At 34.5% G+C, this 72,089-nt stretch overlaps 1 protein-coding gene, 2 long non-coding RNA genes and 1 pseudogene across 4 annotated transcripts; 2 read left to right on the top strand and 2 right to left on the bottom strand.

Moving 5' to 3' along the window:
• The first annotated feature begins 25,983 nt into the window (after positions 1-25,983).
• On the top strand, positions 25,984-29,097 carry LOC112802265 (uncharacterized). The gene is made up of 2 exons (XR_003202258.3): positions 25,984-26,956; positions 28,811-29,097. It is a non-coding gene; the product is annotated as an uncharacterized lncRNA (long non-coding RNA).
• A 693-nt stretch (positions 29,098-29,790) lies between these two features.
• Positions 29,791-33,135, bottom strand: LOC112803869 (peptidyl-prolyl cis-trans isomerase FKBP62-like; annotated as a pseudogene).
• A 2,350-nt stretch (positions 33,136-35,485) lies between these two features.
• LOC112802264 (uncharacterized) lies at positions 35,486-38,784 on the top strand. Its single transcript, XR_011882323.1, has 3 exons — positions 35,486-35,827; positions 36,419-37,127; positions 37,718-38,784. It is a non-coding gene; the product is annotated as an uncharacterized lncRNA (long non-coding RNA).
• A 25,678-nt stretch (positions 38,785-64,462) lies between these two features.
• Positions 64,463-69,924, bottom strand: LOC112802262 (kinesin-like protein NACK1). 2 transcript variants are annotated; one of them, XM_025845383.3, is made up of 15 exons: positions 69,650-69,924; positions 68,757-68,997; positions 68,574-68,663; positions 68,367-68,467; positions 68,113-68,229; positions 67,878-67,959; positions 67,731-67,798; positions 67,570-67,629; positions 67,352-67,476; positions 66,962-67,160; positions 66,751-66,861; positions 66,573-66,665; positions 65,450-66,382; positions 65,039-65,364; positions 64,463-64,952 (listed from the first exon to the last, which is right to left on the bottom strand). In XM_025845383.3, the coding sequence occupies exons 2-15, from the start codon at positions 68,992-68,994 to the stop codon at positions 64,625-64,627; spliced, it is 2,871 nt and encodes a 956-aa protein (XP_025701168.1). In that variant the 5' UTR covers positions 68,995-68,997; positions 69,650-69,924; the 3' UTR covers positions 64,463-64,624. The 2 variants fall into 2 exon arrangements, with proteins under 2 accessions (XP_025701168.1, XP_025701169.1); XM_025845384.3 differs by having other exon boundaries at positions 68,757-68,994; positions 69,650-69,790.
• Between the last annotated feature and the right edge of the window lie 2,165 nt (positions 69,925-72,089).

The raw sequence follows: 72,089 nt of genomic DNA, 5'->3' as shown, positions 1-72,089 counted from the left end.
GCACCATATCAATAAGGCCAATTCGGCGGTGATGGATGACCCATGTGTGCTTGGGAGCACATAATGAGCTAGAATTTGGGCCCATGTCGTGGCTTCTTGAGTTAGGTGGCGGACATCTAAACCCTTGGGTCTTTGCTTTATGGTCCCCCGAATCCAGTAAGCGTCGGGTAAAGCAATGACGCGGAGGATCGCGCTCCAATCGAATGCACGGTCATCGCATGTAGCCAAGACTTCTTCGTAGGCGTCATATACATCCGTTGATGGTTCAATCCCAAGGACTTCTTGGATGGTTTCCACTGTGACCGAGACTTGCTTTCGGCGCACAAATATTGATGTGAGAAGGGGAGAGTGGTAGTTGGAGTAGAATTCCACTACCCATGAGAGATTTGCCTCCTTTGGTTGCCTCAAGAGGAACCTCCATTGCCTCCGGTCAATGTGTGGCATCACAATCGGATGGAGGTGAGCCGGTAGAACTAGGAGGGGTTCCGGGTGATAATTCCTTTCGATTATTCTTGAGTAAACAAGTTCGCAGTAACGGTTGGGAAACTTGTTCGAATCCTTAGGAGGGTTGTCCTTCTCTAAAATATCAACGGGGCCCTTAGTCTTCCTTAAGAGTGGCTTGGCCCCTAGGTCGTGGTGCGCTTTATTGGAAGGTGGCTTCTTGGGGGCTTTCCCTTTGTTCTTCTTGATGACCATCCTATGTAAACAAAGAACGGGAAAACATGAGACCTAAATGAGTCGAAGTAAAGCGATTATGCAATGAAAAGTTATGCCATAGAATATGGGTATCATTGTCACATGACAGCTGCAACATGTAACTAGGATAACATGAGAAAAGCAAGGCAAATCATTTTCATATGGTGTAAGGGAAATTTAAGCATGCAAGTAGGGAGCATGAGAAGCATATACCTTTAAGGACCACAAATGGAAAGCAAGTTAAGAAAATGTGAGTGAATGGATTGGAGGAAATGGGGATGCGCCTAAAAGTGATAAGTTGAGAGGCAATTTAGTCAAAGTGGGCTCAAAAGTCAAGTATGCCTTTCGTCGAACACTTGGTGTGCATCCTGTTGTAGTGTGTGATTAGAAGATGGTGAAAGCAATGTAGTAACTCACAATCCACTAGTAATGATTACAGTGCACAGTGATTGTAAGAGAAGCAGCAACACAACTCATCTACTAATGCAAGTGAAGTTGAGACCCAAATGCCCATGCCCATGAAGGGTTAAATTGAAAGAGATGAAAAAGGAAAAAGAAAACAAAAAACAAAAGATTTCTAGAGAAGTAACTAAAATAAAAGAAGAAAGAAGCTAACTAAAAGAGGGTGAAACTAAATGAGTAAGAGCCACAAGATATGGTGGCTTAGTATAGTACCTTGTGAGATGATGAAGAAAATGGGAGAGGAGGTTGTGGTGTGGGTTGATGGGGAGTGGTGGAGAAGGTAGTAAATGGTAGAAGGTAGTGTAGAAGAGGGAATGAGGGAATGAGGGTGAAAAGGGGTATGCCCCTTTTTCAAGTTGGATGTGTAGTAGAAGGTATGAGAGGGGGAAGAAAATGTGAAGTGAAATTGAAGGGGTGAGTGTGCCCCTTTTTACATTGGCGCCAATCATCCGCGCGTGCGCGCGCAGTACGCGCTCGCGCAGAGAGGCGAGGTGGGAAGGGACGCGCACGCGCACGTTGCGCGTGCGCGTCCATGCGCTTGGGCTGGGGGCACAAGGGAGGCACAGGGGTGGCACAACTCTCTGGACGCAGCACCAGAGATTGCGTCAGGACCTTTGGCGCGCGCGCGCACAGTGCGCGTACGCGTCGACATAGTTGTGCCCCAAGCATGAGAAGGGCCTGGAGGGGGCTCAACTCTCTGTAAAATGGCTCAGAGAGGAGTGCAGGATCAAAGGGCGCGTGCGCGGCTATGGCGCGCGCGCGCATCTTGTGCTCGTAGTGTAAGGACGCGTGCGCGCCAGGTACGCGCGCGCGGTAGAGGTTTTGGGCTTGTGGCTTGGTATAGGCTTGAGAATGGCTTAACTCTCTGGAATATGTACCAGGAGTGCAGCAGGGCGATCGGCGCGGACGCGCACAGTACGCTTGCGCGTCGAATGGCATATTTTGCCCAAGTGCGCGGACGCGCCATGTGCGCGCGCGCGAGCTTCATGTGCTTCAGGCATGGTCCTGGCATGGTGTGGGCGCAACTCTCGGGTAAATGTATGGAGGGCTATTATTCGCGATCCACGCGTCCGCGCACGCTGCGCGTCCGCGTAGGTGACCGTTGAGTGCCTGATGGGCGCGTACGCACCAGGCGCGCGCACGCGCAGAGGGGGGTTGCTTTTCTTGAATATGCATGTATTTACATCACTTTTGATATTTCAACTCCCCCCTCCACACAGCTACTTAAGCACTATAGCAGGGCATTTTGCTTGGTAAGCCCTCAATGAATTTAACACAAAAAAAAAAAAGAAAAACAGGGAATCGACATTAAAATCCATCTAACAAACATGAAGTCAAGTGTCTATGTACAAAGCTCAAAGGAAGATCTTACCATGGTGGGGTGTCTCCCACCTAGCACCTTTGTTTAACGTCCTTAAGTTGGACTTCCATCAGCTCATAGTGCTTGTTCAAGAGTTGCATCCCTCAAGAGGAACACTTCAAATTCCTTGGAGTTCTTTCTTTGCTCACCATGATACAATTTGAGACGGTGCCCGTTTACCTTGAAGATGTCCGGGCTTGTTGGGTGGCGCAAGTGGTAGACCCCATAAGGTTCTACTTTCTCCACTTGGTATGGTCCATCCCACCTTGATCTGAGCTTTCCGGGTAGTAATCTCAACCTTGAATTGTAGAGAAAAACTAGGTCACCGGGTCGGAACTCCCTTCTCCTAATGTTTTTGTCATGGATGGCTTTCAACTTTTCCTTATAGAGCCTAGCGTTGTCGTAAGCTTCTAGTCTCAAGCATTCCAATTCCGCCAATTGAAGCTTTCTCTCTACGCCGGCCCCACCCAAGTTCATATTACACTCCTTTACGGCCCAATACGCTTTGTGTTCAATCTCCACCGGTAAGTGACATGCTTTACCATATACAAGCCGGAAGGGGCTCATGCCGATCGGTGTCTTGTAAGCCGTTCGATAGGCCCACAGTGCATCGGAGAGTTTGGTACTCCAATCTTTCCTATTCGGCTTTACAACCCTTTCTAAGACATGCTTGATTTCCCGGTTCGAGACTTCGGCTTGGCCGTTTGTCTGAGGGTGGTAAGTCGTGGCGACTTTGTGGATGATGCCATATTTCCTCATGAGGCCGTCTATTTTTTTGTTGCAAAAGTGTGATCCTTGGTCACTTATGATTGCTCTTGGGGCGCCAAAGCGGCAAATGATATTATTCCTCACAAAAGAGTACACAACATTAGCGTCATCTGTTCGGGTGGGGATTGCCTCCACCCATTTTGACACATAATCGACGGCTAACAAGATGTAGAGAAAGCCATTGGAATTTGGAAATGGTCCCATGAAGTCGATTCCCCATACGTCAAAGATTTCACAAAAAAGCATATTTTGTTGGGGGATTTCGTCCTTCTTGGAAATATCTCCAAACCTAATACATTGGGGGCAAGATTTGCAATAGAGAGAAGCATCTTTGAGAAGAGTTGACCACCAAAATCTGCAATCAAGGACCTTTCTTGCCGTTCTTTGGGGCCCATAGTGACCACCTCCTTCGGAAGCATGGCAAGCGTCCAAGATTGCTTGGAATTCGGTTTGAGGTATGCACCGTCGCACTATTTGGTCCGCTCCACACCTCCACAAATAGGGATCATCCCAAATATAGTATTTGGATTTGCTTTTCAGCTTATCCTTCTTGTTTTTGTCAAGATTAGGAGGGAAAGTGCGTGAAACCAAATAGTTTGCGATTGGGGCATGGTGCGCGAAATTGTGAACAATACTTTTCACAACTCTCATAATCCCCGGTCATGAACCCCAAAAACTTGGTGTTCAATACCATGGCATTAACACAACTTCGCACAACTAACCAGCAAGTGCACTGGGTCGTCCAAGTAATAAACCTTACGCGAGTAAGGGTCGATCCCACGGAGATTGTTAGTATGAAGCAAGCTATGGTCATCTTGTAAATCTTAGTCAGGCAAACTCAAATGGATATGGTGATGAACGCATAAAAACATAAAGATAAAGATAGAGATACCTATGTAATTCATTGGTAGGAACTTCAGATAAGCGCATGAAGATGCCTTCCCTTCCGTCTCTCTGCTTTCCTACTGTCTTCATCCAATCCTTCTTACTCCTTTCCATGGCAAGCTTATGCAAGGGTTTCACCGTTGTCAGTGGCTACCTCCCATCCTCTCAGTGAAAATGTTCCTATGCTCTGTCACAGCATGGCTAATCATCTGTCGGTTCTCGGTCAGGCCGGAATAGAATCCAGCGATTCTTTTGCGTCTGTCACTAACGCCCCGCCTGCTAGGAGTTTGAAGCACGTCACAGTCATTCAATCATTGAATCCTACTCAGAATACCACAGACAAGGTTAGACCTTCCGGATTCTCTTGAATGCCGCCATCAGTTCTAGCCTATACCACGAAGACTCTGATCTCACGGAATGGTTGGCTCGGTTGTCAGGCGAGCACTCGGTTGTCAGGCGATCAACCATGCATCGTGCAATTAGGAATCCAAGAGATATTCACCCAATCGAAGGTAGAACGGAGGTGGTTGTCAGTCACACGTTCATAGGTGAGAATGATGATGAGTGTCACGGATCATCACATTCATCAAGTTGAAGAACAAGTGATATCTTAGAACAAGAACAAGCGGAATTGAATGGAAGAACAATAGTAATTGCATTAATACTCGAGGTACAGCAGAGCTCCACACCTTAATCTATGGTGTGTAGAAACTCCACCGTTGAAAATACATAAGAACAAGGTCTAGGCATGGCCGTGAGGCCAGCCTCCCAGTGATCTAAGATAGCATAAAAATGAAGATAGCTACCAAAAGTCTCCAAATACAATAGTAAAAGGTCCTACTTATAGAGAACTAGTAGCCTAAGGTTTACAGAAATGAGTAAATGACATAAAAATCCACTTCCGGGCCCACTTGGTGTGTGCTTGGGCTAAGCAATGAAGCATTTTCATGTAGAGACTCTTCTTGGAGTTAAACGCCAGCTTTAGTGCCAGTTTGGGCGTTTAACTCCCATTTTGGTGCCAGTTCCGGCGTTTAACGCTGGAATTCCTGAGGGTGACTTTGAACGCCGGTTTGGGCCATCAAATCTTGGGCAAAGTATGAACTATCATATATTGCTGGAAAGCCCAGGATGTCTACTTTCCAACGCCGTTGAGAGCGCGCCAATTGGGCTTCTGTAGCTCCAGAAAATCCACTTCGAGTGCAGGGAGGTCAGAATCCAACAGCATCTGCAGTCCTTTTTAGTCTCTGAATCAGATTTTTGCTCAGGTCCCTCAATTTCAGCCAGAAAATACCTGAAATCACAGAAAAACACACAAACTCATAGTAAAGTCCAGAAAAGTGAATTTTAACTCAAAACTAATAAAAATATACTAAAAACTAACTAGATCATACAAAAAAATACTAAAAACAATGCCAAAAAGCATACAAATTATCCGCTCATCAGGGCATACCAAGGAACCACTTCCGAGATTGCGTGCAAAGTATCTAAAGGAAAGGAGTCATTGATAGGGGTGGTGTCGCCTTTTGTGTGTTCGAGGCGACTTAAATGGTCCGCCACTAGGTTTTGGGAACCACTCCTATCTTTGATCTCCAAGTCAAATTCTTGTAACAAAAGCACCCAACGAATTAATCTCGGTTTTGATTCCTTTTTGGCCAACAAGTACTTTAGTGCCGCATGATCCGAGTACACTACAACCTTGGAACCAAGAAGATAGGCTCGGAACTTGTCCAAAGCAAAAACAATAGCTAGTAGTTCCTTTTCGGTAGTAGTGTAGTTGGATTGGGCTCCATCTAATGTTTTGGAAGCATAAGCTATGACATAGGGAATCTTACCCTCGCGTTGTGCTAACGCGGCTCCTATCGCATAATTCGAAGCATCACACATGATTTCAAAAGGTTGAGTCCAATTGGGGCCTCGCACTATAGGAGCTTGTGTCAATGCTACTTTGAGTTTGTCATATGCTTCCATACATTCCTTGCTTAGCTCAAATTCGGTGTCTTTTTGTAGTAATCGAGAGAGAGGTAAGGCCACCTTGCTAAAGTCTTTGATGAATCTCCGGTAAAATCCTGCATGTCCAAGAAAAGAACGGACTTCCCTCTCGGAGGAGGGGTAAGGTAAACTGGATATGACATTTATCTTTGCCGGATCTACGGAGATGCCTTCCTTTGATACTATGTGTCCCAAAACAATTCCTTGTTTGACCATGAAATGACATTTTTCAAAATTTAAAACAAGGTTTGTTTTGGTGCATCTCTCTAAGACTTTTTCAAGGTTACCTAAACAATGCTCAAATGAATCACCATACACACTAAAGTCATCCATGAAAACTTCCATTGATTGCTCTAGAAAGTCCGCAAATAGGCTCATCATGCATCTTTGGAACGTTGCCGGTGCATTGCATAGGCCAAATGGCATACGCTTGTAAGCATACGTCCCAAAGGGGCAAGTAAATGTGGTTTTTTCTTGGTCTTCTAGAGCAATATGAATTTGGAAGTATCCGGAATAGCCATCAAGAAAACAATAATATGATTTACCGGCTAATCGATCAAGCATTTGATCAATAAATGGTAATGGAAAGTGATCTTTTCTTGTGGCCGCATTCAATCTTCGGTAGTCTATGCATACTCTCCAAGAATTTTGCACTCTTGTTGCTATAAGTTCACCACTTTCGTTTTTGATTGTTGTCACTCTGGACTTTTTGGGCACCACTTGGACCGGGCTTACCCATTCGCTATCCGAGATAGGATAGATGATGTTTGCTTCAAGTAGCTTAGTGACTTCTTTCTTTACTACCTCAAGAATGATTGGATTAAGTCTCCTTTGAGGTTGTCGGACCGGTCTTGCTCCTTCTTCAAGGAATATGCGGTGCTTGCATACTTTGGGGCTTATTCCTACTAGATCCGCCAAACTCCACCCGATTGCCCTTTTGTTTTTTCTCAATACGTTTAGCAATTTTTCTTCTTGTTGAGGGGTTAGCTCTTGTGCAATTATCACGGGTAACTCTTGGGCTTCATCAAGGTATGAGTACCTTAAGTGAGGTGGTAGTGGCTTCAATTCCATCTTTTTGTCATTCTTTGAAGTTTGAGTTTTCGGATGGTTTGTATGATGTGTGGTATTTAGTTCGCTTGACTTTTCATTCGCTTCTTCAACCATATACTTCTCATCTAACTTTGCTAGATGTACTTCGGCCACTATGTTATCGATTGGATCACACCGAAATAAAGAGTGGTTCTCCGGTGGATGCTTCATTGCTTCCTCTAGGCTAAAGCTTACAATTCTCCCATCTATTTCAAATGAGTAGTTCCCCGAGTAAGTATCAAGTTTAAATCTAGAAGTTCTCAAGAATGGTCTTCCAAGTAGGATAGACGATGCTCTCACGGTTTCGCTTGATGGCATTTCAAGGACATAGAAGTCAATCGGAAACACTAACCCTTTTATATTCACCAATACATCTTCCGCAACACCCGCTACGGTTATTATGCTTTTATCCGCTAGGACAAATCTTGCCGTCGACCTTTTTAGTGGTGGCAACTTCAACAGCCGGTAGACGGAGAGCGGCATGATGCTAACACATGCTCCGAGGTCACACATGCAATCTCTAAATTGAACTCCATTGACTGTGCAGGTGACCATACAAGGGCCCGGATCATCACACTTCTCGGGCAATGTTCCCATTAGAGCGGAGATAGAGCTCTCCAATGGAATGGTTTCCAATTCAAGAATTCTATCCTTATGTATGCATAAGTCTTTGAGGAATTTAGCATATCTAGGAACTTGATGAATAGCATCAAAGAGGGGGATGGTTACCTCAACTTTCTTGAACATTTCTACCATTTTGGGGTCGAGTTCTATGCGCTTTTTAGCTTTCTTCGCAAGTGTTGGGAATGGAAGTGGTTGGGCAACTTCTTCTTCCAAGGTTCTTTTGGCCTTGGTTGTCTCCCTTGTTGGTTGGACTTCATCATCAACTATGACTTGTGGTGTCTCCTCTTCCACTACCTCTTCTATATTTATTCTCTCCTCTTCTTGAGCGGTTGCTTCCTTCTCTTTTAGTTGCGTACCGGATCTAAGGGTGATGGCATTGATGCCCCCCTTTGGATTTGGTTAAGGTTGAGAGGGAATGACACTTTGGATTGGGGGTTGAGGAGTGGGAGTTGATGGTGTATCCATGCGTGCAAGAAGAGCTTGTAGTGTAGAGGTGAGGCCGGTGAGACCGGAGGCAAGTGTGTTTTGTAGTTCCTTTTGGCCTTGGATAATGGTTCGGAGTGTTTCATCTTGGTTGGAGGGGGTGGTTGCATATGTGAGTTGAGGAGCTTGTGATTGGTTGGGTGGTGGTCTTTGATGTGGTGGTTGATATGTTTGGTAGTTTCTTTGTGGGTTTTGTTAATTGTATGGTTGATTTTGTGAATTGTATGGTCGGTTTTGTGAGAAGTTTTGTGAGTTGTTACCCCATCTTTGACCTCCTCCATTGTTGTTGTTGTCCCTATTCCCTTGTTGATGGTTGTCTCTCCAATTTTAATTATTGTGTCCACTTCCTTGGTTGTAGCCTCCTCCTCCTTGATGAGAGTACCCTTGGTTAGGATTACCGCCTTGGTAGTACCCTTGATTGGGGCGATCATAGAAATTGTGGGTGGCTGCCAAGGTGTTGTCTTCTTGAAGGCTTGGGCACTCATCCGTGTAGTGAGAGTAGCAAGAGCAAATGCCACATACTCTTTGAGGGACCAATTGTTGGTTGTGTTGTTGAGGTGGTGGAGGATGTTGTTGTTGGTATGATTGAGGTTGTGGTTGTTGTTGGTTCAATTGGAGTTGCTTCAAGATGGATGTCATCTCATTCAAGGATTGAGTTAGAGCGGTGGTTTCACTACTAGTTGATACCTCATTCACGGTCCTTGGACGGTTGACTCTTCGCCTCATATGTTGATTGGATTCGGCTAAGTCAATAATAAGTTGCCATGTCTCCTCCGCGGTTTTATATTTGGACAAAGAACCATTGCTAGAAGTGTCCAAGAGGGTTCTATCTTGCTCTCGCATCACTTGACATATGTATCCAAGCAATACTTGAGTGTCGAGCATGTGATTAGGGCATGCATCTAGTAGTTTGCGAAACCGTTCCCAATACTCATAGAGTGGTTCCGTCTCACCTTGCACAATACAAGACATTTCCTTCCTTAGCCTATCCATCTTTTCCGGAGGTAGGAATTTATCCAAGAAACCCCTTCTAAGCAAGTCCCAATCGGAGGTAACTTCACTAGAGAGGGTGTAGAACCATTCTTTAGCCTTGTCCTCAAGAGAAAAAGGGAAAGCAAACAACCATATAGCAACTTCATCGGACCCTTCCCGTCTAGTAGTCGAGCATATGCGATGGAAGTCTTTGAGATGTCGAATAGGGTCTTGTGCGGGAAGCCCGTGAAACTTGGGTAGGAGGTTGATCAAAGCGGTCTTCAATTCGAAGTTCGCATTCAAGTTGGGGTGAGTTACGTGAAGGGGTTGAAGGACATAATCCGGTGCACCCGCTTCCTTGATGGTAACTCTCCTCGGAGCATCCATGGTATTAGTACCTAGAACAAAAGAAGATTTGTTAGTGAAATTTATGGAAGTAGAATTAATGCCTTCTTTGAGTGACGGTTCAATGTTCACTTCTAGTAAGGTGGTTGAGGTGGTAAAAGCCTCTTCCCCTTTTCCAAACTTAAGCCGCCTCCGAGCTTGTCTAATATGAAGCAAAGTTCGTTCTATTTCCGGATCAAAAGGGACTAAGCTCGGATTCGGTTGTGAACGCGTCATGCAATGAAGGGGAAATGAAATTCATTGTAACGAATGAGGGGTTATTCACTTGAATTATTTACAATAAAATGCAACTATGTACATATATACATGCTTAATCCAAACAATAACATGGCACACTAAGCAAATTCCCCGGCAACGGCGCCATTTTGACAAATGAATTTTTGTCGGTATAGAATTTATCAAGTGATCAATCGTAGTACAGTCTAAACCAACGCAAAATCCATCATCAAACAAATCTACAATCTATATCCGAGAGTACTAGTCTCCCGAGTCGTTCTCCCTTGGAATTGTCAAAGTGTGCATCTTATTGATTTAGTAAGCCTTGTTGGAATTCTTTGAAGGTCTTAGCAAGTAATGAGAAATAAACAATCAATTATCAAAAGGACTTGGCTTAGGGTTGGCATTAGAAATCTTATCATTATAGTCCACTCAATGTTGCCAACAATTAGGTCTTGCTCCATTTAGTTATCCCCCAAGTGTAGAGGAAAATCAAATGAAAACGATCAACTTGAGTCACAAGTTCTAGCTTCACCTCATGGGAATCTAGCTTTAGTGCACTCCAAGTCAATTGGCAATCCCTAACTCCAAATCAACCATTGATACAACTATTCAACTTATTCCAATGACCAAACCCTATGCCAAGTATAAAAGTTCTACTCCATAGCTAGCATTGACATTTTATCAAACATGTAATGAGCAAAAAGGAAGGTCATAGTAAAATGAAGAGAAAAGTAGAATTAAAGATATTGCAACACAAGGAATTAACAACAAGTATCAATGAACAACAATGAGGATCAAAATCTCAAAATATCAATGGAATCCAAAAATCATAGAGTTGAATCCTAGATCCAAGGAATTTTAGCAATTACAACTACAACTTGAAATTGGAAGAGAAAACCTATTACATGAACAAAGTGAAATGAAAGTTGCAATGGATCTCACCAAGGAATGGGTAAAAATCCAGAATTTTGATGAAGAAGAACCCTAGTAAGAACTTGAGATCTCTCTCCTCTCTCTCCAAAAATATCTCAAAACTAGAAAATGAACTAAGTGTCTTCAACCCTTGCCCCCTTAGTCCTCTTATGCCTTTTCCCGCCAAAGCACTCCTCAAAAGTTAGGATCTCTAACCAACTCCACGCCTGAGTCACGTGACTTCTAAAAAAATCATACTCGAACATCGGCGCGTACGCGCAAGGTACGCGTGCGCGCCATGGATGCGGTTTTGGAGTGTGCGCGGAGGCGGGACGTACGCGTGCGCGTCCATGAGGATCCTGGCTTAGCCGTTACTCAAGCTGGCTCGTGGCTTGGCTCTTAGTCTCGGCTTCACGTTGCTCTCATCCGCGCGGGCGCGTCAGGTGCGCGCACGCGCCCATGCGGAAATCTCCAAAGCTCAATTCTCATGCTTCCTTCCTTTGCACCCGTTTTCCTTCTCTTTTCCTGTCCATTCCTACTCTATATCCTGAATCCACTTAGCACACGAGTCACGGCATCGAATGGCATCAAGAGAAAAAATAGAAATGTATATATTTTAGTGCAGAATAAGCATGTTTTCATTCATGAAGCAAAACTAGGAAAGGAATGCAAACCCTTATATTTTCATGCAGAAAGTGTGTGAAATCATTGATAAACCCCTTTGAAATTAGCATAAGATAAACCCTCAAAATGGGGTTTGTCACTGGGATATAACCTTCCACTTCCAACACATCAAAATCACCTACCATTACTTTAATACCAGGAGCTGGCTCGATTGGAAGATTTAAGAATTTTGCAATCCGCGGCTGGATGAAGCTATCGGAGCTGCCACCATCAATAAGGGCTTGAACTTCCAACCCATGGACATGAGCTTTAATACGAATCATCGCTGGACTAGAGGTGCCGTGCATGGCATTATAAGATAAATGGTACCCCAAGACCTGCTGCTCCAATTGTGGCACAACTTCCCCATCACACAAAACCTCATCCATATTCACCTGCGGCTCTGTATCATCCTCCATTTCAAGCTGGAGAGACATGAATTGGCGGTTGGTGCACTTGTGTGTGGCCGAGAACCTCTCATCACACCAATAGCATAAGCCCTTCTCTCTTTTACTCTGGATTTCAGCTGGAGTAAGACGCCAAGTGGCATCTCGGTTTGAGGTCACAGGTGGGCGTTGTGGTGGTGTAGGAAGGAGGGGAGGGAGGGATGAACGTGTGGTCGGTCGCGGAGCAGTGCCTGAAGCATGGGTAGCAAATTGGGGACGATGGGAAGCCGGCCCTGAAGAGTGACGGGGGTTGGGGTTAAATTTATCCTCATATAATCTTGCCAGAGTCACAGCACGCATCAAACTTGGGGGACACTGGGCCTTCACCTCCCGCCGAATATCCGACCTTAAGCCACTAATAAAACAACCCCTAAGGGCATCAGGGGGTTCAAGCTGAGTATGGTTAGCTAACGCAACAAATTCGGTGTAATACTCACCCACCGAAGCTTGCTGTTGCAACTTGAAGAGCAATTCCCTAGGAGATTCGAACAAGGAAGGTCCAAACTCAAGCTCAATCGCCCGTTTGAGTTGTGTCCATGAGCGAAATTGGGCAGCCCTCTGTGACATCTGGAACCATGGGATGGCCGGACCCGACATTTGAAGCGCTGCCAAACCCACTTGCTCCTCATTAGGAACCCGGAAAAAATCAAAATATTGATCCATGGAAAAAATCCAACCCAAGGCATCATTCCCATCGAATTTTGGTAGATCGAAGTTCACCCTTCAGGGCTGCAAGCCTGCACGAAACGGCTAGTCTCCAATTGAGCTCGCGCCATGTGAGAGTTCACGAGAAGGAGAGTTGGAGCGATGCGGAGTGTAAAGTAGTTACGTGATGGAGAATTGAAGTGCATCAAATTTCAGATTCATCGCCTCAGAGGCTCTGGCCCGCTCTGCTCGATTTTCCTCCGCCGCCGTCTCAATCATCTGGTAGAGCTTCTTAATATTGGCCTCCACGCCTTTTATTCTCGTGCCGTCGGCTACGGACATGGGCAATGAAAGCACCAATTGGAAGGGTGATTGATGAATTTTATTGAAAAGCACAATTAAACCAGTACAGCAGTAGTGTGATGCAGCATCATGAGTATAATGAAATAATAAACTAATGAAACAATGAGAATGTATAGAAAGGAAAAATGATATATTCCAGTAACATCAGCACCAAAGGGATATGACCATGCATTCTTCCAATTAATTGAACTTGTCAAGAATGTGAGAATAGAATTTAGCAGAGGAATTTAGTATAGGAGAGCAGAGGAAAGATAATGGGGAATAGAAGGATATTGAATCCACAATTACGAGAGGGAACAAGTGAATACCACAATACGCTATCCAACATAATTCTCCAATCTCCTATTAGTAGCTTTCACTCTTGTGCTATTGCGTGGTCCCTGATTTGTAACTAACTCTGAATGGGTAGCATGGCCTTCTTTTACGTGCCCAAGCCCACTAATATTCGTTACAGGCTGCTTCATCTGCACTAAGCAAGGATGAAAGGATGGCCAAGATTGACATGGCTATGGCCTCTGCAGCCTCATTGGTGGCCGCGCAGTCTGTCGAGGCTGCTGAGGCAATGGGGTCTTAGAGAGATCACCTAGCTTTTGTGGTTAGCTCAGCTGTCAATGTCCGCTCTCATGATGATATCACTACTCTTACCACTGCAACTGCAACAGGTAGCACTCCTTGATGACACTGTCAAGAATCAACAAGAGTATAGTTGCATTGTCAATTAGCTCCTCATAGGACAAAATGTGTCTTGTGTTCATGTTGGCATGGGTAGTGTGAACTAAGAGGTAGTAATGATGACCCTGATCTTATTAATTATTAATGTTTGCAGCTCTAAGAGGAGCAGCTACCTGATAAATATGTATTTGAAATACTAATTGAACCTTTTAATATCTATTTTAATTAGAACGTTATTATTAGTTATTTTGTCTTTTATAAATTTTTTCTATTGTGTGCAAACTTATTTATTAATTAAAATAATTACACATGTATGAACGAAAAATTTTATTATTTTTTGTATTTTTATTACAAAATAATTTTTATTTTTGTCAAAAAGGCAACCCTTCTATTAGTTGCATATTTTGAATATTAGACAACACTTGTATGGTTGCATATCTAAAAGAAAAAGCAACACTTGTATAGGTTGCATATCCAAAAGAAAAGGCAATGCTTTTAAAGGTTGCATATTTAAAACTAATAGGCAACACTTCAAAGGATTGCAAATTCAAATTTATAAGCAACGCATAAAAGGGTTGCATTTTATGGTAAATAGGCAACACTTTTTAGTAGTGGCCAAAATATGAGAGAAAAGATAACACCGCAAAAGTGTTGTCTCAAACACACCTTTGAAGTGTTGTTGTTTTTCAACCAAAGACAACACTTACCAGGTGTTTCCCTCAAAAGCAACGCTTTTGAAGCAAAAAAGTGTTGCCTTGATCTAAGGCAACGACTGCATATGCAACGCCGTCTAAAAACGTTGCCTTAGGTCCAAAAGTGTTGTCATAGATCAAAAGCAACATTTTGTCAACCTTTGGACAACACTTTTTAAATGTTACCTCAACCTGAAAATGTTGTAGTGGCACCACAAGAATTAAATAGGATTCTGTTGTGGACAAAACTAAGCTAGAGTTACTAGCAAATAAAAATGAGGAGCTAGAGGTGTAAGTATAAACTTCTGTTTTAAAATGGTATGTTTTAAAATGATGATGCGCATATTAGGGTTTTTGATGAAGAAAGAGGAGTATTGAGAGTGGGATCAGGAGATTGCGGTGATTAATGGGAATCAGATGAATCCTTTCTTGATTAGGATTAGGGTTGATGGGAACATGGAAATTAGAAGATAGGAATTCTTTCTTCATGATCTTCTGTAGAACCTGCGTGCAAGACTACATCAAATTTCAATCTCTGAATTAGATCGTTTCAAATCTTTGGTGATGGAATTCACCGGAAATGGCCGTTTTTTGTCGAAGATCTTCTTGGTCGACGATTTTTGGAAGGGCCATTGAAGCTCTGCCTGGATTAAAATTCTTCCATTTCGATCCCAACCTAATTTATGGGCCATTTGAAAAATTTTAGAAGTATTTTTTTTAACTTTTGACTTATGAAAAGTAGTAGTATTAATGTCTGGTGTAATTTTTAAAACCAAATTGCAACTTTCTAAGAAATTATTTAGGAGCTTACAGAAAAGTTAAAAAAATGACTTCTCTCATAATATTTCTATTTTTTATCACATTTTTATAAAATAAACACTTTTAAAGTTAAAAATCCAAATACAAAATAATATATTTATAAGTTACTTTTAACAGAGTCATTTATTGTTTAAGTTATTTTATCAAAAGGAACTTAATTAAGTTGGTTACCCAAACTGGGCCTTAATCCTATATTTAAATTTGTCCTACATATTAATAAAAGTTTATTTGTGAACTTTTATTATTTGTGAACCAGTCTCTATATTTTTTATTAATTATCTTTATTATCTGATCCTTTAGTGGATGGAGATAAATAAGACACAGACACAAATACACAAAATGACATAGACACAATGAGACATGAAATTTGAGAACTTGTTTAGTACTCAAGGACATTATACTATTTATAATTTACCATTCTAACAAAATGACAATGTTATCCCTGCTACAAACCATCAACACCACCTCTTTACCATTATTTCAGTTCAAATTACCACCATTAAAACCACCATGACCACCTCTCCACCATCATTTCAATACAAATTACAACTATTAATAATAACAAACACAGAATAAATTAAAAATTTAGATCCAATCTAATAATATATAAACACAATTTTCAATCAATATTTAAATAAAAAATAAATAAATAATATATGAATTAAAAAAAACAAAAAACTAAATGGATCTGACAATGAGAAAAAGAGGCAGAGAAATTGTAGAAGATAAGTAGAGAAAAAATTGGAAGAGTCAGAGAGATCAAGGTAGATCTATGAGGCAGATTGAAAGAAGGAGAGGGAGACACGACAGAGGTGGCGACGGTGGATTTGGTAAAGACAGATACAAAGATGAGGGAGCCTGGGAGGAAGAGAAGAGTTGAGGCAGTGGAGAGGAGGAGAAGGAGAAAGAAAAGGATGAGGAGAAGAAGAGGCGGGAAGAAAGGACAAAGGAATGGAGGTGGTGGAGAGGGACAGAGAAGGTGAGGCGGTGATTGGGTGAGAGGCATGGAAGAATAAAGGAGGCAATGAGAAAGAACGTGAGAAAGAACAGAAAAAGAAGTGGATTAGGGTTAAAAGGAGAAGGGTATAAATGAAAATAAAAAAAGATAACAGGGATAAAAGTGAAAATAAAAAACTGTGTCTGTGTCTTAAATTTGTGTCACAGGTTAAATGTGAGACACAAAAAATATGTATTTTGTGTCCATGCGTGTGTTACCGTGTCTATGATAATTTTGTGTCTCATTAAACAAACAATATACATGTGTCACCGTGTCCATGTCTCTGATGGACATGGACACCAACCAAACGGGCCGTTAAGGTCTAAAAAATACTTTTTTCACAAAAAAAAAACTCCATAGAAGATATGCAGTGGTATATAATATTCTTTGTTTTATTCCTGGGTTCTGTTGGCTATGAATTTTATTTTTTAAAGGATGGAAAAAACGTTTATATAGAATAAATAAATAGTAAACTCTTCTACTTAAATTTTTTATTTTTGATAGAATAGATCACAAATAGAAGATGTGAGTTATTGCCTTTTTGATTTTATATTTCGAAATAATGAATAACCTTATAGTTAAATTGTTTATGATTTGCTATGTTTTGATTATATTGCAATTGAGAAAAAAAATGGAATGATAGTTATAGTAGACAAGTAGTAAGGGATGTTAGTGTTGATAGAATTATTTATTTTAGTAATATAGCATGTATAGTGCAACACCCAAAACTTTTGAAAAGGTTTATTATAAATTAATTTTAAATTCAATTATTTATTTGTGACTTTAATTTCAAAAATTACTTTATTAAAGAATATTTAAAGCAAGTTTTGATTAATTAAATTTGAAATAAATTAAGATCCTTATCCAATTTTACAATTATTGAGTTTTTCTATATTTAAATTATAAAGTTTAGTAATTGTAAAATAATAAGAATTGTATATGAATTGATTTAAATAATTAAGATTTTGGAATTTAATACTTTAGTTTTTATGAATAAAGAAAATTAAATCATATTATCTCTAAATCTTCGATTTGAGCGTTTAATTGAAAGTAATTTGTAAAATTGATAAGTAAATAGTATTTTCTATATATAATTAATGTTGGATTTAATTTGGTTTCAATTACCATATTGTTCCTATTTTTATTTTAAATTACTAAACTAACTCTATCCCTAATTTTCCCACATACTCACCTCACCAAACCCTAACCTAGCCACCACACTCAACACAAACACACACACCTAGTACCCACACTCATGCATGCAACAGTATGAAAGAAGGAAAGAAAAAAAAGAAGAAAAGGAAAATGAGAAAGGGGACCGCCGAGGAGAAGGGGAGAAGAAGAGAGGGAGGACAGCGTCGGCAGGCATCACTGCCGCCGCGCCATCGTGTGTCGCCGTGGGAGGAGGAGGAGCACGAACCAGATCCATGGAAGGGAGAAGCAGAGCGCGCACAGGAGAGGAGAAGCCGCCACTGCCCTCGCTCTTGTCTTCAACTTCGTGAGGCCCATGTCGCTGCCGTCGCCCTCGCCGTGAAGCGCGTCTCCACCGTTGCTGTGTCCATGCTGTCGCCGTCATTGGAGTTGGAGAGAGAGCCCGCGAAGAGTGAGAGAGAGACTGACAGGAGATTGATGCACGTGAGAAGAGGCAAAGCCGACGCTGTCACCGTCGCGTGTGGAGTCGCCGCCGTCCCTGTTGTGGCTGGTGTCATTGCCGGAAAACCACCATCGCGGGAGCCACTGCCCCTTCAATTGGCTCTGCCGGTTTTTGGTTCCAGTTTTGCCTCAATGGTTGTTGTTAGAGCTATTTGCGTTGGATGGGGCTGTCACCGTTGAACTGCTCCGTCACTGAATTTCATCGTCGCCGCTGTCGCGTGCCTCGTCGCCATTGTTGGAGGTGGGCGGCCGAGCCTCTGTCGCTGGAGAACGCCACTGCTGTTGTCAGAAAACACTGCCAAGCTTCTGGCTGCTACCGAAACTGCTACCCGGTCAGTTTGGGATTGCGGCTACTCCGTTCTGCTGGTATCATAAGTATATGTTATTTTGAACCTTCAACGTTAGTATTCCATTATAAATTATTGAGAATGTCGTGATGTTAATATCTCAGGGTTGAGTTTGGAAATTGTACGATAAAACATAAAAGTTGATGCGGTGTCATCTTGCTTAGTTTCTCGCGGTAAAATGATAAATAAAAATTGCACCGGTTCGGAATTTCTCATTAGAGGAATAAGCGGTTTGTTACAAGTATAGACCAAACTGGCAATCATCTCCCACAATCAAATTTTAATTTAAAAGATGTCACAATCAATACAAAATAGCCAGGAATTTTAAGTCCCGGATCATCTTCCCTAGGAGTTGCAATTAGGTGATCAATTATTGGTTGTGGGGGATTTTTGTGGTTTTGGTTATAAGAAACAAGAAAATAAAATGGCAAGGAATGAAACGCATGCAAGTAATTAAATGAAAGCAAGTAAAAGAAATGCAAATGGAAATTAAATAGTAAAAAGGGCACTTGGCAAGAATTGGAGAATTAGGGATTCATATCTTAGTTCTGGACCACAAACATGGTGATTGTGTGGAATTAATCCCAATTAGTCAATCCTACATCGAGAATTAGTCAAAAGGGCATAATTGATTTCAATCGACAACTTCTAGCCAACTCTATTAATGGAAGGCTTAGAGTTAGTGGAAACCAAATCAATTAACAATCCTCACACAATGTGGAATGGACATTCACCACTCAAATTTACCCAATCACCCAATTTCTCAACCAAGAGTGTAAAAAACTAGGCAAAAATTCAACCAAGTATTTTATCAAATACTTGAAAGGCATAAAAGGAAAGTATGGTAAAATAACAAGAGATAATAAATTTTAGGGAAAATTCCACTCCCCTCCCCTGTGAGATGTTAAAATGATACTCCCCTCCCCTCTATTTTATAAATGTACATTCCCCTCCCTTCTAACTTTTAAAAAACCTCATCTTTAATCCATTTTAAACTTTTTGTGTTAATTTTATCCATTTTTTAAGAAAAAATAAATTATTTTTTGAAAAAATATCCATTAACAAAAGTTTTATTTTTTATCATTAAATTTTACTTACTAAAATACCTTTTAATAAATTATTTTTTATTGATTGAATTGTATTTTTATTAAAATACTTTTAAAAAAATTAATAATTAAATTTTTTTCTAAGATATCTATCCTTCAATAATTTTTTAATTATTAAATTATGATTTTACCAAAATTTTTATGAACAATTACTTTTATATTTTACTATTAATTTTTTGATATCAATATATATTATTTTAACATTAAATAAAAAAATTTTACCACTGTTAATATATATAACAATTAATATATATTGATATTGAAAAATAATCTTACTAAAATTTTTTATTTAATGTTAAAATAATATATATAGATATCGAAAAATTAATAGTAAAATATAAAAAAATCGTACAAAAATTTTGGTAAAATTATAATTTAATAATTAAAAAATTATTGAAGGATATTTTAGGAAAAAAATAATATAATTATTAAATTTTTTAAAAATACAATTTAATCAATAAAAAATAATTTATTAAAAAATATTTTAGTAAAAAAATATAATAATAAAAAATAAAATTTTTATTAATGAATATTTTTTAAAAAATAATTTATTTTTTCTTAAAAAATGGATAAAGTTAACATTAGTTAACATAAAAAGTTTAAAATAGATTAAAGAGGAGATTTTTTAAAAGTTAGAAGGGAGGAGAATGTACATTTATAAAATAGAGGGGAGGGGAGTGTCATTTTAACATCTTGCAGGGGAGGGGAGTGGAATTTTCCCTAAATTTTACAACTACCAAGCAAGGAAAGTAAGAATAGCAACTCAATTCAATAATAAAAGAGCATGAAACATAAATTACATTAAATGAAAATCAAAATAACAAGAGTGTTCATCACCATATAAAATAACCAAAATGAGAAATTAACAAGATAAACTAAGAAATTTAAGACAATAGAGCAAAGGAAAGTAGAAAAAACTAGATTGAGAACAAGAATTAAAAAGAGAAATTACAAAGAAAATAAACTAAGAACCCTAATTTTTAGAGAGAAGGGAGAGCTTCTTTATCTAGAAAATGATCTAGATGATGCCAAACTAACCCTAATTACTCCCCCCTTTCACATGGAATGAGGCCCCCTTTGATATAGCACTCAATCAGCTTCAGAGAGTCCAAAACTAGGCTCTGGAGGTCCAAAAATCGCCCCAGTGATTTGCAATAAATGAGTCACGTGCTGGGACTTGTGTGTACACACACTTGCTGATCTTTCACTTGTGCATGCGCACACATGCTGTTGTACTTCTTGTGCATATGCATAGAAGGTTATGCGTACGTACACTCCAATATGTGCTTCTCCTTTGTTTTCTTCATGTTTCCTCCCTCTTGCATGCTCTTCTTCCACTCTTATCAAGCCATTCCTACCTATTATACCTGAAATCACTCATCAAAACTATTAAGGCATCGAATGGGATAAAAGTGGGATTAAAGTGATTAAATTAAGTACAAAATATCATGTTTTTACAATTAGGCACAATTTAGAGAGAAAACACAAAAGTATGCTATTTGGATGAATAAATGTGGGTTTGTATGATGAAATCCACTCAAATCAATCCAAAATTTATCATCAAATATGGATTCATCATAAGACTATTTGGTTTGTTCCTATTTACCACAATACTCTATTAACAATTATGTTGTAATTTCATTTAATATCCATTTCGCGTTAATTCCAATTTTACATCAGATAAAATTGTCATTGCTGTGAACCTTGATTGTCGCTGTTGATATTGCCTAGGAATCAATGAGGTTGTTGCCGCGAGTTAAGAATAGCTCTTAACACGTTAATCTTTAAGGGGTTCAACTTTGAGGTAGGGGTTTGTTTTAATAAGAAAATATTTTGGGGCTTTAAATACCTGATAATTTTAGTAGATTAATGCAAATGGATAAATGTCTGTGATGCGAATGATTTTCTGTTGAGTTTGATATGTTGTGTTGTTATCGAATTGGTTGATTTCTGGATTTTTGGACGAAATGAATTGAATCTTTGGATTTCGGTTTTCTTTGATTTAAATTGATAATGATTGGTCTTAAATGACGGATTTGAAAATGTTGACTTGAAACATTGGTTTTGTTGAGTTGAAGTTGAAAATAGGGGACACGTGATGGGTGGCAAACTCCAGTTTTTAGGGGAGGTGCTGTCAAAATTTTTCTAAGAATTTAGAGTTGATTTGGTTATGATTTCAAAAAAACGAGTTTGATTTGAATTAATTGTCAAAAGAGATAAGATTTAAATATTTTAAAGGATTTTAAAGAGGATCGGATTTTTATGATTTGATTGATTTATGATTTTAACTTATTTGGTTTTTATAATAATGAGAAGAGATTTGGTTAACTAGCTAGGGATACTAAGAAGTAAATTAATTATAAATTCAAGGGTTTGGGAATAGGAGTGTGAGTTTGAAGGTTATGCTTGAGACTGAGAGTGATTGTGATGATGAATAGTAATTAACTATGATGATGAAGGATGTTGATAGGCGAGTTTAATAATATTGAGATTGAGAATGAGATCGATGATGAGATTGATTATGATTATGAAATGATATTGAATATGATTCTGATTGTGATGCACCTGTTTGGGTAGATGCAGTGGAGTGATTCCGCTTGCTCCAGGATGTGGTAAGATACACCTGCCTGGGTAGATGTAGTGGAGTGATTCCGCTTGCTCTGGGACATGGTGAGATATACCTTCTTGGGTAGATGCAGTGGAGTGATTCCACTTGCTCCGGGTTTGGTTTGAAACTCCTGGGATAGATGCAGTGGTTAGCCCCAACTTGCTCCCAATCGAGGTTGATTTAAGATTTATGAAACTTTCTGGGTTTCAGATTTCCTTGGGTAGATGCAGTGGGTCGGCTGCACTTGCTCCAGGTTGAGATCCGAGATTCTGTTGACCCTGCGCATAAGATGTGGCCGGACACTTAGACCTTTCCGGATGAGCTCTCCCCCATGAATATTTTATTTTGATTGATTATGATTTTGAGCTTGGGGATGCGCGCTCACAGGGACTGTCCAATGGTTAGCTACCAGGACATGTCGGGTCAGCTTTATAACTGACAGATGATATCATCAGCCATAGGACAGGCATACATCATTTGCATATGTGTGAATTATTTAGGTTTGCTTAATTTCTTGGTTTGCCTAATTGTATATGCGATACTATGTGATTATGTGATATTTGCCTTACTTGAATCTACTTGTGTATTACTTGTCTGCACTGCTTGTGTTTGTACAACTGAGAGACCCCTCATGTTGACGGTGGTGATGCTGAGGGTTGTACTTCATATTGATAATGAGACGTCTGCTGAAAATTGAGTTTAATATTGAATTGTTGAGTTATATGCTGATAGACTGTGGTAATGAAAAGAGATGGGCTGAACAGAGTGTTGGATAAAAGCTCGAGAATGTATGTTGTAGCTTTGCCCGGTTTCAAATTTGAATGGAGTAGGTTATTGGGTAGGAAACCCCTTTAGACATGCTTGTTGTCCTTTTCAATTTTAAACTATTCACCGTACTATTTGTAAACTAAAGGAGTTTTTTTTACGGCTTTTCAAAGTAATACTTTCCACAAAGCATTTTTCAAAAGGTTGTTTCAAGGATAAACTACCTTTAAAATGAAACTAATTCTATTTGCAAGTATTTCTTTGCTTTGATGGTATTTCCATCCCTATTGAGAACGTATGGTTTGTTCTCACCCCAAAATCTTCCACCCTTTCAGTGACACAGGTTCGAAGATTCAGTTTGAAGCTGTAGACGATTATTGACTTTATCTATGAGTTAAGTTACTTTCGTAGAGTTCCCTCGCTTGTTGCTTAAGATTTTGATTTTATACAGAGGAATATGTGTTGTATCTGAGTTTTATTTTGATTTACTTATATAAGATTTATTATTATTAGTAATTATATGATTATTATTACTTGGTGATGTTTGGTATATGATTTGTAATGAGTTGAAAACAATTTTCTGACATTTTATTAAAGATTGAAACGCGATATCAAACCAAAGGCTCAATATTAAATAGTTAATAAGGAAAATAGGTTAGTAACGCCTTACTTTTGGTACAATCATGACGTATTAGAAGTTAGGTCGTTACATTATGGTATCAGAGCAGTTCATCCTGATTAGAGCCTTGGAAATGGACTGACCATGCTTTATTGCATACTCTGAGTGTCTGTCATGCTATAGGTCTTGTCCTGATAGCAAGAATTAGAGCCTTATGCACATGACTGTTTATTGATTAACGCTGTTAGCTTGCCGTTGCATATCTGCTGATGTTAATTCTGGCCAACTTAATGTTGATGGTTTATGTGTACCGAAAAGTTAATGGGTTATCATAGACGAGACATGAGTAATAAATAACAAATATTACGGGATTTGGGAAACGATAGAGGTTACTTCTCGAGATTTCTCAGTTACCTATTTTATTCTTTCATGGTTTGTCTTGTAAAATCCTGTTTGAGATTTATTTCTTGGAAAGTAAACTGCTTATTTTATGATCCTGTTCCTTGTGCATATGCATACTCGTTTGATGTTAACTGCATATGTCTGCTTACATTCCTTGGATATCTGCCTTGTGTTATTTAAACTCTTTTTCTTGACTCATGTACTCTTTGATATGCTTTGAACTTCTTTGATGCATCAAAGTGATTGTGAAATCCTTGATATTTTTGCTGTTGATTGAGTTATCTTTCTTTATGAGTTTTGTCTTCATTTAGACCTGCTGAAAACTTGTTTGGTTTGACGTGCTCGTAAACCCTATTTGAATTTCCTTGATTTAAGTTTCTTCCTCAAAATATGGTTTGATTTTTCTTTGTAGCACATCTTAATGTTCTTGAATATTCTTATGAGATTGCGAATTTAAGTACTCTCGAAGTTTTGGTTTGAACCTTTCTTAGTAAGTTTTTGGTTATTCTTGTGCAAAGTTGTCATTGACTTTGCATCCCTTTACTTGTGCTATGCATCTCTTTGCTGTGATTTGAACCTGTTTTAGTGCGACATAACTATTTCTTGAAGGTTTAAAATCGCTTTTAACTTAGCCTACATTCTTTTATCGTACACTTTAAAAATTTTGTACACGATTTAAACCTGTTTGTGTGTAATGCATCCTCTATCCTTTTTCTTGAGCAAAACTTTATTTCAGGTTTCCTTCCAACCAGATATCAGTTTTCATGCATGCTTTGTTTTGTCGGTACCAAAATACTTTTCAAAGTATTTGAGGAAATATAATTTTACCCTTAGCCAAATTAATCTTTCCTTTTTCAAATTTTGCACAGTTTATTTCAGCTTGAATTTATATTGGGATAAAGCCACATTTATGCTTTTGTTATTCTCTTGAAGAATGTTTGTTGCTTAACTTTTCTTTTAGACTACGAAGTGATTTTTTCGCAAGTTTTCGATTCTTTTATGAACAATGTATTCAGAAGTATTTTTAATCATGTTCTTGAGTTCTGTGAGCTTTGTCTTGGGTTTGAGATATTCTCTTCTGTAAACCTCATACTTTGTCGACTTAGCTTAAATCTGTTTCAAAATAATGCGCCATTTTTCTTCGCATTGATTCTAGCGAACTTCTTTGATTCAAGAGCTATCCTTGGTGTTACCAATTGATTCCTTTCCAGCAATCTTTATTTTTTGTGTATCCTTGTTTATTTGTAATTTCTTTCATTCTTTCAAATTCTTATGAGTACTATCCTTGTCACTTGTCTTTTCTTTCTAAACGCTTGTGTCCTGAGTAAACTCGAGATTTGTTTGTGTCACGTACGACCTTTAGATATAACATGCGATACGTTATTTCTTAGGACACGGTTTTAGTGAATGTGGAAGGTGAAACTTGTAAGTGTGCGATGTCACGGGATGTTGTAGAGCTTTGTTTTACGCAAAAATATTTTGTTTATATTGGACTTGTGACCGGTAGTGAGTTTGCGACATATTTGATGAGGTTGAGAAGTTACGGATGAATTGTTCGATAAAGTATAGTTGGGAGTTGTGATGGTGAGTTATGTTAAAGCCCTTGATGTTGACACAATGTGACCTTTTGTTTTGAACCTACCTTGTAATTTCTGTTTTATACCACACTCTTCTCTTATATCTAATTTGTATGCCTTATCCGGTATTTGAGAATTTATATATATGTCAAGATCTGTTGCTATTCTAAAGTATTTGAAAGTAAAGTTTTAAAATTATGTAATATATTGTGTATTATTTTAGTTTTCGAGGACGAATATTTTTATAAAGTGGGTAGAATGTAAAACCCAAAATTTTTGAAAAGGTTTCTTATAAACTAATTTCAAATTCAATTATTTATTTATTTGTGGCTTTAATTTAAGAAATTACTTTATTAAAGAATATTTAAAGCAAATTTTGATTAATTGAATTTGAAATAAATTAAGATCCTTATCTAATTTTATAATTATTGAATTTTTTCATATTTAAATTATAAAATTTAGTAATAAGAATTTTATATGAATTGATTTAAATAATTAAGATTTTAGAATTTAATATTTTAGTTTTTATGAATTTTTTCAATCGTATTTTTTCTAAATCTTAAATTTAAGCATTTAATTAAAAATAATTTATAAAATTGATAAACAAATAATATTTTCTATATATGATTAGTGTTAGATTTAATTTGAATTTTAATTATTATATTATTATTATTTTTATTTGAAATTACTAAACTAACCCTAACCTTAACCCTAATTTTCACACACACTCACCTCACCAAACCCTAACCTAGCCAGTAGCCACCACACTCGGCACAAACACACACACGTAGTACCCACACTCACGCACGCAACAGTATGAAAGAAGGGGAAAAAAAAAAGAAGAAAAGGGAAACGGGGAAGGGGAGCGCCGAGGAGAAGGGGAGAAGAAGAGAGGGAGGACGGCGTCGGCGGGCACTACTGCCGCCGCTCTGTCGTGTGTCGCCGTTGGAGGAGGAGGAGCGCGAACCAGATCCATGGAAGGGAGAAGCAGAGCGCGCACAGGGTAGGAGAAGCCGCCACTGCTCTCTATGCGTCCTCCTCCATCCATCAACTCCTTTAACATGATTTTGGGGGCTCTTGCCAAGAGTAACGATTTCCCCACCGCCATTCTCCTTGTTCAGAAATTGCAAGACAGGGGAATCGCTTCCGACTTGTTTACTTTGAACACCTTAATCAATTGTTGTTCTAGCATGGGTCCTATGAAGCTTGCTTTCTTTGTGTTGGCTAAGATTCTCAGGATGGGTTATCAACCTGATACGGTAACATTGACAACAATCCTGAAAGGTCTCTGTCTGTCTCTCTGGTAATGTTGAAAAAGCACTACACTTTCAGGATAGAGTCCTGGCTCTAGGATTTCAGTTTAATAAAGTTACTTATGGGACCTTAATTAAGAGATTCTGTAATCTGCCGCTAAGCAGTGGTAGGGTATTTCTCAACACTTTGAATAGCGGCATCCGGTGTTACAGGATCTCTTAATCAAGGTCCCATAAGTAACTTTATTAAAATGAAATCCTTGAGCGAGGACTCTATCACGAAAGTGCAGTGCTTTCTCAACATTACCACGGAGAATAACACACAGAGGAAGCAACTTTCATACGACCCATGCTGGAACTTACACCACTCTTATTCATGCTTTGTTTGAAAAAGATGAGAATGACATGGCAGAGAAACTTCTTCAAGAAATGATTGCTAGAGGCTTATTGAATTGATAAAAGAAGGTAAGATACATCAACTGAAATTGAAATTACATCTCTATTGTTGCTGAATATTATCAATTAATTTTGCAATTGCTATCATCCTTTTTAATTCCACTGCTTTGTTGATTCTATAGATGATATTCCTAGTTATAGCTTACAGGTTTAGTGTTTAAGATCTCTTTATAGCAATCGAGTGTTCTTTATTGTTATTCTATGAGATGATATATTTATCATGCCAAGCAAAACTAAAAAGATTGAAAATTTTGTTTTGTTGTTTGTTCTCTGCTATTCTGCTATGCAACTTATTTTTCCTTATATATATATATAAAACTAATTCCCATGACTGTTTTATCATAAGCAACCATGAACTATTGTTTAATTGATTGAATCCTCCAGGAATTGTCGTAAAAGGAAATTTAAATAGGTATTGAGGATTTATTCTTAGGCTATGGTTTTCGCTTCCATCTTAAAAATAAATCCACCTTCTAAAATGCATGTCCCCTCTTTTCATCAGCCTAAGCAACATCGAGTTAAGGTTAATATGGTTCAGTTATCTCAAAATTTTTTGCCATTTTCTTAATTAATGCTACTCAGTTGTATTGCTTGGAAATTGCTCCTGCTGAAAATATGTAAATTATCAAATACTTTTTCGGAGACATTATTCCATTGTCTCTAAGTCTCTGTTTATAAGCATTTTCAAAAAACTCTTACTGGCTTGGAGTTTTATTGTGTGGTGACTGTGATGGGGATGTTAAAAATGAAACAATACAGAACTCTTTGGAATTGCATTTGATTTTTTTTGGTGAATTTCTTTGCATAATTATTGTATTTATTTATTTATTTTCAATCAGATGTTGGACTATGATATAGATTCACTGTTCATATTTATGAAACTGATTTTGATGTTGTATTGGTGGTTAACTTAGATTGAGGCTTGACATGGCTTTCATCCTTGTTACATATGGGTAAATATCAATCTACCATGTTACATGTATAAATTTAACTTGCTACACATTAATCCAAACAATGTTGAAGCTCTCTAGTGTGAATTTTCCTTTATACTTTGATTTGTGTTTGGCCTCTTCGGAATCAAATTTAATACTAATGCTTTACTTTTAAAATTTTTTGTTTGGTAAATTTTTATTTCAAAAGTCAATTACATTATTATGACAATATGACTTATTCAGCCATCATAACCTATATGTATAATAAATATGTTATGTAATTTTTGTCATTATAGTACAAATTCTATGTTATTATTTTATCGTATTTGTTATGTATATAAGGGCATTTAAGTAAATTCTCCTTGGTTGGAATTTCACATGTTCCCGTAGAGCAGATACCTTAATCCCCGTCTCCCGTCCCCATTTATTCGGGGAGCGGGTGGCGGATTCCCGGTAGTTCTCTGTCGCAGATAATCCTGGCAAGTATCTACGGTGCAATTGAATGGAATTAAAGTTATCATAACATATTTGAATTGAATAAAAGTTAGCAAAACAATCTGTCTTATTTCATGCAATGTTTTTCAACTTGATATGTTTGGCTGGAGTGAATATTTGAATGGAATTAAAGTTATCACAACAGATTTGAATGGAATTAAAGTAAGCAGAAGCTGTCTTATTTCATGCAGAGTTTTTCAGAACAAAAAGTTACTAAGAAATTTGGTTGGAGTGAAGGGTTAAATGGAATTAAAGTTACGAGAACAGATTTGTGTTGAATGGTAGTATACTAAATAGATTTTGATAATCAAGGGTGTGCTAGGACTAGTTGAGAAGTGGTTAGCCATTAAACAGTTTGTATTTGGACTAGTTGATATTAAACTTGTTTATATTACTCTTTCTTGAATGCTGTTCTGAGTTTTGTCTTTTCTCACAGGTGCAGAAGCCTATTTAACAATGGCATCTAGAAATAGAAGATTGACAAGTGGTTCCTATAGCAGCAGTAGTTCTAATGTCATGAGGGAATGTTTTTGCGATTGTGAATGAACCGGTTGTAGAACTAGTGAATGAAATGTTATTACTGAAATTGTTAGATTGTTTTCTTATTTTTTGTTTTGTAGTTTGTATGTTTATCATCATAGTTTTGTTTTTTAAACTCTAAGACTTTGTTTACAAGAACGGGATATTGAGACAGGGACAATGAGATACATCGTGTTTGACAGATGAGACATGGACAGAAACATTATGATACTGAATTAGTATATTTTGTGTCTATCCTAAAAGTAAGAACATAGTGACACTAACAATAGACAATTTTTTTATTATTCTTATTAATTTTTTATAATTATATTTTTTATTCTCAAATATTTTGAATAAAAAATAAAAATAAATTGAATTTTTATAATTTATTCTAGTTTATTACCAAACAAAATATAAAAATACAAAATTGTGTGTCTTTATTCTTTGTGTCTTGTTTTCAGTTTCTTATCTTATTCTGTTTTAGAAAACAAACGCACTTTAATAGGCGCTTTGGAATGTATTAAGCATATGAACATTATTGAAAAAGCTAGATTCTTCAATGAAATGAGTGTGTTCTTACCTATTATGGCTATGTTGGATAACCACTTTGTGGGCTCGATATTGCTAAGAGAAAATAGAGTGATGGTACATATTTGAAACGATATGAGTGTGCCATGCTTGAGAGTTACTGAATTAGTTAAACTTCATAACTAATCGATAGTAGGAAGTTAGAGACTATTTGAAGTGTATAAATTCTTGTTATACATAATTCCATACAGATACTATATAAATTATTATTACATCAAGAAGTCAGAGGTATTACTATCATGTCATTTATGTGCATAAATTTACAAAGCATTAATATAGATGACTGCAATAACTTGCTAATAGCATAAATGGTAGGAAACTATGAATTTAGCATATTGAACTCATCGATATAAATTTACAAAACATTAATAATTAGTTTCATATCATAGTCTAATGATAACTTGTGCATACTTAACAAGCATTAAGAAGTTCCACCTAATAAGTACTTGGATTTTGTGCATCCTAAGTTCCTAAATAAAATCTTAGACCGCATACTCAAATACACGACTTCACAACTTGAGACAATCACCACTCATACCACTCATTCTACTTGAGAATGGATCGCACTAATGTACTCTTCTGAGTTGACCCAGATGAGCCAAAAGTGTATTCAGGATGTATGGTCACCAGTGCAACTTCCGCTTTTTAAATGTTCATTACAGCTTTATCAAGTCCATCAATCACTTGCTCCTCGTCAATTTTGAACTCAAATGGCTGCTCATCATCCTCACCCTTCTTCACAAAAACAGTCCCATCTTGCAGCTTACCAACAAGTTTCACTGAAACGATGAAAATAATGAATTCAACAACCACAACCAATAAGATAGTAAATCGAATAAAAAGAATCATAATGCTGACCAAAAGCTCCATCATTGGGACGTTCATATCCCTCTCCCTCCTTCAGGGTCTTCTTGAGAACCTTCTTATCCTTGGTTTTTGCAGAGAAGCATTCCGAGGCACGGCACCTTCATCACCTGATGCTGGTCTTCCATTCTCACCAAATGCATCTGCAAAACTAACATGCCAATGAACTTGCACAACCAAAATATGACATGTACGTTGATTCTGTTAACAAGTCAATCTAACTCACATTCTGGCTTCACGGTCAAGATGACGTTCTCTCCCTTCTTCATTGTCATCACAGCCTTGGCCAATGCAGGACAGAAATAACCTGCACAACAAGAAAAAGCCACATATTATTAGTACATGCAAAATAAATCAGAAACCACTTAAGAGTTTTAACTTGAGCACCAACTCGATGACTGACCTTCCACGGTGAACTCCACCCCATCAGATTTCAAAACAACCGTCCCATCTTCAAGACAACAATGAACAAAAATGTGCCCAAGCAGGTGAATGAATAACATGGATGACAATACAACAACAATAACAAATAACATGGCATTAAGTCCCATTCCGCCCCTCCTCCCCAAACTATATTCAAACTAAGATGATGTTGTATGGCTCAGGAAACCATAGGACTCCCCTTTTTATTTTGTTCAATATCAATATAGGCCTTTAATTCTAAATTATTTGGGGGCATTCAAGAGGATCAATCTCACATTATCCTGAGTTTCCTGCTATTTAATTAATAAAATCCAAAGCTATGGTCTAAACAGAATAAACTGTTCTTTTAATGGTTTTGCTAAAAATGTTTTTCTTTCATGTATGTTGGCCCGCAAAATACAAATGTTACAATGGATATGCATTCGGTACTAATGACACATTTTCGTGAACTACCAGCCTCATTTTCTTCAATTTCATTTTTTCAGTTGTTATACAATGTTTTCTGGATGAAATTGCACCTCCTGCAATTTTGAGGAACTAAATTTTTAGCATAGACTTACTGGTTAATAAAAGCATGAACAATCAAAATCCTTCAATGCTAGAGAAGAAATTTTTTATTTGTACATTCACCTTTTCAAACATCAAATTCTTAATTGAGTTTATCTTAATATGTAATACTCTTGAGTGAATTTCAGCAAGGATGAAAAAATTCCCCAAAAAAATAGGAATGCTATCTGGATGCGTTTATACTTCTTGTAATGAGCTGACATTATAAGACCATTCTCAATTCTGACGGTCACCTCTAGTTCTTTATGAGGAAAAATATCTTATTCAACCACAAACTGTGATAATGCAAGGATTGAAAATGACAAGGAAGCTAAAGTAATGACCTCAAAGTTTTGAGTAAAGTAAAGATAGTGCAGTGGTTAAATCGATGGCCAATTTACTAATGCTAGAGAAAATAGAAAGTTACAAACAAATCATAAAACAAAAATTGAATTTTGTAAATAAAAGTAGTGAATCCCTACTCTGATAATCCGGAAAATGCTCTGTCTTTTCCTTTTGCATCATAATACACCTAAGAACTTACATAACAATTAGTCTAGCTAAGAAATTTACATCATAACAATTCATTAATAACCATGATTGATATTATGTCATTCTCAATATACTAATTGACCATGAAGAAGCTAAATAACAAGAGATTGAAAACTACAAAATACTTTAGAAGAAATGCAAGGTCAGCTAGATGAAGCCCATGTTGCAATTTACTTAATAGAGAAGCAACAAAACCAGCAATTGAGCAAGTATCACAGGAATTAAATAGGATTCTGTTGTGGACAAAACAAAGCTAGAGTTACTAGCAAATAAAATGAGGAGCTAGAAGTAAGTATAAGCTTCTGTTTTAAAATGGTATGTTTTATTGTCAAAGGAAAATAGAGAAAACAACAAAATTACTTTAACTAGAAGTTTCAATACATTTCAAATAAAATTTCCACCCAAGAAATTATGTAATATTTTTAAATAGTATAATTTAAAGAAAGGAGTGTACTTTTAACTTTGTCATTTGTCACTCAAAATTTAAATTATAAAAAGTAGAAGCAAATGTGGGGAATGAAAATTATAAAATGATTATCATGGAATAGAATTGATGATTATTTGCAGAAGAATATAAAATTTCTGATCTAAGTAAACATATATACTCGTCAGTGTTAAGATAGCAAATGCTGCTAAGTGCTAACATAATTTTGGATGCAATGTTAAATCAGTAAAAATTCAATAGAAGAAAACATTATGTCAAAAGTCCAAATGTAAATGAGATGAACTACCCAATTACCAACAGATAGCATATATATATATATATATATATATATATATATATATATATATGTGTGTTTTTCACTTTATAATTAATACTATGACAAGTAATTCATTTAATTTCTGACAACACAGACTGAAATAAAAAAGTTGAAGAAGAAGCACAAAAGAGAAAAATTATAAATTGATGCAGACACATAAGGTGCATGCCAAGGAAACCAACTTGTGAATATCAAAGCAGTTCAAATTTCTAATCCAACATGAACAATATAAATTCAGTATCTGCCTACTACACTTACATACATGCAAATATGTACCAAGAGCTTCATCAAAACTCCGTGTAGTTTTCATAGAAAAAGCGATAAGAATGGAACCTTGATGCGTTTGGAGTAGGAGGCAGAGACAGAGGTAAGCGGAGGGAGAAGAAATGAAGACAGAGTTGGTGGCGAGGAAGAGAAACAGAACGGCAAAGACAGAGATAGATGGAGGGCTCAAGTTGTTCTAGAAATGTGAACCAATAGAGGAGAAGACATTAGGCTCCATAATTGTATGATTTTTTTATGTGTCAGACCGTTTATTATAATATTGATTTTATTTTATTGATTCGTTTCTGTTTTTTTATAAAAGATGTGCACGTATATTTATTAATGCTAGTAATTTTTTATTTTTGAATTTTTTTGTAACTTTAATTTGGATAATAATAAAAATTTTTAATACATATAGTTAGAATTGTTGAGATTTATTTCATATAAATTCAACTATAAAGTATGAGATGAATTATGAATTATAGAATTTTTAGAAATTTAGATAAATATTTTGTGTTAAATTTAATTAAAAATATTTGATATTAGATGTATTTTAGTAAATTTAAAAAAATTAGAATTAATAATATTTTTAATTAAATATATTTTTATTAAGAATATTTTAGTAAATTTGTTATTTTAGGTATTTTTGTAAATTCAAAATGTGAAAACATAATATTTTATTAGATTTATATTTAATTTTTTAAGAAAATTAGATTCAATAATAATTTTAGTTAAAAATATTTGATATTAGACGTATTTTTAAAAATAAAAATATTTTTTGTCCAAAAATAATAATATTAACCTTTTAATTAAAAATATATTTATATGTAAATTTTTTATGTGTTTATTAAGTTTAATAATTAATCTTTTAATTTAAATGATTAAGGATAATTTTGATATATTACATAATTTGATAAATATTGTGTTAATTTAAATTGTGATCATGTTAATTTTAACTAAAAAAATTGTTATTAAAAATATTTTAGTAAATTTTAAAATATTAGGATTAATAATAATTTTAATTAAACATATTTTATTATTAGGGATATTATAATAAATTTATTATTAGAAGCATTTTTGTAAATTTTAAAAAAATTAAATGTAAAAAAATAATAATATTCGATTAGTTTTATATTTAATCTTTTTAAAAATTAAAAAATTGATATTAGAGATATTTTTGAAAATAAAAATAAATATTTTGATCTAAAAATAATTATATTAAATTTATCTTAAAATATATTTATATGTAAATTTTTTTTATATATTTATTAAGTTTAGTCATTAGCGTAAGAGTAATTTTAATATATTACATAATATGACTAAAAAATTTAGATCTAACTAAATAAAAAATTATTTATTTTTAGAAATACTATACAAAATTCTGAAATATTAAATTTTGTAAACTAAACATAAAAATGTTATATGTCAAATAATTTTATTTTTAAATATTGTATTTTCAAAAATAATGTTTTTGAGAATAAAAGCTAATATGGAACCAAATGCATATATATATATATATATATATATATATATATATATATATATATATATATATATATATATATTTGTCTTGAATATATATCAGTATCTTAGGTAGAAGTACTCTTTAGTCTTGAACTCATCGCATTCCATTTTATCATACTCCTCTTGTTGCAACTTGCAAGCACTAATCCGGGTCCAAACCCTGCTAAGCAACCCGGCTCCAGTAAAAGTTCCGAAGTCTCAGATGAAGCAACAATATAGATAGGCCCAATCAAGAGTAAAAGAGAGAGAGAAAGAACCAGTTTGTAGGGTTGCACATGGATTGGATAATATCCACATATCTGCGGTAATTATCCACATTCGATTCAAATTTTGCGGATATTATCCGATCTGCAGAGTTACTGGATCGGATCCGATTATGGTCGGATCGGATTGCGGATTCGGCAGTGATATCCGCGGATTCGATCCGCAAATCCACAAATCCGCATATCACATATAAATAACATGGTTTAAGACAATAAATTCTAATGTGATATGAATTTTAGTGTGTTATTTTATGAATTTTATGATATTTTATTTTTAATTTTTTATATTGTACTTTAACTTAGAATAATTAAACTTAAATCTTATGTTATTATTTTGTTTTTGTTATTCAAAAGAACTATTGTTGATAATATTCTAAGAGTAAATAGACTTAAACATATAAAAAAATTTTGGATATTTTTTTTGTAAAAACAACCAAATAAAATATTAAAATAATTTTTTTTTTATTTATGCAGATATACCCGATATCCAATACGATCCGAAAGTATGCGAATCGGATCGGATCCGGCCTAAAAAAATGTAGATATCGTATCTGATCTGATCCAATGAATGCAGTACGGATCGGATAGAATGTTAGGTTATATCCGATCCAATCCGATCTGATCCGTGTGCAGTCCTACCAGTTTGGATTAAAGACTACCATGTGAGAAAGTGAGAGTGCGAACCAAAGTTTTGAAAATTGGACCATATCGGCCGGTTTAACCGAGTTAATTGGAAACTGTCATCTAACCGGTCCGGTCAACCCCAAAACCGTACTGGAAGTGCCGGTTTTTCCAAAGGCCACCAAAGGCGTCGTTTTGACGCTGAGAAAAGAAAAAAAGGAAAGCTGAAAGTGCTGAACGAACAAACCCTACCCATTCGAAGAGACACTCACCTCCTCAAACCTAATTTCCTCTTCCACCTTGCTCCAACAAACTCCACCATCACTACCACAATCGACGCCGGATCCGAGCTGCTGTCAGCGGATGGAAGCAGCTGTCAGGGTCGTCGTAGTCTTGAACTCTGAATTCTGAAGCTTCTGGCGTTGGCGTAGTCTGGTCGTCCTGGTCGTCGGCTTGTCGTCCTGATCGTTGGCTTCTGTCAACGTCATCGTCGGGGATCTGGTCATCGTCCTTCGGTGCTCTCCCGCGGTGAGTTTTTGGGTTTTTGTTTCTCAATTAATTTTTTTATTTGGTGAATTAACTGTATGAATTAGGTTCTTGAATTCTTGGGTTTTTGTTTTTTTCAATTAATTTTTTCTTCAGTAAGATTTGAGCTCAGAACTTCAGATGCAAAGTTCTTCTTCTGAGTCCTTCTTCTGCTTTTTTTTTTTTTCATTTTGTTAATTATATGGATTAATCTTCTGTAATTCTGAATTTGACTGAATATAAATTTGATATAAGTTCAACTTTGGGACTCCGAATTTTTAAATTTTTCTACATAAGTTCAATTCTGCTACATTGGATTTTGGTGAATTAACGGTATGAATTGCTGAATTTAATGATGTTGAAAGCTGTATGAATTGTATGGATTGATATAATCCTCTGGATTATGAATTGCTGTCATTCTAAATTTTGCTATAGTTTGCTGTCATTCTTGATGTTTCCTTATAATCTTCAGTGAAGATCTTTGGTTCGTTATACATATTAAATGGTTATTTCTTTTCAACTTTTTTCCCATCTAATTTTCAATGATTGTGATAAAGTCATTAATATTATTACCTTGCCTTTTATTCAATGCAGAGGCATGTGGTGCACTTTTACATATCTGATTTCGAATCTGGATTGAGAGTTTCGTAAAATAAATGGTTGGATGTTCTTGAATTTTCCAAAATAGTGTTTTTTCGATTTAAACTATTAAGTATTATTAGATATCCTACTGTAATGCATGAGAAGATTATTATAAAATAAGTGTGACAATTCTTATATTTACCTTGAACATGGCAATTAATTGTTGTTGCTGCATGGGTTCTATGGTTTTCATGATGGTTTTCATTAAAGGTTTTCAGCTTGATATCGTAAGGTTGATTACACTAAAGGTCTTTGTCTCAGTGGTGAAGTTGAAAAAATTCTGCAGTTACATGACACAATGCACGACACAATGCGGGATCACGGATTTCAATTTAATTAAATCACTTAGGTGATCTTGATCAATGGACAATGTAAGACTAGACACACATAGCAGCTGCTATTCAACTGTTAGAAAAAGATCCCACGATATTGAGATTTTTTTTAATGCCGCAATGTACACCACAATAATTGATAGCATGTTCAAGGTTGGAACTCATATATACTCTAAAATACTTGCTATGAGGATTTTTTTCCGATGTTATCGCTTTTAATAGGCTCATTCGTGGACTGTGCCTTGTGGGTCGACTAAATGAAGTCATTGATAAATTAAACCATATGAAACAGACAAACATTACTCCAAAATACTTTTACCATATGTAAGGTAGGAAGAATCAAAGATGCTGAGAATGTGTTTGCTATCATGATAAAAAGTTGTGTGAAACCAGGTTACTTGTAACGGCTTAATGGATGGATAATTTTTTGCGTAATGAGGTAAATAAGGCAAAATATCTATTTTGCATGATGATAATTGGAGTGTCTCTTTATATTTGGAGTTATAATATCATGATCCATGGTTTGTGCAAAAATAAAATGGTCAACCATCTGCAAATTGACGAGGTAACTTTCAGTATCCCAATTGAATAAGCTCCAAAGCATCATCAATTCTCCTTGATTTTTCCAAGCCATCAATTAGGATTTCGAAATTTACCTTGTCAGTAATCAAGTTCTTCGAACACATTACATTTAGGAGTTCGAAAGCCTGATATTGACTATTTCACTTTTGTCGTAAGCCATGACTCATGATATTATAACTCCAAATATCAGGCACTCTTCTTGGATCATTGTGCAAAATAGATATTTTGTCTTATTTATCTATCCATTAAGCCTAAGTAGCCATTTATGGTTTTACACTATTTTTTATCATGATAGCAAACACATCTAAGCATATTTGATTCTTCCTACCTTATATAGTCGATCAATCAAAATACTATAGGTAAAAGTATTTGGAATTATTTTGGCTGTATCATATAGTTTAGTTTATCAATAGCTTCCTTTAGTTGACCCACAAAGCATAATTCACGAATGAGTCTATTAAAACTTCACTTACCATTCCAACTTTGAACATGCTATCAACAATTGGGGTGTACATTGTGACATTAGGAAAAATCTCATAGAGTGGGATTCTCTTCAATAGTTGAATAGCAGTTGCTATGTGTCGGTCTTCCATTGCCTATTGATCAAGGTCGCGCAAGTGATTTGATTAAATTGAAATATGTGATTCCGTATTGTGTAGTGTAACTGTAGTGCTTTTTCAACTTCACCGTTGAGACAGATACCTTTAATGAGTGTTAATTGCGATGTTCAAAGTAAAGAGGTTGTGAGCGATTCCCCTGGCTTGCATCTGCTGGAAAAGGGAAATGGCGGTGGGGAAATGGTTGGTCTTGGCAAGAGATCCCAAAATCTTGATGAATTGGATAATGGATGGAGGAGGACGCCTATAGAGCAGATTGTAGGAATTGATAGCTTTATCAACTGATTTGGACTAAGTGCGAAGGTAGGGATGAAGTTGAAGGCAAACAAAGACGGAGGAGAGCAGTGTGGGGAGAGCGCTTTGGGATTTGAAGCACATACATGATTGGTGAGGAGGATGAGAACGTCAAGAGACTGCATCCGGCTTGGGACATGGCGATAGAGGAGCCAGACATCCCCTCCGAGCACAGTGAGGAGGAGGAGCGGGATGCACTAGCTGACGATCACGATTCTTTCCACTCGACCTGATTTTATGAGCGCCGAGGACAGTGCTAAATCTTAAATGTGGGGAGGTCGTCCGACCATCGGCGATGCAATTTTGGGTGACAATATTTTCATTCCAAACACTTTAGCTTTATGTTTTATTATGCTTTTTAGATATTTTGTATATATTTTGTTTTTAGTTTATTGCACTTTTTATCTTTGAACATAACCTAGTTTGCTATTGTAGTGATGCATACATTTATCCTTTCTTCTATTTTGGCTTGTATATATGCTTTTTGTCTTTAGTTGTGTTTGTGATTGGATAATGTGATGATTGCATCTAGTTTAGTTTCTTATACACTTGATGATTTGAGTTGATTGAACTTAGGAAATGAATTTAGGATTATATTTTGAATTTTCATCCAATCATTTCACATATATAGAATAAGTGTAGTCAATTTAATGAAATTTTCAAGAAAACTTTTTTTTTATAAGACATTGATATCCCAATTGATTTGAGTGGAGATTTTTCATTGGAATTTGCTTGAATTATACATTGTATAACATGGTTTTTGAGTTAAGAACACAACTTTGTGAGTTTTGAACCATAATGTATGGTTACATCATGTTAACCACCATATTTATTTTTGTGTGTTATTTTCTTTCTATTATTGCAATTTTTGATTTGTTTGATTCTTTATATCCATTATTTGGTGTATATATGCATTTATGTAATTGAGGCCTTCATTTCAATAGTTCACTTAGCCTTACCCTTTTATCTTTCTTTGTTAGCCAATTTTGAGCCTTATTAATTCCCCTTTGTTCTTAATTTAGGGCATTACTAGCATTAAGTGAAAAATCAATAAATGTTCTTAATTTGGATTTTGGATTAATTTAGGCTAGTGAGATTGTGTAATGTTTAAGTGTGAAAAAATTTGGGAATATTGGTTGATAAAAGTATGTTTTGTATTTGTATTGAACATTTTAAAAATTGGGGACATACTTATGCATCAATTGTGTAAACTATATGCATTGACATTTGTGTATATTTCTCTACTTTGAAAAAAAAAATAAGAGAGAGAAAGAAAAGAAAAAGGGGACAAAACACCCTAATGTGAAGTTCAATAATAATCACTGTATATGTAATGTGAATTGAATTGAGTCGAATGCATGAGTGTGTGTGAAAAATGAGATTATGGGTAGCTAAGTTTAATATTAGAATTACATAGATTGTTATATGTTAGGTGAGAGCTTAGGTTAATCAAATATTCAAATTCTAGTTCACTTAGCCATATATACCTTTATTTTTATCCTTGGCCCCATTATGACTTTGAAAAAAGTCTTCATGTTATTTGCATGTGTGCATTAAATATTTGTTGATTGTTAGATGATGAATAAATCTTAAAAAACATGATTAGAGGAGAATTGAGTGGATTGATCATAAACACTTGAGTAACTAGAGTGTATACACATTCGGTGAGGGGTTCGATTGTTCAATTCTGTATTTTCATCTATGATTATCTCTTATCTTACAAGTTTGTAAATTCTTTTTCATGATTCAATTCAATTGTGGATTTGATTTGGTTATGATTGCTTTAGCCCCTTGATTGTGTATATATGTATTTTTGGAAATTGATTCATTTTGACTAAGTAGGTACATGTAGATAATTAGATAGTGTTAGGTAGAGTAGTTACATGCATATAGATAGTTTGTATTGAATAATTGTTGATATCCCTTTCTTATCTTTTTTATGTTTAGCATGAGAACATACTATTATTTAAGTGCGGAGAATTCGATAAACCACAATTTGGTAGTTTATTTTATATTGAAATGAGTGAATTTTATCAACTTATTTTACATTTATTCACTGAAATAACATGATTTTATGAATTCTTCCTAAATTGTACTTAAGATTAAAAATATGTTTTTTAGGCTCTTAATTTATTAAATTTAATTCATTTTAATTTCATTCGATGTCTTGATGTGTTTGTGGAGTGATTTCAGCCTTACAAAGCAGATATGAATTGAAGAAATGAGGAAAAAACATGTAAAAGTGGAGAATTTATAAATAGATGGAGTTTGGAACATTTCAAGGTCATGCGTACACATGTTCCATACGTACGCTACGTGATTTAGTGTTTTCCCTAAAAAAGTGAGAGATGATTCATATATACCCTAAATTTAGGAGCATGTAAAGTAAAAGAAAATGTAGTGTGTTTTGGAAGTGAGAGTATTCAAATTTACTCTAGAATTTAGGTGCGTGTAAAATGAAAAATAAAAAATGTAGTGTATTTCCACCTAAGAAAGTGAGAACAATATTATTTTCTTTTTTTTTATGTCATACTCCTCGCTACAGGGTTTTATACTTTTATCCTCCAATAACTTTGTCTGGAGTAACCTGCCAGATATATTTGCTCTATTACATAATAAATTTTTATTGATATTTTATTTATAATATAAGAACTGTCACTCTTATTTTATAATAATCTTCTCCTCATGCAGTAGGATATGTGATTATACTTAAATAGTTTCAATTGAAAAAAAAAATATTATTTTGGAAATTCAAGAACATCTAACCATTTATTTTACAAAAAAGAAAAGAAAATTAGTAAGATTATTCTTTCAAGAACTCTAATGTATACCAAACATGTTAGAAATTAATTTATCATAAAGGTACCACAATAACAATTGTCCAACTATTTGTATCAAAATTTTAACATAATAATCATCAGAATAACAACCAAAATGAAAGGTCTTTTTTTTTTCTATATATAAAATGATATTTTGAGACAATGATAATTAATAAAAAAAGAAAAGAAAAAGTTTGGATAAAACTAGAGGAGAATCAATAATGTACTTAGATGAAGCTGCTGTCTCAAAATTTGCAATAGTAAGCAAATTAAGAATTTAGTAAAAAAATATTTCAATTCCATGAAGCAATTGTCTCATTTTTCTTAAGATTTTCAAAACCTTGGCCGCTGCTATCACTGGGAACTCCTCGATTGCAAGCCTCCCATTATTATTATTATTATTATTATTATTATTATTATTATTATTATTGTTATTATTATTATTTAAAAAATGGCTAAGCATTATGTTGCAGGTTGTGAATGCCTGAAAACTTGATTGGTTTGTTAGGGTTTGTGTTATTAGATTATGGGCCATTCCTCGTAGGCATGAACTTCAATTTTACTAAAATGTGACTTTAAATATTGCATTTATGCTGCAGCCAATTTTATACCTGATTGCTTATGGTTATTACGTCAACCTTTTTGAATTTGCAGGGGTACTAAGGTCATGACATGTTACTCATCACATTGTGTTACGGGTTTAGGCTTAAAGCCTGTATATCAAAAATATCACATGTAGCTTATGTGCAATTATTTGGGAGAATGAGGCCATACCGCCATATAGATCCTTGAAGTTAGGAAAATTGAAGCGTTGGAACACCAAAAATAATTTTTTACCATTTGTACCGTCAAATAGATAATACTAAAAATATTATCCGCTACCAAAAATATTTTTTATTTTTAACGTTTATGAATTTTTTAAAATATTTCTAATATTTTAATTTAATTTAATTTTGTCTTTAATATTTTCGATTCATTAAAATTTGTCTTTAATATTTTTTATTTGTACTAAAATTATCTGTAAATTTTTTAATTTTATCCCTAATATTTTACATAGAGTTAACGTCTAAGAGTAATTTTGATATAAATAAAAAATATTAAAAATAAAATAAAATATAGTTAAACAGTAGAAGTATATTAAAAAAAATCACAAATATTAAAAATAAAAAATATACTTTATCCAAAAATAAATTGAGATATAGATTTTATTGTGAAAAACCCTCCATGAACAAAAAATGAAAAAATCACGGGACTTTGTCCGACAAAACCTTTGACGATAGGTACACAAATTAATCTTTTTAGTAGTTTTAGAAAATCTCAACAATTAATAGAATATATTAAAAATTTATAGAAATCAACATAAATCCTATAAAATTGACATTTTAAAACAAATATAAGAGAAAATAATAAAATTAGCAAGTTACATTATTTTAATATCTAGCTCTATACTAAGAATAATATACTAAAATTTTAAAATCAATAAAATAAATTTACCAATTTAATGTAACTTTACCAAAGTTAACTTATTTAGTTTTCCACACGCGAGTTAAAAAAAAGTCAATATTAATTATATAACACAATCTATTTTTTTTAATAACAACTAAACATATCATAGAAATAGCCAAAATATTTAGCTAAAAATCACTGTATAAGTAGGTGATATTGTGTGTAATTATACAAAGAGAGATCTTTTAAGTCAATGGAAAATACTTGCAAGAAACGTAAAGGATCACATAAAACCTCTCTTCGTCTTGCACACTATAAATATCCTAAATATCTACTTAATATACTAAAATTGGATTTTCTCCCAACTACTAAAAGTAACGTGTCAATTTCTCATGCTTCTGTTTTCTCTCCAAAACGAATAATTTTTTTCTAAATTATTTTATTGTAATTATATTATAATTAATACTAAATGAATAATATATAATTATACTAATTTAGCAACATATCTTCATTATAATTATATCAAATCAATATTTAATGCACTATTAAATTACTTATCAATTATCAATTAAAAATATTTTTAATAATTTTAATGATAATAATAATATCAATAATAGTAATAATAATAATAAAAAATCTTTGTTACCCGATTCACGTATATCAAATAAGTTTTTTAAATTATTTTATAAAAAATATCTTTAATATTATTATTTTGTATATAATATTTAATGAATAATATATAATTATACTAATTTAAAAACATATCTTCATTATAATTGTATCAAATCAAAATTTAATACACTATTAAACTATTTATCAATTATTAATTAAAAATATTTTTATTCATTTTAATGATAATAATAATATCAATAATAGTAATACTAATAATAAAAAATCTTTGTTAGCCGTGATATGATGAAATTAATATATAATTATACTAATTTAGGAACATATATTCATTATAATTGTATCAAATCAATATTTAATGCATTATTAAAAAATTACCTTAATAATAGGTAATTTACATATTTATTTTTGTTTTACTAAAGTCTATATATAGTATTTTCCTGTGGTACATGAATCTAAATTTGAGAGTCAATTCATAATTTTATATTTAGTGTTTTTTTTACTACTTCATAGAATAAGAATGTATTCTTTGTTTTTTTTATTGAAGTTAATCCTTTTAAGGTATAATTTATAATTTTTTATAATATTTTTCATATACTCATTTTATTATATTATTCTTTTGATAATTTTTTATTTGTTGTTACTCTAAGTTATTCTTATCGTCTAATGTTCCAGTTCGATTGTCTTTTGCTACAATCATTTACAATGCATCACATCCATGAAATACCTCATCGAGTTGTCTTCATTGATTCGGGTTCCAACTACATGAATGTAAGCATTCAAAGAAGAGACAATAGTCTCTACTTTACCAAAGAATGATTGGATCTACTCACCTATTATGACCAACCCAATGGAATGTGGTTAAAGTTAGATTTCTTAGGAGGAGCTCGATTTTTGATTGAGGAATTACATACACGAAACTTTATAGGGCAAGTTCAAGTTCCATCCCCCTCCATGTTTTTTACGTCTGCCCAAAAATCTTCGAAGTGGAGCACATAATGAAATTGAATTCCCTCGGTTTCAGTTCAGTTTTGCTAAATTCGTGACAAATTCAGATATGCAATTTCAACGATTGGTAATATATTTAAATTTTCTTAGTTTAAACTGTTCATTATTAGAATAATTTTTTAACATATTTTGATTTTTTTTCAGAAATTAATAGCTTTCTTTTGCATGCATGCAATGCTATTGAGGGGAATAAGAGTTAGTTTGGTTTCTCGGTGTGGCAATTCTATACCTTGACGCATTGCATGGATAGCGGATGATGAAGTTCATCTAACAAGAGGATGGTCTATTTTGCACGAATTCTAAATATTGAAACTTACGATGTTATTTCAGTTGGTTGTCGTTACAAGAATGATTCTATACTATACGTGACTAAGGACTAGAATAGGTTCAATATTGTTTAGGTAATTTGGTTTTACTATTAGTATTTGATTAAATTATAGTTATAGAATTTTAAATTATTGTCTCAATTTATATATTACGATTATTTTTTGTGGATGTGCTATTTTTAAATAATTTAATAAAATAAAGTAGTGTCAGATATTATTAAGTTTATTTTTATCCTTTATTTTTTTATTTCTATTTTCATTATATTTGACTAAAAATGAACCTACACATATATTAAATCGTTGACCTAAAGACAATTTATTTGCCAATAAAAATAGAGTTTATTTATAATTGGAATAAAATTTATTTGCCAATAATCGGTGGATAAAATTGAAATTACACCCATGTCATATAATTATAATTGATTAATTGGTATAAAATAAAATTATACCCGTGCCATGAGTAATAATCTAAATAATTATATATTAACAAAATATAATTTGAAATAATTTATAAACAATTATCTTAACAAAAATAATTATTTAATAATTGATTTAAAAATCAATGCAAAAAATAATTATTAATAATATTATTATTAACTGGGTAAATAATATAATTTCAAATTATTACTTGATATATAAATAATATATAGAAATCTATTGAGTAAATCAATGATTTTCTACCTTAATAATTTGACAATTATTATTCAATTAACCAGTTAATTGAATTAGTAATAATAATTTTCAATTTCAAATTTTGTATATTAAGTAGTTATTAAAAACTGGGTAATAACGATTTATACGGAAAAATCATTAATAAATTTAATTAACCATATAGAAGATAATATACTAACAGTTTTAGTATATTATTTATGACAAGCGAAATTATTTCCTCAAATTTTTTATTAAAATTAAAATTAGTAATAGTTTAAAAAAAGTTTATTAATAAAATTACTAATAGTCACATTTTTATACACAGGATATATGTTTTCTATATATTATTTAAAAAATATAATGAAACATGAATAATGAATGAGTATATTATTTCTTCGACTAGCTAATTAATGCAAAATTGAGTATCATTTTTTATTCGATTGAGGTCATATTCTGTTTGGTGAAAGTTTCAATCACCTTAATTAAATCCTGTCTTTGTGCCTTAATTTATACAGGTAGTAATATGTTACATATTATTTGGTATATCTAAGTAGTTATTTTCTATAACGGAGATGTAAAAAATCATATTAAGGTTTATTGCCAAATAATTAGTGGATGAATAATAGTAGATTATATTATTTTGGAAAAGTATTTTCATTATAATTATATCAAATCAATATTTAATTATAATAAAATATCTTAATTATAATTATATCATAAAATTATAATAATTATGATAGTTATGTTATATATTTTAATCATTTATGTACATAAATAAAATAGAAATCAATCAAATCAAATTATCACGGTAAATAATATGTTGTATATTATTACGGGAAATAATCCGTAGATAAAATTAAAATTACACCCGTGTCATATAATTATAATTGATTAATTGGTATAAAATAAAATTATACCCGTGTCATGAGTAATAATCTAAATAATTATATCTTAACAAAATATAATTTAAAATAATTTATAAACAATTACCTTAACAAAAATAATTACTTAATAATTGATTTAAAAATTCATGCAAAAAATAATTTTTAATAATAGTATTATTATCTGGGTAAATAATATAATTTCAAATTATTACTTGAAATATAAATAATATATGGAAATTTATTGAGTAAATCAATGATTTTGCACCTTAATAATTTGACAATTATTACTCAATTAACCAGTTAATTGAATTAGTAATAACAATTTCCAATTTCAAATTTTGTATATTAAGTCATTATTAAAAACTGGGTAATAACGATTTACACGAAAAAATCATTGATAAACTCAATTAACCATAAAAAATATAATATACTAACAGTTTTAGTATATTATTTATAATAATGAAAATTATTTTCTCAAATTAAATTTTATATAATTATAGTAAGTCTCTATAATTAAAACAATATAAAATTGCTTCATATATAGCAATAATATTATACATATTTATATATATCTTCTTTTATCTCTTTTTTTAAAATATTAGCATATAATTAATGTAGAAAATATATAATATTAAACTGTTTTGTTATGCATATATATAAATTTATATAATAACCCGTATAATTTATACGTAAGGCATAATACATATGTCAAAAAAAGATTCCATAATTTTTGAAAACTACTGTTTTATTATATGAAATTGAAATTAAAATTAAATAATTTCTATTTATATAATTTTTTTATTAGTATCCAGTATCTCCATTAAAAATTCATATCATTTGTAATTAATGTGTATATATATATATATAAGTCGTATAATTTTATTCTCTTGACAAACAATTTTATAATTACGGTAATCATATAATTTTATATACAAATATTGATATAGTGTTGTTTCATGTATATATTTTGCAGGTATCAAAGGATAGCATTGAATTGTTATTCAGTAGGTTTAAATTATTTATTATTTATTACAAAACTTTCTGCATTAGGATTCTTTATTAATTTATTCTTCATTTTGAGCTGATTTTGATATTTTCTTACTTCACAGTAAATCAACATATAAAACTTTGGTGGTAGATTTAAGTATTACTAGATTATTTATGGTCATATTGAGTATATATATTTGATTTATTGAAAAAAAGTAGATTAAATAACTATTTTATAGTTAATACAATTAACACTATATTAAGAAAAGAAAAACAACGCATACAAATTATTTTTTTATTAATTAAATTATTATAATTAAAATAAAATTTAACATAACAATTTAAAATTATAATTTTAATCTTATCACGTGCATGGCATGGGTGATTAAACTTGTACAATATTATTATGAGTGAAATAGAGATAAATAGTGGCTAATTAATAAATGTTAAATAAAGCAATAATAATATTCGTTGCAATAATTAATAAATGTTAAATAAGATAAATAATAACTGTTTTTGGCTAATTTTTTTGTTACCAAACATTTTTGATATACGTATATTGTGTAGTGTGTATTCACCAAAAAAAAAATGAAAATGTTTGATAACCAAAGAAAATTAATAAAAAATAGTCATAACTTATCTTATTACAACAATTAATAAATGCTACATAAAATAAGTTTTGGCGGTTTCTTTTGTCCCCTTAACATTATCGTGAAAAAGAAATGTGTAGTATATAATATGAGAACACGATTATTTCTTATTAAGGATGTTAATGGGTCAAGATATTTTATGATTTGTTTTTGTTTAACTGAAAAGTGAGACTCGAATTCGAAATTTTATGTAAGGACGAAGTAGTTATGTCATTTGAACTATAATTTGTTAGCACATTTTATGATTTATAATCATTAAATAGTCATTATAAATATTTGTAGTAATATAAAATTATATCTAAATAATATAAAATTATACACTTTTTATTTATCGATTAAATACTGATTAAATTTTAATAAAAGTGCTACAAGTCAGAATTTCTCTTTTATATACAGCAAATCAGTGAGGGTCACCATGCAAGATCAATGCTAAATCTCTCTTAATAGTTATTTTGAGTAAATTATATAAAGCAATTAGCCTTGCTTTTTTCCCCAATGAATGGCCAAATAAACAAATCAAATAAATAATTTTATTTTTATTTATCTCGGCTTTATATAAAAGAATTTTATATTATTATTCAATAAAACATTATGAAAGGTTCAATAATTCACTTTTATTAATATGTTAACATTATTAAAAATTTATGTAATTTTTTTGTACAATGAAATAAAATCCTGAATAAAATAAAAAAGAAATTGAAGGGACATGAATCTTGAGAAAAAAAAAATTAAAGTTGGATGCTGGTGCTGGTTGCTTGATAAGAGAGAACTAAAAGTTAGTTACTAGAGAAGATTGATATGTGAGCATATCATTGCTCAGCACACTTCCACTCTCTAGGAAAAAATTGACTGATGTTAGCAATGATAAATCATCAATGATATCAAGTGAGCATGAAGATTAAAAAAGGTTCAAGGTATCATGATTTTAAAGGCCCTACACAATTCATGATAGCAAAGCACTTAACTTTTTTTAACCAAAATACAGCCTCTTTTATTTTGACTTAGAAAATATAGACCAAAAAATGAAGTAGAATTAATGATTATATGCGTGAATTCACGCCAAATTCTATCTCTCTTTTGCTTTCCGCTAATGAATTATTGTGGAAGATTTCTGATGATTATTATTGCTTGGCGTGCCTAAAGTGTGTCACATTTGTTATATGTTAATAACTTAATATTGTCTTTTGCAGTTTAATTAAAAAATAGAATGCTAAGAACAAGTACATTCATAAAAGAAAAATTATATTTTTAAAATGATTTGAGAAAGAGTATAATTTTGATATTATAAATAGTTTTACAGGTTGATGGTTTCAGTGACTAAGAGAAGAGGAGTTGAATCTTAACCCCCTTTTTCTTGATTACACTTTCTGATCTTTGAGGAGACTTTTCTGTTTTTGTCTCGTCCCTAGCCACGAGACTTTTTACTTTTGTCTCGTCACTTGGCACAAGACATTTTTTATTTTAGCTCATGTGCAGCAGAAACAGAAATGAAGAAATAGAGAGAGAAGATTACACCCAGATATATCCTGGTTCAGCTGCTAAGTGCAATGCAGCCTACATCCAGTCTCCATCACAACAATGATGGAATTTCACTATAATCATCCAGATTACAAATTGTAAAGTGCTAACCCAACTTACAAGGGGATTTCCACAGAATCATGAAACACAACATAGATGAACAAAGGAACTCTAAGACATCTATGGCTTTTTCTTTTTAATTTTGCACTCTCTGCCTTTTTCCGCTCTATGGCTTTTTCATACAAACCTTACTGTTTGCCTTTTTTCCATGAGACTCAAGACATGACGAAATTAAACAGAAAATTACAAAACAGAATACATTGAAGGAGAAGAAAATCTGTAAGCTTAGGTAGCTATGAGACTTCTGTGCCTTGCACTCTCTAACTTTCTCCTTGAATCAAACCATGACTGTTCACCCCTTTTATAGAGAAGTGAAGCCTTCACAGTTGAAACAAAAACCAAGCTTAACTTCTTTTCCTTCAAAAATAAATCCGGTTCGGCCACACAGAGAGAAGAGGTAACTCATGCAAAACCCAACATGCAAATACCTCTAGTTCTTACTTGGTCATCACTCTTCATCAATCTGAGCGCTCTATCCTTGGCTTGCTCTCCAAGATGGATTTCTGGCCCTTGATGCTTCATGATGATGATGACTTCATCTGCTCCAATCTCTGCCTCTTCCATCACTTCGCCACTCTAGCTACTTCCTGTGGTGGTTGGGCAGAATCAGAGACAAGCCATGCCTCCAAGAATCTCCTCCTTACTGGCCGAATCTCCTTCTTTCTTTTTGAGTATGAAGGATCCGAGATTACGTCACCAAATCTTACCACTTTTGGTGATAATCTCAGCCACATCATACTTTTCTTTTGTTATGTTTTCTTGCCATCATTAGTTCGATGGTCTTGAAGCATGCATCTTCTTCTTTCTTTTGGTTGCTGAACCTAGCTCCCATTGTTTCCTGGGTAATGACCGAGAAGAAGAAAAGCAAATAGAGAGAGAAGAAAGAGAGAATAAAAGCAAAGCTATGAGTGTTATGATAGATAAATTAATTAGGTGCACTTCTCCATGCTTTGTGTAGTAGCGTGTAAGCTACCTTTAATTGCCATCATATCACTTTGACCTTTTCTCTTTCATATTTCTAAGGACTGCATTAACTTTACTTGATAAAATTTGAATTCCTCCATAAGTTAAAGTGTGAAGTCCGTTGGAAGCATGCAACCAAGATTCAATGAATTGGGTTTTTCATTATTTTAACCATTGTGTCCCAATTCCATTTTTTATTTCGGACCTGGCATGCAAAACAAATTGGGCTTATTATACTATTTGAATTCTGGCCCAATAATAACATTTGCTTTCCTGATGAATTTTTTGGATCAAGCATTGAACAAATAGGAAAGCTTTCTTTGGGCTTGTAGTAATAATAACTTAATCTGGCCCATTTTAGCAAATTAAATAATTCAGCCATACTCATCATACATTCTAGCATCAAACCAAGGCTGAATATTATTGGGCTTGCATCAGAATCTTATTTTCGGCCCATTAAGAAATCTGCACAGCAAAAAATCATACTTTAATCAAGAATAAATTAATAATTTTGCTGTTAATAATGTTTGATCATCATCAATTTAATTTAGAGTTTTCCAAACTCATCAATCTCCCCCTTGATGACAAACATTATTAAAATTGAAATGGAAAGAAATTTAAAGATTTGAGTACGAGTACTCCATTTGAAGATTGAATTTCTCCCCCTTTCAAATTATCACATGGCTCCCCCTTGATGTATTCTATTTTACCAAGGGAAGCACTAACCTGTAACATTTAAGTTAAGCTTCAAGTAACAATGTTATTTAGCATATTACGTGATGCTAAATGCTTGATCTATGAGCAGTTTAAATTGATAATCAAAACTTATTTGACATCATAAACTTATTTTCTGCTCAATGCACACAACATAATCAAACAGAAATAATTTTTGCTGTTCAAATTGGTTAAAAAATATTTTCCAACAAATCAGAGTAATCATAGTTATGGTAGGAAAAATATTTTTCAAGCAAGATATAATCTTTCCAAACACAGCAACTATTTCCATTAAGAATTAAGAGAACTGCCAAAAATAAATCCAACAAAAATCATTTTATCAAGGTAAGTAGTAAACACATTTTACCAAGATAAATATAAAAAATTGACAGTAATCAAGATAATCCAAATGCATTCTCAATCAATCAACAGAGGTGATCATGAATTTTCACAAGATGAAAATTTCATCCCCTGTTTCCTGTTCTCAAATCCCCTGTTCCAGTTTCAATTTTTTTTATCCTTATTCTCCCCCTTTTGTCATCAAAGGGGTCACCTGCAAAAAAAAAACTTGACAAAGGAAACAGAACATACCAAATATAACCCAGAAAAAATGTCAAAGTATCACAAGGTTATGGTACTAGCAGTATCCAACCTAACAAAACAGAGTATCAAATTGAGCCTAAAAGTGCCAATATCAAAGAAAACAAAGAAGCAATCATCAATCATCAGAAAGATTGAACTCCGAGTCAGAATCTTCTTCTTTATCCTCTGTCCCCATCTCAGCCTCAAAGCTTTGAACCATGAAGCCCACCCTTTCATGACATTTCCTCCAGGCCTTTTCATTTTCATATGCTAACTTCCGGGCAGTCTTGTGGGATTGAACCATTAACTTTGACATGTTGAGGAATTCATTAAGAACTTCCCTGATTGATGCAGTCACTTTGGAAGGTTCAGGGGGTCGACTCTCAGGATCGCTGATTGATGGCTCGGAGGGCATTGAGCGCTTACGTTTCTTACCCGAAACTCCTCCTCCTTTAATCATTGAAGTTTTGTTCTCAACAGCTTCATTAGATAAATCAACCTTAAAATACTCAAAGATACATGTGACAAACATTCCATAAGGAAGATTAGCCTTTTTTGTACTTTTAACTGCTTCCCATATATGACGTATCATAATATAAGCTAATAAAATTGGAAAAGAAGTAACAAGGGCAAAGAGAATAATGGAGTCAGAAACTGTTACTCTGTGATGAGACCCACTTTGTGGAGTGAGAATGTGAGTGATGATCCGGTGCAGAAGTGAGTTCTCAGGACCGAGTACTCGATGGGTTGGAATTAATCCATCTAATCCAGAAAGATTTGCACATATGTGTTGCAAGACAGTTTGCTGTGTGACTCCAACCTGATCATCCCATTTATCAATCATGTAAACTTTTGGTCCTTCATCCTCATACCCAAGAGCAGTGCTTATGGTTTGAGGATTGAGAGTCATGTAAACACGCTTGACGTAAGAATGAATTGAGCCATCAATCAAACGCATATTTGCGTAAAATTCCTGGACCAGCCCCGAGTAAACAAATTTTTGAATGTGAACCAATGGAGTCCACTTCAGGGCATTGAACAGCGAAGAAAAGTTGATCCCTTTGGTGGCAAGATTTTCAAGATTTACCAAGTATGATGGGCAGAGATGACGTTTCAGCAAAACCTCTTTGTGGAATTCGTAGAAAGCACAAGAGTAGAACCGAGAGGGATCAAAATGTGAGTGAGTTTTGTGAAATTTGTTTTGAATTCTAGTGAATCCAAATTGGCAGGTTCTCTAGTATCATGCAACACAAAATTTTTCGTCCTCTGAGAACCTTTTCCAGATGCATGTGAGGTGGATTTTTTGTGTGGTGATGGAGGGGTGAGGTGTGTGATTCCTCTTTATCTTCTTCAACACTCGGTTGCTTGTTTTTTCTGTCTTTCCTCTCCCTGAAGTTTTTCGAGCAATAACTTTCCGGCGCATAGTTTTGGTCTTTTTGGAGGGTGGTGTATGAGTTGAGGAGGATGTAGAGTGAAGATGGATATGGGTGTGAGTTTGAGGTGATGAAAAAGGAGGACTTTTTGGAATAGAGGTTTGGCCACTTCTTCTAGGTGCCGTTTTCTTTTTCATGGTGAAGGGAGAGAATGGGGTTGGAAGATGAAGTGATGCCCGAGAGTGTAGTAAGTGGAGGGAGGTTAGAGAGGCATTAAATGCTGATTGTAGAGAGATAGTGAAGGAAGTTAATGACCATTATGGGCGCAGTTATTAACCAGAGGGTTTTGAAAAAGTGATTTCCTAGAATCAAGGGATTAGATGGAGAGAGGGATTTGATTTGACAATAACCACTTCCACTAGGATTTGATATGACAACAAAAATATTTGATCATCATAAAATGAGGGATCAATCAAAAAGTCAATGTGGGGTTAATCAAGATTTTGTGGGGCCCATGAGAAATAAAGTCTGCGCAGCCTCCCCCTTAATTACATCATCTCTAACATGCTTGAAATTTATCTTGTCCATTCCTACGAGATAAAACCGAGCAGAGTTAGAATTTCACAGATTTTCAACAGAACTTAAATCAAACATTCCCAAGCTTTTTCTTAGAGAACAGAATCTGTCTTCACAGAGGGGTTTTGTAAAAATGTCTGCAAGTTGATCTTCAAATTTTACAAATTGAATATCAATAGTACCCTTTTGCACATGTTCTCTAATAAAATGATATTTGATCTCAATGTGCTTAGTTCTTGAGTGCAAAACAAGATTTTTAGAAATGTTTATAGCACTCATATTGTCACAAAACAGGGGTATACTATTGATTTTTAATTTGTAATCTTCCAATTGAGTTTTCAACCAAATTAATTGTGAACAACAAGCGGATGCAGAAATATATTCAGCTTCAGCCGTGGATAGAGCCACTGTGGCTTGTTTTTTGCTTGACCACATGTTAAGTGAGCTTCCAAGGAATCAACACATGCCGGAGGTGCTCCTTCTATCCACCCTATCTCCCGCATAATCTGCATCACAAAACCCTACTGCACAAAAATCATCAGATTTTGGATACCATAAGCCATAATCACATGTTCCCTTAATGTATCTAATGATACGCTTAACAGCCGAAAGATGTGATTCTTTTGGGAGAGATTGAAATCTTGAACATACACCCACACTTTGAACAATATCCGGTCTAGAGGATGTAAGATACATTAGTGAACCAATCATTCTCCTATACCGTGTTTCATCCACATCTTTGCCATCATCATCTTTTTCAAGTTTATTGTTTGGATGCATTGGTGTTCCCATTGGTTTAGAATTTTCTAGGCCAAACTTTTTTATAAGTTCTTTTGCATACTTTCCTTGGTAAATAAAAGTACCACTAGGAGTTTGTTTAATTTGGAGGCCAAGAAAGAAAGTAAGCTCTCCCATTAAACTCATCTCAAACTCACTAGTCATGAGTTTTCCAAACTCTTCACACAAGGACTCATTGGCCGAACCAAACACAATGTCATCCACATAAACTTGAACTAGAAGAATATCATCATTAGATGCTTTAATAAATAAAGTCGTGTCCGTGGAACCCCTTTGAAATTGATTTTCTAATAGGAAGGCACTAAGCCTTTCATACCAAGCTCTTGGAGCTTGCCTAAGGCCATAAAGAGCCTTTGAAAGTTTGAAAACATGATTTGAAAAATCTTTATGTTCAAAACCGGGGGGTTGGGCCACATACACTTCTCTATCAATAAAGCCATTAAGGAAAGCACATTTGACATCCATTTGAAACATTTTGAAACCCTTGTGGGCAGCATAGGCAAGAAGCAACCTAATTGCTTCCATTCTAGCTACCAGAGCAAAAGACTCATCAAAATCTATTCTCTCTTCTTGATCGTAACCTTGGGCCACTAATCTAGCCTTGTTACGAACAACTTGTCCATCCTCACCAAGTTTATTTTTAAACACCCATTTAGTACCCGTAACTTTCTTACCATCCGGATGAGGTACTAAAGTCCAAACCTCATTGTTGTCGAATTGAGCAAGCTCCTCTTCCATGGCCTTGACCCATGATGGGTCTTCAAGAGCTTCTTTCACATTATTGGGCTCCATTTGTGACAAAAATGCAAAGTTGTTTGGTTCGGATAGTCTTTTGGTTGAGGATCTTGTTGTTATTCCTTGGGAAGGATCACCGATTATGAAGTCATGAGGATAACCCCTCATAGACTTCCATTCTCTAGGCTTCCTTTGTGGTGTTGAGCTTTGATGAGTTTCTGTTTGTCTCACTATTTTAGTTTCTCGTGCTGGCTCAGGAGACAAAATGGAAATGTCTCCTCCAATCTGACGAGACAATTCTGGACTGGCAGATTCTTCAATTTGGGCAGACTTGGGATTTTCTTTGCTTGTTCCAGCTCCTTCACAATCCGAATCACTCTCTATCACAGTACTGAAAATTAAGTTAGAATCACAAAAAGTAACATGTATGGATTCTTCTATGGTTCTATGTTCTTTAAGGTAAATTCTATAGGCTTTGCTAGTGGTGAAATATCCAACAAACATTCCTTCATAAGATTTTGGATCAAACTTACCAAGATTTTCTTTGTTGTTAAGCACAAAACATTTGCATCCAAAAACATGAAAGTACTTAAGATTTAGAGGGGTTCCTTTCCATAGCTCATAAGGAGTTCTTTTCAACCCTTTTCTAATTATTGTTCTATTCAAATATAACATGCTGTATTTACAGCTTCAGCCCATAGAAATTTAGGAACTTCATTCTCACATAACATAGCCCTAGTCATTTCTTGAAGGCTTCTATTCCTTCTTTCAACAACCCCATTTTGTTGAGGTGTTCTAGGACATGAAAAATTATGAGAAATTCCAAAGTCATCACAGAATTTTTCAAAATCTTGGTTTTCAAATTCTTTTCCGTGATCACTTCTCAAATGAGCTACTTTTAAATCTTTTTCATTTTGAATTTTCTTGCAAAGGGTTGAGAAAGCATGGAAAGCATCATTTTTATGAGCAAGAAAAAGTACCCAACCAAATCTAGAGTAATCATCTACCACTACCAAACCATAGTGTTTACCTCCTAAACTTTGTGTTCTAGTTGGACCAAAAAGATCAATGTGTAACATCTCTAATGGTCTTTTGGTTGAAATTCCATCTTTTGGTTTAAAAGAGGATTTGACTTGTTTGCCTAATTGACAAGCATCACAAGTAAGATCCTTATCAAATTTAATTTTAGGAATTCCTTTAACCAGATTTTTCTTCACTAGCTTAGAAATTTGGTACATGCTAGCATGACCCAACTTTCTATGTCATAGCCATTTTTCAGATTCAAGAGATGTAAAACATGTTACATTTTGTTCTTTCAAGTCCTCAAGAGTTAATCCATACACATTGTTGCATCTCTTAGCTTCAAAAAGAATATCCCCAGTTTTTTCACAAACAACCAAGCACACAAATTTTCTAAAAATTACTTCAAATCCTAAATCACACAATTGACTTACACTAAGTAAATTATGCTTCAAACCATTGACAAGAAGAACATCATTTATACAAGATGAAAAGTTTTTACCAACTTTTCCAACAGCCACTATCTTTCCTTTTCCATCATCACCAAAAGTGACAAGTCCTCCATCATATTCATCAAGCTTTATAAAGAAGGTTGTCTTTCCGGTCATATGCCTAGAGCATCCGCTGTCCATATACCATATATTTTCCTTCCTTTTGGATGCTAGGCATACCTACAAAATAAGCTCAAGTGACCTTAGGTATCCAAATTTTCTTGAATTCTTTCACGTTAAACCATCTCTTATGTCCCAAATCATTGTAACCAAAACAACCTTGTAAACTTTATCACCAATCATTCTTTCACCAAAGAAACATTGAACGGGAAAATGACCACTTCGGTTACACAATCTACAAAACCTTGGAGTTGCTATTTTGTTAAAGTAGGTAGGATCTTGAAACCTTGTGTCATTGGATGAAGAAGCTTTATCTTTAAAGGAAGGTTTCTTATCAGATTTATAAAATCTCAAACCAGCTTTATCAAAGAGTGGTTTTTGACTAGCCAAAATTTGATTTAGATTTTCAGAACTTTGAGTAAATTTAGCTAAGTCATTTTCAAGATTTTTAACCTTTTTCAGCAACTCTTCATTTTCTTTAAAAAAGTTTACATATGCAACTACCGAGTAATCACTTTCACAACTTCTAAGTTGGACTTTCAACTGCTTATTTTCTTCCACAAGATCACAGGCAGTTTCGGCCTCCCTTAGCTTTTCTTTGAGAAAATTATTTTCAGCTTTAAGAATGAAAATTTGTTATTCAAGATCTTGATTATCAGTCAGAAAACATCTTATTTTTTCAGAAAGGTGATCTATCATAAGATGAAGGTCTTCAGTGTCAGGGTTTTGAAAAAAATACCTGATCTACATGATTTGCCATGAGACAAGGCTGTGACTTAGTCTCAGATTCTTCATCACTGTCCGAGTCATTTTCTAAGTCTTCCCATGATGCCATTAGACCCTTCTTCTTTCCTCCTTTTTTCTTCTCCTCCCTTTTTAACATGGGACAATCAGATTTTTAATGCCCCATTTTCTTGCAGTTGAAACAAGTCATTTTGCTAAGGTCTTTCTTCATTTTCCTTGAGCTGCCGCCTTTGCCTTTGAACTTCATCATTTTCCTGAATTTTTTGGCAAACAACACAAATTCATTTTTAGATGAGTTATCACTGGATTCATCATCCAGAGGGTTAGTTACAGAAGAAAATGCAATTCCTTTCTTTTTTGACTCCTTTTTTAAATAAGTGTTTTCAAAAGTAAGAAGGTTTCCTCTCAAATCATCAAGTGTCATGGAATTAAGATTACTGCTCTCAGAAATAATTAAAGCTTTTGTTTTCCACTCTTTAGTGAGACATCTCAGCACTCTTCTCACAAGCACAGAATCAGAATGTGTTACTCCCATAGCATCCAAGCCAACAGTGATGGTGTTGAACCGTTCGAACAGTTCATCAATGGATTCTCCTTCCTTCATTGTAAACATTTCATACTCCCTGTTTAACATGTCTATTCGAGTCTTCTTTACAATGGTGGTTCTTTCATGAGTGATTTGTAATTTATCCCAGATTTCCTTTGCCGTTGTGCATCATGATACCCGTCGGTACTCCTCGAAGCTGATAGCACAGTTGAGTAGATTTATGGCCTTGGCATTTAGCTCCACTTTTTCCTATCTTCCTCTGTCCAGCTTGCTTCTGGTTTAAGAGTGACTACTCCTTCAGCACTAGTGTTAGTAGGAAACTGTGGTCCTTCTAGGATGATCTTCCAAAGCCTGTAGTCTACTGCTTGCACAAAGATCTTCATTCTCTCCTTCCAATAGGTATAGTTTTTCCCATTGAAAAGAGGCGGTCTGTTGCTTGATTGTCCTTCTGTAAGATTGTACGATACCAGATTTGAGCCACTGCTTTCTGCCATGAGGATCTTTTCTCCAAGCTGCAAAGCTTGATCTCTTTGAGACCAAGCTCTGATACCAATTGATGGTTTCAGTGGCTAAGAGAAGGGGGGTTGAATCTTAGCCCCCTTTTTCTTGATTACACTTTCTGATCTTTGAGGAGACTTTTCTGTTTTTGTCTCGTCCCTAGCCACGAGACTTTTTACTTTTGTCTCGTCACTTGGCATGAGACATTTTTTATTTTAGCTCATGTGCAGCAGAAACAGAAATGAAGAAGTAGAGAGAGAATATTACACCCAGATATATCCTGATTCAGCTGCTAAGTGCAATGTAGCCTACATCCAATCTCCATCACAACAATGATGGAATTTCACTATAATCATCCAGATTACAAATTGTAAAGTGCTAACCCAACTTACAAGGGAATTTCCACAGAATCATGAAACACAACATAGATAAACAAAGGAACTCTAATACATCTATGGCTTTTTTCTTTTTAATTTTGCACTCTTTGCCTTTTTTCGCTCTATGGCTTTTTCATACAAACCTCACTGTTTACCTTTTTTCCATGAGACTCAAGACATGATGAAATTAAACAGAAAATTACAAAACAGAATACATTGAAGGAGAAGAAAATCTGTAAGCTTAGGTAGCTATGAGACTTCTGTGCCTTGCACTCTCTAACTTTCTCCTTGAATCAAACCATGACTGTTCACCCCTTTTATAGAGAAGTGAAGCCTTCACAGTTGAAACAAAAACCAAGCTTAACTTCTTTTCCTTCAAAAACAAATCCGGTTCGGCCACACAGAGAGAATAGGTAACTCATGCAAAACCCAACATGCAAATACCTCTAGTTCTTCCTTGGTCATCACTCTTCATCAATCCGAGCGCTCCATCCTTGGCTTGCTCTCCAAGATGGATTTCTGGCCCTTGATGCTTCATGATGATGATGACTTCATCTGCTCCAATCTCTGCCTCTTCCATCACTTCGTCACTCTATCTACTTCCTATGGTGGTTGGGCAGAATTAGAGACAAGCCATACCTCCAAGAATCTCCTCCTTGCTGGTTGAATCTCCTTTTTTCTTTTTGAGTATGAAGGATCCGAGATTACCTCACCAAATCTTACCACTTTTGGTGATAATCTCAGCCACAGCATACTTTTCTTTTGTTATGTTTTCTTGCCATCATTAGTTCGATGGTCTTGAAGCATGCATCTTCTTCTTTCTTTTGGTTGCTGAACCTAGCTCCCATTGTTTCCTGGGTAATGACCGAGAAGAAGAGAAGCAAATAGAGAGAGAAGAAAGAGAGAATAAAAGCAAAGCTATGAGTGTTATGATAGATAAATTAATTAGGTGTACTTCTCCATGCTTTGTGTAGTAGCGTGTAAGCTACTATTAATTGCCATCATATCACTTTGACCTTTTCTCTTTCATATTTTCAAGGACTGCATTAACTTTACTTGATAAAATTTGAATTCCTCCATAAGTTAAAGTGTGAAGTCCGTTGGAAGCATGCAACCAAGCTTCAATGAATTAGGTTTTTCATTATTTTAACCATTGTGTCCCAATTCCATTTTTTCTTTCGGATCAGGCATGCAAAACAAATTGGGCTTATTATACTATTTTAATTCTGGCCCAATAATAACATTTGTTTTCCTGATGAATTTTTTGGATCAAGCATTGAACAAATAGAAAAGCTTTCTTTGGGCTTGTAGTAATAATAACTTAATCTGGCTCATTTTAGCACATTAAATAATTCAGCCATAATCATCATACATTCTAGCATCAAACCAAGGCTGAATATTGTTAGGTTTGCATCAGAATCTTATTTTCGGCCCATTAAAGAATCTGCACAGCAAAAAATCATACTTTAATCAAGAATAAATTAATAATTTTGCTGTTAATAATGTTTGATCATCATCAATTTAATTTAGAGTTTTCCAAACTCATCACAGATTTATCCAATTAAATTATATTTTTAATTTTTAGTATACAGAATAAAAGAAAGAAAAAAAAAGAAAAAATAAAACTTAGAAGATCATAAACTAAAAGATAAATTCTTAAGCTATGTTTTTTTGAAAACATTGCCGTCTGCAGAATTGTCAGAGAGTAAATCTAATATATTGTATTAGCATTGTCGCAAACTTCATCTAATCAAATTATATATTTAGATAATAACTCCCAAAATAATAACCTCTAAATAATTCATTTTACAGTGAGTATGATTTGATATCTGTCTAAAATTCTTTTATACTTATATAAAAATTAAATTCTAATGATTTCTAAATGTTCATTTTAAATAATGAAAAAGATAAGTTATAAGGTGAATGTTGTAGGGGAGTGGATCCTCTTCAGTGAATAAAAAACTGGATGGTGTGCAGTGTTTAATCTAACCATTCACCATTCTCTCTCTTATTTATTTTTGATCCCACTATTAAAATCAAAGGTGAGAGATTGCACTGTATTTTGTCAAGTGTTGAAAAAACTGGAGAGGATCCATTTCCAATGTTGTAGTGTCTAAAAAGTGGTGTTTAGTTATTATAAATGTTAAAAATTAATATTAATTTAAAAAATATAAATATAAATAATTTTTAAAAAATCAAAATTTAGTATAAAAGTAAATTAGGCAAAAATTTAAGCAGCTGGTGAAATTACAAAGACAAGTGGAACTCATATTAGCATCATCCAATCACTTTGACTTGTTCATATAGCCAAGTCTCAAATGAAAATGAATAAGGAAACTGTTCGTCATTTTTGTTTCTTAATTTTCCTACACAATCTCTTCTCTAACATCCTTGTAAAGAACCACAGTGAGAAAGAAGAAAAATGAAGGGTTAAAAAAAAGGAGAAGAAAGCCTCTCTTTACAAGGAAAAATGGGATTGGTATTTTGCTTTGTCTTCCACTGACACAAGAGATCAATGATCATTGCTACAAATCTGAACTAAAACAAAAATTTTCCTAAGATCATGCGCCTACAAAGGCAAAAAAATAATGCACATTATTCTTTGCAATGTGACTAGTCCCCCACTTTGTAGTTTTCAACTTTTCTTTAGACAAAAGTTCACATTCAAAATAGCAAATCTAATCCTCACCCTTTTACCATTTCTAAGAGAATCTTACACTTACACAACACTTTATACTGCAGACAAATAAATGTATAATTAAGGTCAATAACATTTCTTATTTTTTTAGTTAAATATTTGGTCATATAGGAATTTCCTTTGGACAATTCAAAAATGCTTGTTTATAATGCATGCCTTTATTTTTTTAATCACGCTAATCTAGTGCTGATCAAAGTAATCAAATACATTTCTCAATTGAAAGTTTGCTCTCTCAATTGGCTTGATCCTTCAAAAGAATTTTCACATTGGAAATGAATCATACATTATAATTGCAATACTATGATGATGATGATGATGATGATAGGTAGTAGTGATTATAGAGTCCATGTCATGAATATCCCAGTGTGTGTTGTTATATTAATCATAAGAGAGCATGTGGCCATATGGTAAAAGAACAATTGTTGGATGTAAAAGAATACTCATATCAACATCACCGAAAGCCAGGTATCACATCATACACTGCTATATACAAATTGGAAGATGGGAAATATAAATATATAATAACAAAAGAATTTAATTTTAATGCACATCATTTTATTACATAATGTCACATCAATAAAAATAATTATCTTTTATATTGACTGCGTGAATGATCATAAAAAAAATGTGTTTATATGACTGTATAAAACGCTTTATACTATTAGTGCATCAAAATTACACTCGTAATAAAATTGTTAATTCAGTATTGCTTAAACTATTTTTATTTTTATTTTTTTAAAAGGGAGATAAATGTTCTAATTCCCAATAAAATAAGCTACAACATTTTATATGAGTGAAAAGTAAATTTAGAATAAACTGGTCCATATAGACTGGAACTTCATATTGAGCATTGAGGCCACTTAGCAACATCTTTGACTGAGTTTTTCTAATATTTTACTCCGCATATTTTGGGGGGATTTAGAGATTTATGTTTTGTCCAACAAAGTAACAGTAAGAAAGGAAATCATTACAAGAAAATGACTTTGGCTTCAGCTTCAACACTTCAACCTTGGCTGTAGCAATTGGTTTGACAATGAATTCAAGCTCCACCGAAAGGTTCAATGTGATAGTACCATACTTTGGTGGCATTATCCAAAAGTACTATCCAATTTTTAATTAGTATTTTTGTTAATTTTCTTATTAAAAGATTACAAAATATTTTTGAAAATATTTGTTTTGTGTTTAAAATAGTAGAATGAATGTAGAATGTTCTAAAACCATATATTCAAAAATTATTGTATTTTTTTAAAAAAATATTTTTATCTATTATAAAGACTCAGTTATATATTTTTAAACGGTAAGAATTTAATTATAAATTTAGTAAATTTATAATACGAAAATAAACCTATCTAAAATAGGGCATGTCATGTGTTCATAACATCTCAAAAATTCCAACTGTGTTAGATAAGAAGCATTAAAAGAAATTGCACAGATTAATCCTAACCATTTTTTGTAGAAAAATTTACTTTATAGAAGTATTTACAGCTGCGTGAAATCATGAGCAGAATTTTGAGTGGGCCAATCAAGAATTTCACTTTCCCTCATCACACTTTCTTTCAACCTACACTCTCACACTCCTTAGTCCACATATTTTCTCTTTGTTTTTCCACTGAGATCACAGTATAAATAGGGTGTGAAACTGAATCGAAAATGCATCAAAACAGAAAGCATTTCGGTTCACATACCCTCTCATTCTCACACCATCCCTCAGCCTTTTACACAAAGAAGAAAAATGAAGGCATCGCACATTGCCTTGTGCACCATGATGGTGTTGCTTATTGCTGAAGTTCAAGTTTCAATGGCAGTAACATGCAGCCCTGTACAACTGAGTCCTTGTGTGAGTGCAATCACCACTTCAAACCCTCCATCAAGTCTATGCTGCTCTAAGATCAGGGAACAGAAGCCATGCCTCTGCCAATATGTTAGGAACCCTAATCTCAAGAAGTTTGTTGACTCTCCTAATGCAAGGAGAGTTGCCAGCACTTGTGGAACTCCATTCCCAAGGTGCTGAAGTGTTTAGACCTTGAAAGAGGTTCATATTTCTCTGCCTGCATGTTTGTGGTTAGAGAGTTAAGGGGTAAAAAACAAGTAGTGTGTTATTTGGTGTGATTGGTCTATCATCATCTATGTATGGTTTTATTAGTAGAGAGTGAAAGCACTAGTAGTAATGGATGTGATGCTGTGGTTTCATGTCATGTTCCTTTGGTGTGTTCTTATCTTTACATTAGTGGTTGCAAAAAAGATATGTATTTATATTTTGAAGCAGTCTCAGATCATGTTTACTTTGTGACACAAACTCTTTCTCTCTCACTCTCTTGCAGTTTATAGTCCCTCTGGTGAAGGTTTGATTTTGTTTCTTTTGGTTAGGCAAAGGATGTTACTTGTGAATACTAGAAATAAATAAATACAAGCCATGTTTGCATGATAATAAATGGATAATTGCTCACCATTCAGTTTGCCTTATAAGTTGCCACGTCTGTAAAATGACATACTTTGCTGGCTTCTGTTGAACACTACCACCAAAATCAACAGAGGAAATCAATGCATAAAGTTCAAGTGAAAGTGGTTCGTCTTATACTACGGAAAATTTGAAACAACATCAGAATTACTCTCTCATGAAATTCTGCTAATTGAAGATAAGCTGAATTAGTTTCATGGGCCAAAAATAAATCATAAAAACCAAATCATTCATATAGTATGGACAGAACAGTTAAAATACTCAAGTTGTGGCTAGTTTCCACTGTTTTATGTACTACGGAAAAATCAACATCCAACAATGGCATATTCAGACGAATTGGATGGTCCTTACAGTTTTTTGTGAGAAGTCTCAAAGTGTTGGATAAATATAAACACAGAACACATGATACAAATAAAATCAGAACTACTAATATGACATAAATCTCACCAAAGCTGCGATATTCATATCGAAGACATTCTTTATGTAGGAATTCCAGTGGAATTGGATTGGTTTATTGTAGAAAAAATGTCCAAAATAATCAATTGTGATTGAGTAAAGGTACCAAAAATTAATTTTCATGTACATTTACAAACTTAGAATATGTTACAGGTTAAGGAGATTTGTTATTTGATTCCAGCCCATCATCCATGGCCTCTTATCAGATGGAAGGACAAAGTTCAGCTCAAACATCTCCTTTGACAAGTTTCCCCCTGTAGAGAAACCCACAAGCTTTGCAACTATCTCAGCACTCTCTTGTACATGCACTTGATCATGAGGATCTGTCCAAAGCTTGCTGACAAATTGCATCTTCCTCTGCTTCCCATCAACTGGGACATCCCATTTAATATACAATGCTTCCCTCTCCTCCAGCGTTAAACGAGTCGTCAATCTCTTGGCTAGGAATTCTCTTTCTCGTCGCAAGGCTCTCATACTGCACATTGTAAAATTATATTAAATATAAAATTCTTATCCACAAGTCATTTGAAAACAGGTTAAATACACAGAGAGAAAGAGGACCTTGATGACAATGAGATTATAGGTTCATCTCCAGCACGAGGAGCTGGGCTTGCATTCCCAAGTTCTGCTAAATGTTGTTGCAACCATGTCAGTCTCCTGAGCTCAACTTCAATGTATATTTGATCAGCTGGGTCTCCTTTGAATAATAAATAAAACTGGGTCCTATGAATAATGGAGACATGACATAAATGCCACAAGTCAAGAATCTGCTGCCGCTGCTCCCTAAAAGTAATTTGCCAGGGAACTTGCGGTTCCTCTGTTTCACATGCGTACTCTTCATTTTCTATGTTGTGGCCATTTGCTTCATTTGCCTCAAGCTCAAGCACCTAAGAAAATGGATGCAAAGATATGACATGAGTGAAAAAGCTAATAACGTTTTAGCATGTGTATAATGCATGTGTAGATACATACCTGGCAAACAAGTAACTGCTTTTGGTACTGCAATTTGGCTACACGTTCTTTCAATTCTGTAACATATGCTCTGATACTTCTTACATTCTCCTCTGCTGCATTCTGAAACATTTTCTGCATTTTCTTCATGTTTACTGAACTCGAGCGCCTATAACCCGGAGCATTTTCCTTTGACTCAATACATCCACTTTCTCCACTTTTTGATGGAGTCTCCTTTTCGGACTCTGGCAGAGTCTCAATAGAAACGATATCATCATTCTCAGGGGCTTTATTTTCAATATCAGATTCCAATACTTGCTCAGTAGTTGATAACGGTGAACATGGAGATCTTATGAAGTTTTGGCGATTGGCAGCACTACTTGAAGTCAAAGGAAGCAACTTTTTCTTTTTGTGTTCCTTTTTGTGCTTTGGGGAAGCCTCACTGGTTAACTGTTGAAAATTGTTTGGGAGAGACATCACAAGTTTGTCTATGGACCTTTGAACATTTTCAAGCTGTTGTTCAAGATTTGCAATGGTGCTGCCCTGTGAATGAAGTCGGGTGATCTCTTCCTTGAGATTAGCACTTACACTCTTGTTTACAGAAACCATGTTTCCAACTTCAACCTCCTTCGGTGCAGACCTAACAGCACGCATCTCCCTTATTTCTGCTTGAAGCTTGGCGATTGTCTCAGCTGCATCTTGGTTACCTAGTCTATGGCATGCAACTTCCTTTTGTAATACTTCCAAAGCTCTATTGGCTTCTTCACCAAGCTGCTCCTGAAGGTGCTCAAGTTTTCGAATTTCATGCATAAGGGTAAAAGGAGCAGTAGATGATTGCCTCATGGACTGTCTTAGTGTTGTGCTTCTTCGCTCTGGTTTTGGAGATGATAGTGCTCCAGCGAATGAGAGACACTTCTTGACTGGTAAATGTGGTGATTCAGGTGGGATTGAGACCTGGGTTGCAAAAGATGTTAACTCAATTGAAATGAATTAATTGGGGGGGGTCTAATTGGGTGTTGTTACATGTGTGTGTGTGTGTGTAATTATAGGAATTACCTAACTAATACAGTTACAGCTACAATTAACTAACTATATTTTGCTATTAGACTTCAGCTCATATAACGTGTGAGGGATAGAGACCTACCTGCTGGTCATCCTGAAGCTTTTTGCGTAACTCTGCAACCTGAGATTGAGCTAGATCTCTCTGGCGCCTCAGCTCTTCGATTTCCATTTCCATCTGGGACATTATTAGCCAACAAGATTCAGTACTACGGTAACACGGTATCTATTTGTTCCTAACATCTTATTTTTTCTCAACTTACCTGTTGAATTTTCCAATCCTTTTCTTTAGCGGGATCAGGAGTGCGCAGCTCTGCCTCCAGCCTTGCCACTTCCTTTTGCAAATGTTTAACAAGTTGTTTGTCTGAAACAACCTAGGTAGAGCATTTGAAAAGAATGACGTCAATCCTTGTTTAACAAAGCTGAAAATTAGATAAAGTAAAACCATCAAGGTGATCAAGCATCAGTACTTACCATGTTAACTTGAGCATTGTTTGTTACTTCCTTTGCTCTAGTAGCAAAGTAGAGAGTGTTCCGAGATTGCTCTACGTGGCTTAGTGCTGGACTCAAAGTACATATAATGGCAGTGCGTGCATTCCCACCAAGTGAGTGTTGCAATATACGTGTGAGCTTTGAATCTCTGTAAGGTATATGACCACTTCTTTTCCCAACACTGCACACAATAATATGAAATCAGTTTATCATAAGAAGGTGAAATGAAATCTGACATTAACATGTTTACTTGTAATTGATCACTTTTCCTACTATCTTATAACAGCCCAATAACATTCCTGTTGATATTGCTTACTCCTCACCACTAGAATAATATATATTCCATCATTAAAACAAGAGATAGATTCTGACCTTAGCTTCCTGATTACAGTTGTAAGAGTCATCAAGCTGAGGTTAATATGGCAACCTTCTCTGAGCCTTGTGCCATCAGCATGAGTTTGTGCAGCCCTCTCACTTCCAGCCAGATCAACAAAGTTCTGCATTCATTCACATAAGTTCTAGTCAGTCAATATAACGCTTTGACTTTCTCTCGACAATCCGAAAGAAGATATGTGGGAAGTTATGATTACCAGAGTTGCAACAAAGGATCTCACACAATCTGCATTTTCTCGAAGAGTACTTTGAATTGTCTGTAGTGTACAGTAAAATAAAAACATAAACGAGCCAAGCCAAATTAAAGAGGGAAAAAAAAAATGGTTCTGTGTGTTCAGCAAGTAATTGTGTGACTTACCAGTCTTATTATCTGGTGAGACCGCGAACTGGTATCATTTAGAGCAGTTTCACCAACTTGCCTTTGAGCTGCCAAACAACAGATGTTAATTTATTTGAATAAGAATAAGGAAACAGAGGGCCAAGTTTACCTACGAGAGTCTCCTACCTTCACAAATAGAGATCAAATGTCTCAAATGCTTATCGTCTTTTGCTGTTTCTTCAACTAATTTCTCAACCACAGTACCTTTCTACATCATGTGACGCACATCAAGATGTTATTCAAAATTCTTAAAACAGAAGCTACTGAACTTGCTTATTAAATTAAATAATATTAAAATATGAAACTCCAAATTCAGGAAGAGAAGCTACTGCATGCTTAAAATAAAAAACTTAGAGGTTACCTCAGGATCATCTAGAAGCTTCAGATTGCGACCAGATTCTGAATTTAACAAGTCCCTAACATTCTCATTGTAAATTTCTAGTCCAGATATTTTTATGGTGAAATCTCTTTCTGTGGTCTGTAATGATGCAGATTGAAAAGATTAGTAATAAATTAGAAATAGACACAAAATGTTTCGCTGAAGTAATAAAAAAGCAAATCTACAGACCAATGTATATGGATTAAGTACCAGATTGAATCTTTGGAGAAACTTACATTCATTATATGCTTATAAATATCATTGACAGCCTTCTCTGTTATTCCTCTCATTGTATACGTCTTTCCACTGCTAGTTTGTCCATAAGCAAAAATAGTTGCTGCAACAAATATGCATGCAATCATTTGGTCATTCACAGGTCACTAGCAGAGGCACAAGTTACCAGGGTGATCAGGGCATAAAGCTACAAAAATTAAATACATTACCATTAATGCCCATCAATGCAGATAAAGCCACATTCTTTACCCCTTCTTCGTACACTGCCTCGGTTAAACAAGCAGGACCAAAAACTTTGTCTACAAGAACACATTGACGAAAATAAATAATACTAATAAATAAATCAAGCGAAGACATTAAATTATGAAGGAAAGTTTGAATTTGTCTGATACCAAAGGTAAACGATGCTGGTTGAGCAGCACGTTCATTTGCGGGCGGTTTATACACAATAGTAAAATCATCAATGCAATCCCATGCCACCTGATCCTTAGCCAATTGTTCTTTTCTGTTTAAAGGCCTTAGCCTTACAGTAACTACAATCTTCTCCTCTCTGGCTCTAGGCCCTCCTGGGGTTGATACCGGTGTCCTATCTATCTTTGAAGCTGGTGTTCCAGGTGCTTTGATAGTCATCTTCTAGATAAATCATAGTTATGAAATTATCAGAAATATGGACACGATTATTTTGGGCTAAAGTGACCATGATGCACTTTACACTGAAAATCATGAGTAGATAATTTATACACTCTTAGTTGATAACTTTATACACAAATTCAAGCAACCTTGTCCTATAAATTGTGTCCATATTATAAAACTGTAAGCATAAAATTTCAACTCTACTAAAATTAAAAAACTATTTTACTGAAGTAAAAAACAAACTGAAATCGACAGAACCTAAAATTTCAAATTCAAATATATGATATATGACAATAATATAGGACTGATTCACTGAAGCATGCTCAAAAATCAAATGCAAATGAGTTTTTAAGCCCCTTTCTAAAAAAGATAACTCCATCAACAAGTCGCATAAATTTACTTTTAAAAGAAATTATCTAAAAAAACTTTAAATAAGTAAATAAAAGACAGAAACAAGTAGGAAAATTTCATACTAAGGACTAAACTCGGAAAAGGGAAGATTCTATGATCAGAGTGTTAATTCAATTTTTACATTAATTTAAGCATAAACCAAGCAAAATAGGAAAGTAAAATTATGGAAACAACTCCATCAACAAATAATAAACTCCAGTAATTCAGCAAATAAATAAGGAAACGCGAGCACATCACTCACATCAAACTCTGTTGGATCACAAGTTGAGTAATTTTCTTCAATCGAAAGAGTGCAAAGCCTCGTAGCAGCCAATTAGGGCAAGAATCTAGGTAGAGAAATGGGGAGAATCTTCGAAGAAGAAGAGTGAGAGGGAAATAATTTAGGGGTTTTGAAGCGCAATCGCTGTTTGTGTGGTGAAGATGAGAATGAAAATGAAGTGAATGGAAATGGCATTGGAGTGTGTGTTCGACGCGACTACATTTCAATTTGGCGATAACTCTAACGGCTAGTTTCTCACTATATTTGGTTTATTTAAGTATATATTTAATGTTATCAGATTAAAGAATTTAATTATTAATTAGTGTTAATTATGCTTTCGTCTAACCTCTAACGTTTTCATTCGCCAGGTAATCAATCAATGACGGTCAGACACAGATGGAGTGGGACCCTGCGGTTTCAAATACTAACGTTTTCGTGTTTCTTTTAGCTCTTACATGATAATTAAATATTTTTTTTTATTTCTTTCTCAGATTTAGACAACTTAACTTCTTCCGTGGAAAAATACGACAAAAAGGAAAGGGAGAGTGTTTGCCACTTTTAATTTTAATATTGGACAAATAATTCTATTTTTCAACGATATTGAGATTTAATATATTTTATCATGATATAGAGACAGATATTAATAAATCAGATGGTCAAATTTAAGAAAGAACATGCATGTTTGCAATTTTATTAGGGGATAGTAGTTTGTTTGATTTGAAGACTATTAAGAAACAATTTTCTTAATATGGGAGGGTAAAAAATTATGTTGACGTGACAAAAAAGCTTGATCGAGTATGTATAAATAGTAGTTGGTTATCTGTCTTTCTAGAGACTTATGCAAAAGTTTTAAATAGGCTTCAGTCTAATCATTGCCTTATTCTGGTGCATTGTAAAGGTCGTCCTCAGCCTAAAGGAAATCGACCTTTCTGATTTGTTGCTGCTTGAGCTACTCATCCTGAGTATAAGGATATTGTGAACCAGTCATGGTAGTCTAGTAATAGAGGGATTCATGGCAAGCTTTCGGAAGTACAGAAGAATTCACTAGAGTTTAACTCGAAGGTATTTGGTAACATTTTTGTTAAGAAATGTGAATTAGAGCAGCAGATTAATTATTTACAAAAGCGTTTGGAAATGGTGGATAGTATTTATTTGCATCAGAAAGAGCAATAGTTGCTTGATGATTATAATAATACTCTAGTGCAAGAAGAGCTCATGTGGTTCCAAAATTCCAGAGAGCAGTGGGTAAGGTTCAGGGATAGGAATACAAGATTCTTTCATATTCAAACTCTTGCACAAAGGAAGCATAATAAGATTCATGACCTTTTTCTCAAGGATGGAGTGTGGGAAACTGATCCAGAGATTCTGAGTCAAGAAGCAGAGTCTTTCTATAAAAGCTTATTTTGTCATTTGGATGATGTTGATTTGGGTTGCCTTGGTGATGTGCCTCTTCCTTCTCTGAATGAGGAAGCTTGCAATAATCTTACGGCACCAGCTACTATGGAGAAAGTTAGAACAGCTGTTTTTCACATGAACTCTTTTAAAGCTCCGGGTCCTGATGGGTTTCAAGCTTTCTTCTTCAAAGAATATTGGGAGATCATTGGTCTTGATGTTTGGAAGATGGTTAAGTAGGCATTCTCCGGTGTTACTCTTGATCCGAGAATATTGGAGACTTTACTGGTTCTTATTCCAAAGATTGAATCACCGGTATCTATGAAAGATTTCAGGTCGATTAGTCTCTGCAATGTAGTTTACAAGATCATCACAAAAGTCCTTGTTAATAGGTTTCGTCCTGATCTTGCGGAGATTGTTGGCCCGCTTCAAGGAGGATTTATTCCGGGACGAGGAACTCCAGACATCATTATTGCTCAAGAAGTCCTCCACTTTATGAAGAAGACTAAATCAAAGAAAGGCACATTGGCCTTTAAGATTGATCTGGAGAAAGCTTATGACAGAGTTGACTGGAGGTTTTTAGCTCATACCCTTAAGAGCTTTGGTTTTCCTATTCCTACACTTAATTTGATTATGAATTGTGTCACTGCTTCTTCCTTATCTATTCTTTGGAATGGGAATCGTCCGAATGGCTTTACTCCTAGCCGAGGTCTTAGACAAGGAGACCTATGTCACCCTATCTTTTTGTGTTGTGTATGGAGCGATTGGCATGCTTTATTAGTCATCAGGTTGATTTGGGCTTGTGGGAGCCGGTTGCTATTTCTAGAGGAGGACCAAGAATATCCCATTTAATGTTTGCGGATGACTTGCTTCTATTCTGTAAAGCTACAAAGAGACAAGTGCAAAATGTGATGTTGGTTTTAGAGACTTTTTGTAAAGCATCTGGGATGAAGATTAATGTGGAGAAGTCTAAAGCGCTTTGCTCCAAGAATGTCTCTGCAACAAGGAAAGAGGTTTTCACTGGGGTATC

The sequence above is a fragment of the Arachis hypogaea genome, chromosome 5, assembly GCF_003086295.3.
Source record: "Arachis hypogaea cultivar Tifrunner chromosome 5, arahy.Tifrunner.gnm2.J5K5, whole genome shotgun sequence".
In the NCBI taxonomy this organism is placed as follows: domain Eukaryota; kingdom Viridiplantae; phylum Streptophyta; class Magnoliopsida; order Fabales; family Fabaceae; genus Arachis; species Arachis hypogaea.
The sequence above is the reverse complement of the archived record's forward strand: the minus strand, read 5'-3'. Positions and strand labels throughout refer to the sequence as shown.

Excerpts from the sequence above, each read along its gene's own strand:
- LOC112802262 (XM_025845383.3), bottom strand. The coding sequence starts at position 68,994 with ATGACTATCAAAGCACCTGGAACACCAGCTTCAAAGATAGATAGGACA. Across the intron at positions 68,664-68,756 it reads ACCAGCATCGTTTACCTTTG|ACAAAGTTTTTGGTCCTGCT; the intron begins GTATCAGACAAA and ends GTGTTCTTGTAG. Across the intron at positions 64,953-65,038 it reads ATAATCTCATTGTCATCAAG|TATGAGAGCCTTGCGACGAG; the intron begins GTCCTCTTTCTC and ends TACAATGTGCAG.